The sequence below is a fragment of the Anopheles stephensi genome, chromosome 2 (genome assembly GCF_013141755.1).
Source record: "Anopheles stephensi strain Indian chromosome 2, UCI_ANSTEP_V1.0, whole genome shotgun sequence".
NCBI classification, from domain to species: domain Eukaryota; kingdom Metazoa; phylum Arthropoda; class Insecta; order Diptera; family Culicidae; genus Anopheles; species Anopheles stephensi.
In genome coordinates, this window is record NC_050202.1 from 74275365 (window position 1) to 74336312 (window position 60948).

At 46.6% G+C, this 60948-nt stretch overlaps 4 protein-coding genes across 5 annotated transcripts; 3 read left to right on the top strand and 1 right to left on the bottom strand.

Moving 5' to 3' along the window:
- Positions 1-33533: 33533 nt before the first annotated feature.
- LOC118505810 (CDP-diacylglycerol--inositol 3-phosphatidyltransferase) lies at positions 33534-35709 on the top strand. The gene is made up of 4 exons (XM_036042152.1): positions 33534-33788; positions 33885-34019; positions 34263-34416; positions 34484-35709. The coding sequence occupies exons 1-4, from the start codon at positions 33734-33736 to the stop codon at positions 34818-34820; spliced, it is 681 nt and encodes a 226-aa protein (XP_035898045.1). The 5' UTR covers positions 33534-33733; the 3' UTR covers positions 34821-35709.
- A 53-nt stretch (positions 35710-35762) lies between these two features.
- On the bottom strand, positions 35763-37903 carry LOC118505807 (T-complex protein 1 subunit zeta). Its single transcript, XM_036042147.1, has 2 exons — positions 37658-37903; positions 35763-37459 (listed from the first exon to the last, which is right to left on the bottom strand). Exons 1-2 carry the CDS (start codon positions 37792-37794, stop codon positions 36001-36003), a joined length of 1596 nt encoding a protein of 531 aa, XP_035898040.1. The 5' UTR covers positions 37795-37903; the 3' UTR covers positions 35763-36000.
- A 257-nt stretch (positions 37904-38160) lies between these two features.
- Positions 38161-39483, top strand: LOC118505809 (protein BCCIP homolog). Its single transcript, XM_036042151.1, has 3 exons — positions 38161-38387; positions 38466-38592; positions 38656-39483. Exons 1-3 carry the CDS (start codon positions 38268-38270, stop codon positions 39312-39314), a joined length of 906 nt encoding a protein of 301 aa, XP_035898044.1. The 5' UTR covers positions 38161-38267; the 3' UTR covers positions 39315-39483.
- A 100-nt stretch (positions 39484-39583) lies between these two features.
- Positions 39584-45214, top strand: LOC118505808 (putative aminopeptidase W07G4.4). 2 transcript variants are annotated; one of them, XM_036042148.1, is made up of 4 exons: positions 39584-39737; positions 40522-40664; positions 43493-44873; positions 44947-45214. In XM_036042148.1, the coding sequence occupies exons 2-4, from the start codon at positions 40651-40653 to the stop codon at positions 45115-45117; spliced, it is 1566 nt and encodes a 521-aa protein (XP_035898041.1). In that variant the 5' UTR covers positions 39584-39737; positions 40522-40650; the 3' UTR covers positions 45118-45214. The 2 variants fall into 2 exon arrangements, with proteins under 2 accessions (XP_035898041.1, XP_035898043.1); XM_036042150.1 differs by lacking the exon at positions 39584-39737 and having other exon boundaries at positions 40382-40664; positions 44947-45207.
- Positions 45215-60948: the final 15734 nt, after the last annotated feature.

The window sequence follows — 60948 nt, forward strand, 5'->3', positions numbered from 1 at the left end:
GGCTTGCGTGAATCTGTCTCTAACGACTGTTTACCTATTTCCCCACCCTTCATCCGGAACAGCCCCTCCCTCTTCCCGCCCCGCTAAGTACTATCATCGGAAGTATAGGTCGAGTTCCTGTGTTCCCGTGTTCTCGGGATCAGAAAGCGCCAGAAGTGACCAACCGCCAACATTCGTTCCCGGTTTACTAGTGCCTTCCAGGACGGTACTGGCACAGGATGATGATTTTGTTGTTCTTCCACTTCAACCAGCTATCCCTGAGCTCCCGGCTATCCTGAGCAAACGATAAGGAAACACAAATTCAAAGTCGTGCAGCAAAAAACTAGACACAACCAAAGGAACAGGCCTCTTGTAGAACAAAACAAAAAATGGCAGACAAGGCAAAGGAAAATTTGATGCTTTACCGTCATGTCCGCTCCGTATGGTTGTTGTCGTCCCGTGGCTTTGCCGGCTCCTCTAATCCATCCGGCCGCCTCGCGCAAGCAATTACTGCATTGCAGACAATTTTCCCATGCCAACATCACAGGAGCCGAGCCGGCATGCGTCTTCTCGTGCGGTAGCTGTTTGGTATCGCGTATCGCATGTTATTTTGCTGCCATCTTTTTATTTCCCTGTGCCGGTTGGTCATGTCGTGTCGCTTTGTGACGAGGCTCCAAAGCGCCCAGCTAAGGGTGCTATTTTGCATGTTTTTTTCACTCTCTCTCTCTCTCTCTTTCTTTCTCTCGAGCGTATTTTATTTGTCCTCGTATGTCTTCGGGAAAAAGGTGACCATCCCGTTGCGTACCACTTCGTCCATCAAGCAGGCTTTCGATGGGTTTCAGGTACGACGGGAACATCACCGAAAACCTCAACGACATCCACATTGCGTACTTTTGGCAAACGTGCGGTCGACAGTCATCCAACCGCCACTCCAAAACCAATCCCGAAACAGTACACGCGGCTCGGGCGAGCACGGTACGGGCATTGTCCCGGGTGCACGGCGCTCGTTCGCCAGCAACGGCCGGTACGCATGTAGTCACCGTGATCGCTCACCGTGTGAATGACACATGAATAATGAAGTTGTCAACTTCATGTCCTCTGCCAAAAGTGTCCCCGGCAACTGGCCTTCCCCCCCACCTACTCTGGTTCACATGGTCCATGAGATCGAGAAGCTACACATGGGAAAACGTACGCAGGGTCGGTCCCGAAATTGGTTACATCAAGCAAGCGAGAAGCGGTTGATGTAAATGCCAATGCACGAGACTTCGAACATCGAACAATGTAGCGAGTGTCGTTCGTTTACCGCGCAGCTGAACAAAACATGTTTTGTTATGTCGATTGGGTGGGATGCGGATGAACTGTGCGTATTTGAACACAGAACACGGAACACGGAAAGGACGAACGCATTAAAAATAGAATCAGTACAATTTATTGCTGTTTGTATAAAATGTATTCCATTAAAATCGAATGCCGGGTTCTGTCAAAGATGAAGTAACGATGTAAGAGCAAGATGCGGGAAATATTCTCAAATCCTGGTTGGGGTTCATGAGACATAGGATTGGGACATGCATGCGATTTTGTTATAAAGCGTGGATTTCTGTACCTTGTGGTGTACAGAAAAAAAATCTGGCTGTGAGCTGTACGACAACCTCAACATTGTGTAGTGGATTTTACTCACCAGGCTCCAGTAGGCAAATCATGTCATGAGAATGACTCCGGACAACCTAGCCCTTAAAGTCCTTTTAGGCAGCCCACATGAAAAGAGAAGGCATGGTGGGCCCAAATTGAGATGAAATGATAGCGTTGATGCGACCCCCAGGATGGTCTGGATAGAACGGCGATATACTACAAGCAATAGTAAGTAAGTTGCTATTAGGAGATTCTTCCTCAAATTTTGATCCGTTTTAAATAAGCAACACATTGATGTTGCTGATCACAAAAAGCCTGTAATTATAGATAAAACTTTAACTGTGTAGAATTTCTATAGTCCCAGTGCTCACATATACCTCAAAGTCTGTCTAAATCTGGTGCAGCCCTCTAAGCCGCGTTCGACAATAAGAACCCCTTATTGCAATTTGGCCCCTATTGTGTGGAACGGCAATGGATGAGCCGTTAGAATTTAAAGTTCTACAATCTATAAGGTGCTCTAACCATCTGATCATGAGAATGACACTAGACGATCCAGTCCTTGAATTCAATTTGGCTATCCTGAGAAGGAATGATGATGTTGAAGCCACCAAAAAAGGAGGGATATTGAAAGAGCTGACGACAATGCTTGTCCGTGAGCAGAATCGAGGAATTCTACAGCAGGACAAATAGGCTTGAACGCATCTGATGTTCAGCCTAAAGTTTGAGTTTAATATCTTTATAGTAATTCCAGTCCATACCCGTAGAAAAGCGAGATCAATTTTTCGATAATCGCTCATTTTCCTATGAGATAGCCCTAACTTAAATAGTCATTAGTAAAGTACAATTAAAGTAATCAGTTTCCATCTTACTGCTGCAGTAAATCCTCGCTTAAACTATTTAAAGATGAGAGTCTTCAGCACGGTAAGAGAGATGTAACTTCAAATTACTTACCTTTGTCGCACCTCATTAAAAATATACATCCCCATCAACCTCACTCTCCCTGTATGCATTTTCATTATAAGCATTAATTAAAAGCTCTCTCTCTCTCTCTCTCTCTCTCTCTCTCTCTCTCTGTCCCGCGCTAGTCCGAACGGCAAACAGCATCGAACTAGCCGAAGTAATCTGAAACCGAAACGTAAGCTCAAAGATCGATTGCCATAATTATAGCCGAGTGCACGCTTAATCCTGATCCACCCGACAAGCAAGCCATCCGAACCGAAAAGCCCCCGTCTCACTTTTTGTACCGGGCAAAACTTTTCCTTCGCCGTATCTGCTTACACCAGCTCGTTGCTTGCGAGTGGGGCAGGATGATCCCCGGTACGGCTTACAGCCAGCAAGAGTAGAGGAATCGCTGCGGATGATGATCATTGTATAATTATCATAATTTATTAATTGCTTAATTACTTTTCAGTTGGTTCATTTCTCACCGCCATTGCAAACGAAGCGGTGCCTCGAAACGACATTCGGGAAAGAATAAATAATCCAACCGCCGAAAACTAACAACCGTCTCGGCTCGAATGCTGCGTGATTGAATGCTTTCTTATTAAACTTAACAGCACTGGCGCAATCCTCGGTTTACGTTCGATTTTTACAGACGTAAAAATTATTCTTTATTCGACATTTATATGACAAAAAAAAAACCCTCGTAAGCTTCTCAAACATCACTGTCGTTAGAAGCGTACGGTGGCCTTCTGCAATGCAGATAAGCGCACTGGAGCGCACAAACAGCTACGAACCAAACGTGACCAACTCTTAACATACATTTTCTGGCGGTCGGCTATCGGTGCGCAACAATGAAGGCCGTTTGACCAAGGAAGAGGGGAAGTGATGAATAAAATATTTGCATTCGAACCGCAGCTATTGGGTTGAGTGCAGCGGCACGAAGCGAATCGCGCTTATTGGTGATTTATTTTGGTGGCACCATTTAAAATGCGCCACTTTGGGCTGTAAATTATCGGAAGTGTTAGAAACGCACGATTGAAATATGTTAAATCAACTGTATGTAAACTTAGAAAAGGTTCAAATTTTTTTAGCTGAATCTACTCTCCTGAATTCCTGCTGGATATTCTCGTTAAAAAAGGAAAACCATTGATTTTCCATCAACTTCAGCTTTCCCAGTAGATTGGAGCAGACACCAACGGTTCGTTGGAATGTTTCGATGAATAAATTTAGTCCAATCCGGGATCTAAGCTCTTGCACTGAAACGGACATCTTGTATGGGCAGGAAGTTCGATATCCTGGAAGCGAACTAATATAATTCGATTGAAATTGCTGAAATTCCTCGGCGTGTGCTCGGCCCGGTAGATTCCTTCGCACTGCCCGGGCACCCCTAAGCCGGGCTGAAGGTAACTTTCGCTGAACCCTTTTCATAAGTTTACGGGGAAACGCTAAATTGAATAATCCCCTGATCAAATTCAATCAATTACCCTTGGTTTTGGTGTTGTGCTGGCGATCCAACAAGCCGTTTTACCGAGTATTTGTCCTGTGCCTGTGCCGGACTTTTGAACAATGCCGCTCGACCGGTTTGACGTAGCATTGCATGTAGTTTAAATGCACGAATGGGGATTTTTACTTCAAGTTTAGGTTAAAATTTCTGTAAAATCTATCCTAAAAAAACTCAGAGCTCTATCAATCACATGCAGTTACGCCGGTTAAACCAAACAACGATACAATTTAATAATTCATCCACAGTGGAAACTACATCCCCGCCTCACACAGATCAGCAGGGGAAAAAACAAACGAGCATAAAACATACTACATTTACGTGGTTTACATACTTGCAAGGAAGCAAAATCAATACAAGTGCCCGGTACAAGTACAACAAGTAAGCAAAGCACTTCCTCGGACTCATTGAATCCGATGCGTCCGCTTCTGCACGAAACCCGCACCTGGAAAAGCAAACAAACCAAAGCTCGGATGGCACTGGAAAAACTTTGTCATTCTTCCCTTTTTGTTCAGAAAAGTTTCCCCGCAAAAGTTACGTTTGATGCTCGACAAGAACATATTCCAAGACTTGCCAGCCGATTGGCACCACCCTGTAGCGAAAAACTTCAAACCGAATGAAGGTTGGAAAAAACTTTATCTACCCAGATTTGGGGTTGCTTCCGTGCTGTTATTGTTCTGTTTTTCACTAAACTTAAATCCCGGATGTTTTAAAGGGGAGAGGGAGCGGGCTACAGGAAAATAAAAATAGAGAAACTTTCCAGTTCCACGGCTCGATTTCACGGCAGCACTGTTGAATTATTTCAATCGCTCAATAATAGACCGTATCGCCGTACAGCGACATGTCGCGCCCGAAAATGTCTTCTTCGTGAGCTGAAAATTTGAAACAAATTGTCCACTCAATTTACTCGATGGAACTTGCCGTATTAACTATGCATAACCGATGGTACGCGGCATAAGACTCAACAGGAAAAACAGCAACACAAATAAAGGTCGATCCAAGCAAACGGAAAGCACCAAGTGACCCAAAACACTCACCGTAGAGCTATTAACTTGATTGGGCCTGCTAGTTTGGCCGCACCGGTCGGTCGGAGAAAAGTCGAATGAAATAAAATAAAAAGAAATTGCCCTACTCACGGTCATGGCTCACTCCCTCGTCCGGAAAGCCTACCCATTGAGTAAGTCCTCGGTCACTCAATTATTCAGTGCCCGGTTGTCCCGAGAGTTGCAATTATTGTTTGCTTGCACGAGGGCCGTCCATCCTGCAAACGGTGGCACAGCACAAAACGACAAATAATAGATCACAAATAGCTCCGCTAGTCTAACGGGGTAGCTCAAAAGCAGGTCAGATAAAAATATAACATCCCATTCCGAGATGCCTGGCAAGCTGCCGCCGGTCCGCGGTAGGATGGAATGCTTTTGGATGCGAAACCGAATCCAATTTACGTACATTGTTTGGCGGTGCATCTGCTTTCTGCAGAATCCACTTCCACAGCAGTGGTGCCGTACTTAGGGTCGCCGGAGTAGCACTCGGGGCCGATTCTGTACCTCGTAATGGAGGTAATTTACCAGCAAAAATATGATAAAATCGATAGAACAAATATGATATTGTTGTCGCGGTAAACGAGCGCTTAATTGAATCTTGATAGAGCGTTACGAGCTTCCTACCCAGCTGCGGTGACTTTAAGGCGTATCACGTTTCACAAAAGTTTTCCATCGTTTTTTTGTTGTCCATTGTTGTTCTCTGTGTTAATGAGCGAAACAAAAATACCACCCACAGCAACTGCGCCCGGTGCACCAGGAAAACTGAACAACAACAGCGTGGTAAATTTATGCCAAACACAGACACACACGCACACACACAGTATGTAGTAAACTCGTTCCGGTTGGTACAACTCACCGGGAAACAAGCAATAATATGCAAAGCATCGCAGCTCATGAAAGGTACCAAACACACACATTTAATAGTTACAGGTTACCAACTGATTTACAAGCGCAAACGAGCGCAGCACACACACACACACGCTTTATTAACAAGCGATAGTTTGTTATGCTGCTCTGGAAAGCACTTAAATCGATTGCCCAACAGAAACGTCATAAAGTATGTTATTAAGCTTGTCGTGTACACTTGGCGCTGAGTGGATACAATTGTAACGTTTATACTTATCCCAATAAATCATAAACCAAGAGGGCCAACCAGCAACACGAAAACGAGAATAAATACTCCAAATATTAGATCATGGCTTTGAAAAATTAAATAAATAAACTGAGATTGTGATTGCAAAGTGAGTCCTTTTTATCTCTTGAATTTTAATTTTGATTTCAAATAATATTCAATTCATTTCGCTCTTATTTTATTACGTGCCTTTACTTCAAGCGCAACTAAATCAAATATGAGGCTACTCCTTTGAAGCAACTGGTGATGTGCAAACTGAGTCAGAATGAAAAGACGAGTTAAATCTAAGCAAATAATGAGACGATTTAAATCATCACGAACAGTGCTTTCAATTTACTTATGATTTAACTCCCCGTTTCGACTAACCTCTCACTGTAAATCACTCATTTATTTTTAAATCACTAATGAGTTAAACAGATTACAGCTTACTGCAGTAATCTTGTCATAGTGAATTAATTAATCAATGGGATATTTAACTCATAAGTGAGTAAAAAATGAATGAGTGAGTAAAAAATGAATGAGTGAGTTAAAAAGTAGGTGAGTGGTGAGGTGAGTGAATCAAAAGTAAGTGAGCGAGATCAAACGAAGTGAGTGAGCTAGTCGGCACAGAGAGTTTAATCATCAGTGTAAAAATTAAAACGTAAGTGAATTATTAAGCGAAATTAATCTCTTAAAGAGTTACTAAAAGATTTAACTCGCTATTCTAACTCATTCAGTTTGATTTACTTCACGTTACTGAGTGGTTATTCCCACCACCTAGCTACCAAACAAGCAATGTTTGCACAAAAGGAAGCTCTCGGCATGATTAGCTCTCGGTCTTGTGTTGTCCCTTCATATTGTTGTCCCATGCTTTAAGATCTTTTCATTCGAACAATAGTTCACTTGATTGTCAAGAGAGCAGCTTAAACGAAATATTCCATTTGAATAACCTGTCCCATTGAGCATTGCATCATGGAGCATAAGGAGTATAAAGAGAACCGAAAGTCGATGGGAAGCACAATTAAGGTTTGCTGAAAAGCTACGACCCAACCTCCATCGAACGATGATAAATCTCACAGCACAGTCGTTTGCACAGAAGCCCAAGCAACGACGATTGCTACGGTGCAAGCCGAGTTGATTATGGACCCTCAGCTCAGGAATGTTTGTGATAGACCTACGGTGGGAGTCGAAGGCAGTTGCGGATCAATGTTTTGCTGCTTGAAAGAACATTAATAAAGCCATAAAGCTAACTGAATCAGAGGCCGCCAATGTAGCATCTTACTACTCATCGATGCTAAACATTGTCTTTATCGGAACAAATAGTGCGTACCTTTGAAAGTTTCTTCTTTGCACTGTTTACGCTCAACAAGCACTAGGAATGCACTCGGATTAATTACGCAAACCGGTGTATCGTACTGGGGCTGCTCAAACAGCACATCCTCTCAAACATATCTTAAATCGGCACGGGATAGTCTTTTATTGACATCGGCTGTAATCGAATGATTCTCATCTCCATTCAAATCTGCTGACTCGTAAACATCGGTCGGTTAGGTTCGTGTGTTTTGTTTTACGTCCACGCCAAAACCTTGAGTCCTAGCTTCGCAAATCGATCCTTCGTACCCTCTTCAGACGTTGAGTTTGTGAAAGCGACAACCGACTCCGTACTCAGACGGTCGATGGTCTCTTCCGGTCGGTGTACGGTTTCCGCTTGCACCGATAAGCAATACCAAGGACCCCCGCAAATTGCGTAAGATATTTATGAAAACTCTCGTTTCGGCTAAAAGCTGCTGACCACTTACCAGACCGACCGGTCCGAACAATCTGCTCCTATTCTGGCGCGTTTTCGATGTTCCTCTCACATCGCATTCCGGTATCGATAAATCACGCGCCGGCCGAGGTTCATTCGGCTCCCGCTGGGCACGGCGTGGCTGCCCACAAGTCATAAATTTCACTTTATTACAAGGTCCGGCCAAAATCGCCCAGTTCAATTCAGGCCCAGCCAAAACCGGACGGACAAAACCGTCTTGCACAACGGCCAAAGGTGCGATTTTTTTTTTTTCGACGCACCGTACCTATTGAAACCGAAAGATTGGAAAACGGTGAGCGAGATGATGCGTGTGTGTGTGTGCGTTGCATGTAGTTCGTGTGGGGTTTTTTTATCGCCATCACCATCAACCGGCCAACACCTGAGAGCTTTTCCAGCGCTCGACGCAATCAGAATGCATTGTGGCACACCGTGGCGTGTTGTGCGTGTTACATAAAATGCTTCGTAGTTAGTGAGATTTCCCGCTGAAAAAGGCTCGCATACATCAGTTTTTATAAACTATTCTTGCTTTGTATTGCTTGGTGCGTAGAAAAAGGGGCTTTATGTGGTGTACAAGCCTGGGAACTAGCATACCGATAGTTAAGATTTTTATTTATTGAAAGAGCCTTCTCATGTGAATTCTATATACTCCTATTTTTCAGATAATAATTTTCTTAACAAAAGGCTCAGGAAGTAATTCAACGTGTAAAGGGTTTGAAACGAGTGGCCGAGTAAACTAAAGGCTTAAATCATATGCTTCTAAGCCACTAACTTACCACAGCCTTGTGTCCTCGAGTGGCATTGTTTATTCGAATAACAAGTTACTTATTTAATGCTAGCACCCAACGCCTCCATGCATCGCATCTACATTTCACACAAAAAGCCCTTTTCCGCGTAAAGTTCTTAAGGCAACCACAATAGTAGCTCTCGGGCAGCCGCGGCTCCTAACCATAACCAACACCTACCGAAGCTAGCAAATAACCTCTCAACTTTGGGAACCCGTAAAACCCACCTGGCCGGGACCGGTTTCGAGCGTGCAGATACAATTTGATTTCCAAAATTGTATCGTTCCCGTGACTCCCTGTGTCGTTGGTTACCTGGTGACCATTTGCTGTGGCTGACAATTCGGCCAGGGTTTTTGGGGAGGATTTCCAGTTTCCAGTGAACTCGCAGTCGGTCCAACGCGATTTCGTTCGAGCCCTCTTTTTTTTTTTTTTTTTGAAAAACGCCCCTCCTCGACCTCTGAAACTTCTCTAACAAGGGCATCTCGCTCTTTCTGCCTCTCATCCACCGGCTGGGAGCTTCCACAACCTGAAGCCACGCCAGACAAACACACGCTCCGTACGCTGCTCTGAGCGTGCGGCGGGCCTGAACGAACTGCATGAATTTTAGATGAGGGCAATTTACAGTGCCTAGTTTTTTATTCATACGGAAGCTTTTCCAAAGACCATCCGAACCGATCTACTCTGACCGACCGAGGGCCAGAACTTTACCAAACCAAACAAGCTGTAGAAGGAAGGGGGAGGGGAGGTGGTCGTTGGGGAGCAGAAAAATCTTCTTCGCAACCGATATTGACTTGAACCCGACCGGAGACCGCAGTCCGGAGAGTGTACGTGAAAAATGAACTCCAACTCGAACTGATACCGTCTCCATCGTTCCGCCGACCCGTTACGCAGAACCAATTTACCCCCATCCCTCCTCCTGCTACGATCATCGCTTATTCTCCCCGTCGGTGCTTGACATTTTGACTTTTCCCGAACGCTGGATCTGGCGATGGGATCAAATAATGGTGGAAGATTTGAACTGAAGTGCGTTTCGCACTCATTCGGAATACTTTCCCATGTTTGTGGGTATATGCACCTGTATCAACAGATTCTACGGGTATGTGTGTGGTGAACATTGCGTGTGGCACCTTTACGAGCAGAGCTGTTACGCGAGCGATCATAAAGAAGACCGACCGGTGGCTTAGAACGTCGCGCGTAAAAAGAAGCCCTCGGAAGCATTTTACGCGAGAAAAAACGAAACCATCCTCATAAAGTGGTAAAAGTTATGCACATCGTACAGGAAGCTGAGGCCGGTAGGTTCTGCAGGTGATAAGGATTACGAGTTCAAGGTTCAAGGGGTTTGACGGACACGAAATTACTCGTGTACACACGTACCATACGTTTGCGTGAGGTACATTCTTGACCGTACGCATTTTCTCGGGTGCGATTGTGGGAAAATTGCATGGCAGGGATTTTTTAGAAGAGTTTTCTGTGTGGTATTCGCGTGACATTTTTCCAATTTAAAAGGAAGTTGTTATCGTAGCTTTAAAATACTCAAGTGGAAGTACGAAATAATTGACAGAAACAAATATTTTTTTAGAAAATTTATATCGTGATTTGAAGGATTTATGTTGCCTAATGCTGTTAAGAGTGAGTTATATTTTGAGTCTTACCTATTTGATATACTCCCAGCAAACTAAATGCCCTCAGTTTTTGCCCTCATTCTTGTCTTAATGGCCCTCAAGTCATGCCTGCCGTCTCTGGTTTACTAGACTTATTCATGCGTCCCAGTTGGATACTCAGTCCTCACTAGTGGGGGACGAACCGGATGGGATTTGATGTTGGAATTTTTTTAGCATGATATGCCATGTTCAGTTCTCTTACCTTAGGGTCAACTCAAACTTTTAAAAAGACATGATAGTTTGTTAACCTTGTTGTTGACTTTATTTGATCACTTTTTTTAACCAAAATATCAAAGAGCTTTTCTTGTTCTCAGTTCGTTCTGAGCATTTTTTTTTTCTTTTTAAAACCAATTTCGATCTGACTACGTATCATTGCAATTCGATTAGTGCACTTGATACAGTATGCATGCTTCTGATTGTATTTATTATTCTCTTTTCTCTTCCATTTACGGCTGCATTTCAGCACTTTTGTACAGACACACACTCACACAAAAAAACCTGGAGTTGCACATTGCACACCGTACTAGCAGTACGATCACTGTTTCAAATTTTATCTGCAAAGACACTGCAGTAGAAATGAATTTGCGACAGCATAAGAAGCTGCCTCGGATGCAACGAAACCGGGTTACGAGGATAAACAAAATATTACAGTTTTGAGCATTTCGAGCAGAACCGCTTTGACTACAGAACGAGGTCAAGGAAGAGGACCTGCCCTAATAAGTGGTCTTTCTCTCTTTCTCCCTCCCTCTGTCGAATGGATTTCAGTTTCACTGAAGCTGTAAACCAAAAAGAAACCGCATCTTAATCACCGTTTTCAGCTTGTGCTCTGATTATGCATTCGGAGTGTTCTGCAAATCTGAAGCATTTGTTTCTTGTGCATTTTTAGCTTGGATGCGGGCTGGTATGGATAACCGCGTGCTGCTGCATTCTTAACTATATCGCAGCTGATTACAAAGTCAATACTAGAAGCAGCACAGTGGTCTCTCAAGAAGAAGAAAAACGCTTATGTTAAGTAAGGTCTGGATGTCGACTTGTATTACTGACCCGTATCTTATTTTAATCTTGTTAGATGAAAATTAACCAGGAGCATGTTTGCAGAAATTTAAAAATTAAACTTGGGAGCTAAGAAACATCAATTACCTTCTTTACCATCTGAAGTCCTTATCTCACAATTCCCCTAACGATAGCGATACGCTTTAATGGTTTAGGAACTTAGCTAGTACTTTCTTTACAGCATCTCCTAAGCAACGAGCAGTCAATCTTTACTGAAACTTTTACTCAACTTTAGCCAAGTTTTATGATCTTGAACCGCTGTCTTATGTTACCCTCGTTACACCGACTGCATACATAACTTTGCTTCCTCAACCGTTTTGCACCCCAGCCCCTTTTGCTGAAATGGGCGAAATGGCGTAATGCTGCTAGTTATGATTTTGCTTCTGACTGATTGATTTTGATTGATTGGATATAAATTTCGAGCCAAACTCGTTACTGGCAGAATGTGCGGGAACGTAATCTTTGCTTCGTCGTACGGTCATGCGTCGTTCGCTCGTTCCGGTCAGACTTCTGGAAGAGTAAGTTGCTAAGCTACTAAGGCAGGCAAACCATTTTCCTACCAGCCTCCCGGAAGCCCCCCCCCCCCCCCCCCGGAATCCACGTCCGCCGGCAATGAAAAATTTATCGGAGGAAATTAGATAAAAGCTTATTTTTGAACGGCAATGAGGACGGCTGCCTACACTCTCCTAATAATCAGCTTTCACTCTCGCCGGCCAGAACGTGATGAAAAACTTTTATTTTCAACAAACGCCCAACCAATGGCAATGCCCTACTCGGGCAGCCAAGACAATATTTGTGCCGGCAGCGTGTAGTCGCTCTCAGTGTCGTCGGTTTTGCCCCCTTCGTCATGCATGACTTTTCGAGATGATTATTGAATTCTTCGATTTTGCTTCACAAAACTTTGGCCGCTAGACGTCGGCGATAGACGACCGACCGGAGCGAACCTTGGAGCGTGTGACACAAGAAGATGACGAAATCGTTTGGAAGTTAAATTGAAAAAGTTGCTACGGGCAATCCAAGTTCATCGAATGTGATGGACGGATGGCCTTCGATTGCTGTTCGAAAGATTGGAAAAGACCAGTAGCCGGGCCGGATTGTACGGCCAGCTACTCCTTCAAGTGTGACACATTTTCCCGCTGCACGAAAGTTCAATAAAGGTGTACAGCGTCGGCAGCATTCTTGAAATCGATGTTGAAAACGTCATTTGAATATCGTAGGCGAGCGTGTTGAGTGGGTGCATTAGCTTGACATATGTACGAATGTGTGAGATGTTATTCAAAACGGAGCTGAAGAATTGATGGAAGGTAGTGCAACAGATTTCCGTTTGTGAATTGCGCAATACAAGAGGTGTGTGTGTGTTAAACATGTTCGATATGTTTGAAAATAGGAGTTCAACGTTTGAGAAACCTAGTAACATGTTTCTAGTGCCTATTATTCTAAGAAGAATCTTATACTTTAAGGTCAAGAAGAATCAAACCCTTCAATTTCTCACTTGAAGTGTTCACCGTTTTCGCCAAAATATTCAACATGCTATGAAATTGGTAAATGTTTGCACCGCTCACTGCAGTCCCTTTTTCGTCCAAATAACCGTAGGATCGATAACTGTATCAAGATAGCATGAAAATATGTTTTCGAAAGTGAGGTAATATCGATGACCATGTGAGGGACGAGCGAAACGAGGAAACGATCCACCATTTACACATCTCACCAAGCACTATTTTCTACGAAAACAACCACCGAGCACTATCCCACATCCACCCCATCCATACCAGCACCCAACAGCACTGACCTATACCAAAGCGAGTAAAGCACCAGGCGCCTCCATCTCGGTGAACCGTCACTCTGCTCAACCACCATGCGTCTCCATCGAGTTTGAAATTGTGTCCGTGAAGGGAGTCCACTCAAATTTGACCTCTACATTCCTGGCGTACAACACGATCCGTATGCTAAGTGAGGTGTTGAGAGCTACATATCAGTGCAGCAGTAGGGTGCGTGGAACTGAGGGATGGAGCTTTGTTGGGTTCAATATTTTCCAGCCGACGGTGTCATAGTTTGTACAATTGTACATGGTTGAACGATTTGCTAATTGGTTTTCGTTGAATCGATAACATAATATTGAACCATGCGTCCCGTCGGAGTGTATTTTTAGAACAGTATTTTTAGTACAGCTTGTAACGAAAGCTACAGTACGGCTGAACCCTTGGTTAGCATAAACATTCTGGCCGTACATTTATGTTTTGGATCTTTCTCAAAATATACTCTCTTCTAGCGCTGTTTTTCTGAATGTTTTTTTCAAAAAAAAATCTCTTACATCTTCCTATCACTTAGCTCTTCTTAAAAAATCTAATAAACCAATATCTAAAAATATAATGATCGTTATGTTTCTGTAAGCGATAGCTGAAAGCTAAAGCAGATTGTTTAACAAATGTAATTTATTACTTTGCTGATAAAATATGATAATGCCATGACACTACCATAATTGCTACGATTATCTATAGAACGGCGTCATAAATTTCTTTTCTCAATTACATCAACATTCATCAACCTTTCAATTAACCAACGATCAGCAATTCCAATATAACCCTGCGTGGTATACGCACCGAATGTTCACCACAACCACGTAATGAATGTACTGTAATTGTAATCGTTATTTAAATTTCCTACCCAATCCTAGCACACACCGCAGCGCATCGTCGAAGTCAATCTGCACACATTGTGTTGAGGGCAATTTATGGGTATAAGGGGTGAGGTGAGGGATTTGAGGCGCAAAACCCTTCAAAATTATCAAACGTCCCAACGGTACCCAGTGCACACAAACAAACCGTCAATTGATTTGTTTCGATTCGTCCCAAACCGACCGATGTAAAAGCAAATCGTGTTTTAACACTCCCTAATCCGCCCAGAACTCAACCCCCTCCCTCCCGTTTCGATCCCGGCTGATGTCTATCATCAGATCGACTCCCTACCCCCACAAGTGAAAACGTGCCATAATGGTGAATGGTCGCTTCACATGCCGCTTCTCAAATCCCGTAACAGCACGTCAGTGACAGAGCGAAGCCCAGCTGGCCGAACTGCGGCACTCCCAACATAGGAGGAGGAGGATTGGGCCCGGTGGGCAACCGGTGAGGCTAAATAAATAGAGCCAAAGCCAACGGGGGTCGTCCGTCCGTCGACACGGCAGCACAAATCACCGCTCATCAATCACGGGTTAGTGCTGCGGAGCAAGGGGGAAAATTCGGAAAAATCCGTTCGCTCATTCCGTGTGCATGATTTACCACCGTTTGGCAAGCGTTTCGAGTTTGGCCACTAAAAGCGCTAAGCGACGCCAACGTCCTCCCAATGCCGCTCGGTTTACCCGGTGTCTGTTGTCCTGTTTCAACACAAATCTGATGTTTCTCCTCCAATCCGATCGCCCCATACCAACCCCGGGCTAAAACATTGTACGCCTACCGTTTGGGCTACCCTTGTTTGCTCCGGTCCGGTGTGTATCTTTCTGCGTTCCTCCCACCTTATTTTCTGTGTGAATCTCTGTGTGTATGCGTTTTCGTGCTTTCGTGTGGCTCGCACCGCTTGAAGGATGATTTAATAACCGAACGCAAACAGATTAACCAAACTACTTCAAGCGGAACGGAACAGTGCGCGAATGGGTAGGAAACACACATTTCTCTCACTCGCTCGCTCGCTCGCTCGGCATGGAACGGTACCGGACCGTTTCCTAAGCGGCCCAAGCGCACCGGATTACCGACGCCAGAATCCTACTGGGCGTGGGTTTGATTGTGCGAAGGATTCACCAAAATATGGCACAGCCCCGCGCCTTGCTCACCCATTCAGCCCTCGTTTCTTCGTCACAATCCATTAACGATCGTCGTTTTTTGTTTTATTTCCTTCGACACTTTGTTTACCTTTTCTGTCCGGGAAAAAAGATGTCACAACGTGCGCCCTCGGGTCTAACACGCGATGCCACGTCCCGGGTGCTAAAGAAGTGTACGGCGCCGCATTGCGGAGTGACATGCTTCTTGAGGAGCACCAGTTGGAAAGAAGGTTGGCCAAGAGGGAAAGCAAGCGACTCCCCATTAAATATGATTTCATGTGAAGCTGCATTTGCGTCGCTTCGTTACCGGGGGGGTTACCATCCCACCCACTCCGTACCAGGCGCGACTGATTGGATATTATTGTATTGGATTATTGCAAACAACCGTACGGTTAAATCGCTTCCACTAGCGGGCCCATAAGCAATCGTCCAAATTGCACCTTCCGGGATACGGCGCACGGGAACACGTACCGAACAGCGGCCAGTTCGAAATGCCTTCAAATGATAACATTATTGGAGCATTGTTATTGGCCGTGCTCGATGAATGGGGCATAGCATTTCCTCGCTCGCGCTGAATTGCCTCCTCTTTTTGCTTTCTTTTTCGCTTCAATTTTCCTTTTCCAACGGCTCCAGTTGTGAAGTGGCTAAGACGGCAACGTGATCACACGTTCGCCAGTCCACCGCTAGTTTTTCCGCCACTTTAGAAGGTAATCTACTCCGGGCGCGCCATCCCGCATCGAAATCGAAACTAAACTTCCGAAACGGGCGCTCCATTCGGTACACAACTTTCTCGTCGGCGAAGAAATGCTTCAATGCCTCCATTCAACTGGGATGGGATTGTGTTAAAAAAAGGGCCGAGGAAAAAAACAACCAGCAAGAATACACCGCACAGCGAGTTAGTGACCTCGGTGTTGGGAACGAGATTCGGTGCTAAGCAAACACAACATACACGGCAAAACAGGGCCCGCTTATCAACGGGAATGGGGAAGCGCGAGCGAATGTGCTTATACCGTGAAGATCGGCATCGTCTTTTGATGCCGGTAGAATAATAACAAGCCGGATAATTATCCGGGAAACAATCACGAGCCCCGGTAATCTAACCCAGCCCACATCCGGAAACGGTCCCGTCCACGCGAACGAGGCGCAACGATGGTTTTCGGGCGCACCGTAAGAAAAACATTATCTTTTCCCACGCGCGAGAATGGCACGTAGAACCGGCTGCTGCCAGTGGTGTCCTTCGTCGTGAAAAACCAGTTTCACCAGATACACAATGTATCTTTCGACGACTGGTAAGAACATAATAGGAAGAAAACAACTTATCCGACTTCCAAAAACTCGTTCCCCGAGAAGAAACTTCGTTCTTCTACCACGTGCACTGTTGTTTATCAATAATTTCGGCGTAATTTTATTTCGTTTCAATTACTGTCGCTTTTTTTTTAACGCTTTCAGCCCATTAGCAGAAGGAAAGTTCAGCCCGCGAGCGCGAGTTGCAGATTGAGTGAGTGTGTGAGTGAGGAAATGCTCCACTTCCGGAGGAGTTTAAACGGAGCCAGCTATCTGATGCAACCGTTAGTGAATAAATGTCCCCGTGGGAGATATTTAATAGCTGTGCTTTATTATGCTTGGCTGCCCGGCATTGCACTGTACGAATATGGCTGAGTTTTTTTTTTTTTTGTTTTAGACTTCTTGCTAAGTAGCTCGCGGGATGGTGCTCGGGGAGAACGTTGGGGAGATTAACGCCGGGGCGGTAAAAAAGTTGTATCATCCGTAACGGTGTAGGCAGTGCGGGCCGAAGGTAGATGCTATGAAATCGATCTCATAAAGTTGTTTGATCAGTGTTACACTCTTACGTGGGAGATGTTTTATAACCTAGCCGTTGCGTTGGCCTATCTCATATCTGGTCGTCTTGCTTCCAGTTAAAAAAAGCTTATTGTGTGTTTGGTTTTGTATGGGACGATGTTTAGAGTTCTACTAAAAAAGCTAACCCCCCGTGTTGTAGATTTATTTTAGCGACCATTAAAAAGTGGAGATGAATTTTAAGTGAAAAGTCTCTCTGAAAAAGAAGCCTACGACCTCAAACCAGTAAACTATTTCAAACAAATTTCAAATAAAGTTATACGGGCTGGCCTTTCTTCCCTGAATATTAACAATTTTTGGAGGAAATATCTTTATTTTTCTTTCTAGCCCAACGACTAATGACGATTCGGAAGAACGGCTAGGATTGGATTTGATAGTAGTTTAGTAGGGTAAAAGTCATTTGGTCTAAGCTTACGGATTCCAAACCACCCAAAAGAACATGCTCTGCCTCTTTATAACTAGCTTAACGCTTACCTAATCAGATTCTATCACCCTTGACCCGAATAATCTTTTCAAACTGCTCATACTAGAGTGAAAAACAAAATATTGATAAGGTTTGAAGAAAGCCCTAATCATGTCTCTTATTGGTTCATGATCAGCGAGATAGCCGAATGAATTAATCGGAACGAAAAATCCTTTCGGGTTCATTAATTTTCTCAAACAGAATGATAGCGTCGATTTCTCCTTTAGATTTGTTTCCCAGAATGTACGTTGAGCTACTTCAAGTCTATGTTCTAATGCCATTAATCTCAGATCTAAACACCTAGCACCTGTTTTCAGTTTGTCTATACGGGCTGCATGGAATCTATCCAACGCAAACGAATAGCTGAACCAGTATAACTGCAACGCCCAGAGACAATTTGTTCCGAGACTTTTGGACAACCGGATCGACTGCTCAACGCTGCTCTCTGGCCTCAACATGTACGTCCCACCGAGATTGTTTCGCCCTAGATCGATGGTCAACGTAGAGGATTGCCGGACTTGATTCAGCGCCACTGATCCCTTTTTATGTATGTACCGCGAGTACGACGTTGTAGCCAACAAGGTGCGGGCCGTCGTGTTTGAGCTGTGTAAGAATCGTTCGTCTAACTAGCTGTTGCAAATGCAACAGGCAACAATCCGCGAGAATAAATGAATTAGACGCCTTTTCTACATCCGTGAATAAGTGAATTTTTTTTTTTGTAATTTTTAGTTACATTTTTGGCTAAAAGCAGGCTAAAACAGGCAGGCTTTTTTTGGCTAAAAAACTTTACGTCTTCCTTCTCTCGCTTTATGGCTGTTACTGCCGTGTGTAACGCGGTCATTCGCCCTTTCCCTTCGCTCTCTTTCTCCGGCTCTCTCTGGCTAGGTTTTTTCTCTTCGGCTGCGCTCGTGGCTCATCCTTAAGTGGCTGCGTACTTCCACGGACGGCTGTCACCGCACTTGACGTTGACGTTGTATTTTGTCAACACTAGCTGTTAAGCGTTTTATTTGTGTATTTTGGCTTCAATTCTGAGACCTAAGCCTCAATAAAGCATCTCTCTGCAAACAAGTCTCAAACATCTCATACGCGAGAATACCAAGTACACAAAGTTAGTAAACATGGCACGGTGATTACAAAATTAGCGCTGAAAGCAGACTTAGTACAGAAATATTTAAAATGTGTTTGTCAGAGCACAAATTTTAAATGCACCCCGAGGTACCCTTTTGATTATTAAAGGGATCTCCTTAAGTGAACGACACTCTAGCCATTCCGCAGTAGTACAAATTTCGGTTCATAATGTCATTGAGCTCGTATACGTCTATCGATCGTAACGCGATCTACCAACATTCTCAAAAATTATCTTTCATGCATACTGGCTTGGTTTTTGACAGCATATTGGTCGTAGGACGTCACCTTGTGATTGCAACTCACACACACACACACATCTCATTCCATCCCTACCGAGGTTATTAACTTCCACTGCAAAGCCCTTTGTTCTCCAATCATTATACAGCTATTGCCTCAATGCAACGTGCATCCCGCGCATACAGAAAGAATGCATTGTTCGCAAAACATGACATCTGAACTCATTCATACTACCCCACAGCGTGCCCGCTTTTTCTGCAAAACTACATACTAACGCCATGTTTCGCCTTGATTGACTACTGAGTCACCATGTGCGCGTACAGGATTATCTAGGACACCATTTAGCTCAGGGCGGGCGAGTGGCGAAGCGACAAAAGACTTCACTGCTTACACACACACACACACACACTCCCAGTCAAGACGCAGCAACGCCTGAAGCACCGCTTTGCCCGGTTCCGAATGTCGACTGCTTGCTATCATTTAAAGCTACCCGGCCACTGACCGCCAGCTTTCTGCGATCCGTTTATCCCCCGGTTTCCGGTCCGGCTGCGACATAAGCGTAGCACTCGAGAGTTAAATATAATCATTAAATATTTAAACCATTTTCCGACCGCTCTCACACATTGCCGCCAGCACGAAGTCAGGCAAGAAGATGCAGAGAGAGCGAAAAGCGAAATAAAAAACCCAAACGTCCCAGCAAATGGCGGTGATGGCCCTTAAAAAGCATAAGTGAACGTGCCTTACCACCATCAACACGGACCACGTTGGGACAAGCCGGTGGAAGCCGGCGAAAGGGCCACACGCGTGACAAGTACGGTGCGGATGCTCATGCTTTTTAATGTTGATGATCCTTACCGTTTCCTCGCTCAAGTGTGGCCTTCAGCGTAGACACTAAACTCTGCACGCTACGAACGACGTAGCCGGTGTAGCCCGGTGAACGAACCATCCGACCCGACCACCGACGCCGCCAGTCCAGCTTCTGCATCTTCGAGGATGCTCTCAGAGATTTATTACAATCACTCCCGTAGTTCTATGGTTGCTGGTGTGTTTCTTTTCTTCACGGAGCCGCTCGTTCCCGATTCGCTCGGCCACTAAACTGTTTCACTGCATCCCTAGCATACTGATAACTTGCCATATGTAAATGAACGTTAGCGGCATCGCCTTGGCGACGGCCAACACGAGCCCGGTAGACGGCGACGCCAGCAATCCAGTGTGACAATAAATTTTTGGTACATTTCTTTCTACCGCACCGATCTTGGCGAGGGTGAATAATGCGGGTAACGCAACATTGGACCAAGCAAAGCGTTAGAAGCTGCAAGATAAAGTGGACCCGTACTCCAGCCCGATGTGATAACTATACAATTTTATGCGAAGCAACAACCCAACCCAACCGCCGACACCTATCCCCAGTACCGACCACCGTTTGGTGTAAGACTTTCAGTGCAAAAGTGCACCTTTTCAGCACCGGAATAGAATAGGAAACATACTTTGAACATTGTCACAGTTGCTTCGAGACCCATTGTTTTCGTACGGTTGCTTTTCTTTTCGTTTGTGATTTTATGCAAACTTTTGCCCGGAACATCCGAAACTTTGTGCCTTCGCTGGGCTGCCAGTGGTAGTTGTAAGACGGCAGTAGCGTTTGAAGGGTTGGGTCACGAACCACGAGACATGCACATTGTTTATGTTTGTTTTACCAAACTGTTGACACACATGACTGGTTTGGGTAACAGACAAAAACTAAAGAAGATATAAAATGGAGCTCTTGGTTAAGGGTGGATGAAATACTGATAAAACTAAAAGTAAGGTGAGATGCTGAACAGATGAATCAATAATTTGTTTGATTTGATTTATTTCTAGTTTAGTTTGGTACGAATTAAAGGCAGTACTGGAAAAGATTCTAATCTAGATGCTAAGCCCTTTCATCAGAATGAAAGGGAACAAAGATGTCTTCAACAGCATTATATCTGCTGCTAGGCTAAGCTTCGTTAAGTAAATTCATATCCAGGCATATCGATCAGAGGTTATCTTCTACTTCCTTGGCACTACAACCTCGTAAGGTTCGTTTCATTTCTGGCTCCCTACGTCCTGCCATGGGAAGATCGCCGCTGCTATCGCCTCGGCCGCCCCCTAAGCGGATTTGGATAAAAAAGTGGTTAAAATATCTATTAAGAGTCTGCTAGCCTTACCGGACATTCTATCAACTGAGGAAGCTTCTGATGTCCGAAGTTTAGGTTTAACAGAACATTTATATTCTCACAGTACTCACATTCGTCTCTCTTACATGGACCTCTGTCTGAAGCTGTTAAAAAACTTCCAGAACAATTCTAGAAAAGAAAGATTTTTCCCCTGGTATATGAAGAGCTTGGCGACAAACTCCTCGAGCTATGAATGACCGCCGACGAATGAATGAATGATTGCCCAATGAATTTGATTTTTTTTTTTTATTCATAAAGAACGGCCTGGCCGTATTGCTAATGAATTTGAAATTCCTAAGACTAAAACTTTCAAAGTAGGACTGTCTACAGTCCAAAAACAGCCATCCGTTTCAAGGTGATTATGTCATAAGAATGCTACCAGACAACCCTGTTATTCAAGCGTTTTTTGTACTCCATTGGGACAAACGTGCCATGAGAGATCTTAATTGAGGTCCACTAGAAGGGCAGACAATATACATTCATCAGGTTTGCCGGTAGTCGAGGCGACAGTCTTCAAATGGGACGACCTGGGTTCAAATTTCATCCGGATCCCCGAAAGAGAAGACTGACTCTCTAACTATGTGGTATCAACAATTCTAGAAAGCCAAAAATGGCAGACATGACCAAGAGGACGTTCGACCAAGAAGATAGAGAGATATTCATGTTGTAAAGAATCTTGAAGATCCAGCAACATATCTTCATACTCTTCAGAACTTCACAAGATTTGAAAGAACATCACACTTATATCACTTATCGCCGAGCAGTTTTCACTCCATTTTATGAAGTTAGCTCGGTGACAAATACGTTCCACTGGTTCGGCATCCGTCGTACAAATGATTCAATAATATCTTTACTCGACCACCCTTTTGCCGAATCGTGCCGGCTGACAGCCTTTTTCTTTCCGTGCCCGCCCTTTTACATTAGTATTCAACGAGGGCTGGTCGTTCGTAAATTTCAATTCAATTCCACAAGACTCTGAAGCTGGTCTGGTCGCTTTTGACTCGCCCGGCAACACCCGGGTGCGTGTGTGTGTGTGACGCTCCAAAGCGTCTGAGAGCATCCATTGCTTTCATCTCATCTTCCGATCATCCTCGCTGGCGAACGCCATCGATACCGGTGGTGGAATTAAATTACATAATACTCCCATCACCCGGCGAAATGATACATCCGTCAATTTGCATCTGCTTTTTTTCTTGCCCCCCGAAAACCCCAACCACATCAGCCATGGTTCGTGTGGACCGTGTGCACGGTTCGTTAAAGCTGCCGACCGACCGACGAGCAACCTTTCCCACCCTACATGGAACTGGCTCATTGCCATTCGATTCACTTTTCGCAACGATGCGCCACTCAACGATAACACAGGGGCTGCCTGATAATGCCGGCTCCCCAACTGAATGAAGGAGCTGAATGCGTTTGCTAAAAAAACACTTAAGCAACATCCGCTTAGCTAACTCTGGTACGCTTGCTGGTGAAAAGCAAAATAAAAAGGCTTCGCAGCTACTTTTTAGCTACGCACACATTAAATGTACAGTCGCGCTGGGTGGAGTGAACAGTCTATCCATTGGGGGTGTATCCTTTGCTTTACATCGCGCATCGCATGAGCGAGATTGAAAGCTTATTCAGTCCGATCCGGAGGTGAAAAGATCCACAATTAACTCGGTGTGGCGTCGACACACAGCATCGGTTTTGAAAAGACCACCCCATCCTAATGGTGTGTGTGTGTGTCCATGCGTGCGTGTGAAGTTCATCAGACCATATTACATCACGGACTGAAACCAGCGAACTTTCCCTATGTCTGTGAGAAGAATCACAAGTTCGAAAGGAAAAAACCCCTTAATTTGGTGACAGACACTACTCACACCGATGCTTACTTACTTTGGTCACAAACAAGCAAAGAGGAACAAAACAGGACAATCGTAATGCTTCTAGACGCCACAGAGCTTTCCTTCAACGGCGAACATCTGAAGCAAAACAAAGGGACGAACACAACACACCAAAAACCCTTCATGTCCCATCCTTTGCTTCAGCTAATGAAGCCAACCGCTGAGAGACAATCCTGGTGGTGCTTCATGCACCACTGGCCAATAATTTTGCAACTCCCAGCACGACAACAGGGGTACAAAAGTATACGAACTGTTTCAGGATCGGGAATCCGGCACGACATAGGCTGCGGATGGATATAATTGCCCAAACGGTCGAAACTGCACACGAACAAGGCATCAGACACCCTTTTTCTATCGCTCGAGTGAAGATTCATTTTCACAACAACAAACTCTCGTTCTTTCTTTCTTGGCATTAAGGCCGGGTCACTTTGGACAACCGGTCGACGTGGAGCATCGCACAAATTACGGTTCCTATCGATTCCATCCACCTTAGCCCCCGCTGCTGCTTTCGGTGTTTAGTATCACCGGCCCAGAAACTCCGGAGCTGCCTGCACGCTGCTTTGCCTGCTCAGATGGATGAGCCTGTCTCTCGGTGAGGATATCGATTTTTTCTTACCGCATCCTTTTACCACAACCGAACGACGAACTTGGTGACTGCATCAGTTTCAGCAGTAAAAGCATTCCAAAAATAACCTACAGCAACACGAACCGCTCGCTCTCACTCTCGCCGTGTTCTTTGCTGAGCCAGCGTCCCGGGGCATAACCGTTGTGTTCCCGTGTCGTTCGTCTTTCTTCACACACACACACACACCGTTTGGTGACGGTGGTATCAAAGTGTACGGGAGAAACCTTCAGTCGGAAACTCCGGAACCTTCCGACCGAAGCGACTTAGCTAAGCTTGAAACATGGCTTAGAATACAAAATGTTTCAATCGCTTTCGGTAAACCATCCGTCGCACAGCTTCCCTGGCCATGGTCGCCGATGCACCGCCATCGGCCGTGCATTGTTTGATGCCTGAGTGGGTGCGTTTTCCCTCGGACGGTCCCTTGGGAAGGTACAGTACATCGTCACGGTAAAGAATAAGCTCGGCTGCATGCTGCAACCGATACACGGTTGCAATCGGATACAGTGCTGTGCTGAGACGTTCATCGGATGTTTAGTAGAGAATGTTAGTCCAAATTGCCGTTGTTTGTGAAGTCGAATTTAAAGGTTAAACAAGTAGCATAGTCAGTTGTTCAATTATTCGTAAAATGCGGTTAGGCAAGTACTGACTTATTTTTCCTCCAGACCCCTTTTTCATAAAAAATGTGATTTTAATTCTCATGGAACAATGCAACACACAGCACTTATTTAAATTTAACACGGTGAGATCGACATCAAATACCATCTGAACTATCTCCCCAAACGATGGACTGAGTTGCCGATAGTGATGGAAAAATCTGCTCCGGAGACGGCTTAAACTAGACCCAGTAGCACGCGAATCCGGCCTCGCTCCCGAAAGCTGGCTTAGCTCATCATGGACCTCAACTACTCAACAAAATGACCTCTGGAAGCTATAGAACCTAAGGAAACAAGTAAGCAACTAAGAAGAAACTGAATCGAGATGTCAAGTTGTTAATATATGTACCAATTTTAGCTAGTAATTTTGAAACAAAAATACGTACAAAGTAATAAAGCTTAAAAAATGTTTAGATTTTATAATATTTTATCACATCTTCAACTTTTGATTTTGAGCCATATTTCTTAGGCTCTCCCTGTACCGAAAGCGATGGAAATCACTTCAAGCTAAAGTTATGGACATCCCTGTGCTACCATCTTCGCGAGTCGCTCGCGTGTGTCCAATGTATGTAAACGCCTCGAACACACGCCCGTACAACACTCCGAAGACCACCAGACGTTCGGCAACCCGATGCACAACGGAGCGCACTGCACTTCTCGCTAGCCAGGGCCAGCCAGCTTTACGACGTCGCAAAATCAGCCATGACAGGACGGTAATCCAATCAGGCGGGAATTACGGTACAATTTCTTTCGGTAAAATTACTTTTCAATTTGTAGAAAGCGGCAAGGGTAAGGGTCTGCCAGCTGACTGCCAGGTTGGGTAAGCCGCAAAGCGTGCAGGATGTGCTTAGGATTTGTAATCGAAACCCGGCTTGATTCTACCGTGGCTTAACGTGAAATGAATTTATTTGTGGCGCACGCAAAAGTGCATCTCATCGGAAGCTGGAAGTCGTTGCCTTCATCACCGAGCCACTGTGCCGTCTGGGAAGCCAGAATCGGGTTTAATTGCCGCTCAGGGTGGAAGACAACAAATCTTAATGCACTCTCCATTATTTGTTTGAAGGATGCAAAAAAAACCGTTTCTGAACTTCTTCTTTCGCCTCTCGATCGCCGTGAGAACTGGGAGTGCTTAACGCAAACTGATTGCACTCCAGTTGTGCAACTTTTCTGAATACCAGATCCAGTTTTCTTCAAAGCGATTTCCCATTAAATGCCCGACCACCCCGAGCCGCGACTTCCGCACGGGCATTTCTGCCGCGTTTGAAGCAGCAAGAAACGCTCATTAAATTATCCATAAATGCTGTGCTTGAAAATGGATTAAGCTCGCCAATCCGTTTCGTAATCAAATTGCAAACGATCGTCCGATTTCCGCTGCTGACCGGTGCACAATGGTTGGGTCTAAAGTTGTGGATTGGAAGTTGGCGAATGAACGAAGCCGAACGAAGAAAAAAAACGCGCACACACACACTTAAATGGACACTGAAAACAAGAGCATCAGCACTGCCATAATGCCATCTTAATCGAGTTATAATCATACGGGGCTATAAAACCGGAACCATTACATCGCAACCCATTGGTTGATGGGTTGGCCGTGCCGTGCCGCCCTATCGGCTACATCATTTTGTGTAATACACACACACATGCGGGCACACGGGACGGAAATGGGAAACACTCGGGTTTATGGTTAGTTATGGGTCTAAAACCATAAAGTGCCATTAACGGTGGCAATGAAGGTTTTCGCCCGCTCGTTCGCTGACTATGCTGGATAATAATTCACCCATCGACATTGCTGTGGACTTTCTTCGGTTTTCTTCCTCGGTCCTTTCCACTCATCGGCAGCACTACCATCCTTGTAATCCTTTAAATCGGGTTGTGCAACACACACACAAAACCGAACTGCACGCTGCACTCGCTTTTTTCCCCGCCTTTGAAGGTCATCTCAAGTGCCACTAAGGGTTGAAAGGATACGGTCGGGACACAAGGCGTGCAAGCGAAAGGAAGCAGGAATATAAATTTACGACCAACATCAAGAGAGTTCTAAAGAGAGTGAAAGAAATAGAATCACTTCCCGAGAACATCCTGATTGTTTTTTAAGATCTCAGGACCTCTGTAAGGACTATGTTATCAGCAAAGTGGTACTGAGATAGTTCAGAAAGAAATTTCTTATTAAACTGTTTCAAAGTCTTAAATTAATTGAGTTGAATTTAGAACCGTTTGGAATTGCAATCTGAGCTACTCCAGAGATGAGTTAATCAAATCACGGGTAGCTTGAATCGGTGATGCTATCTCCCTTCAAGCTAAGCCCGACTGAGGGTGCTCTAGATCGGGCCCGGAACCGGGAATGGAAAACAATTTAAAATGATTTACCTTTTTTTTCAATAAAGTCTTGGCTGACTGTTTTAGATGAGTGCGCTTACCAGATTGAAAAGATTGTTCCTCTTCTCAGTGAACCCGTTTTTTTTCTTTCTTTCAACCGACTGCCTTTCATTGCGCTAATGAAAAATGGTGAATACGGCGAATCACTCCAACCGAAAACCGTAAGCGATGTTTGCACCTTCGCCGGTACGCTACGGATGAGACAGAATCCCGTCGGTCGGGCTCCTGCACGGAAATCGTTACGGTTGAGCCTTCCCGGGCAGCAAATTTCCAACTCAATGCACCAACGGAAGAAATTAAAATTGGTAACTGCATTGCTTTGCATGTTGTCGCTGCTGCTGCAACCGTTGGTTCACTGTGCAAATGTTTACCCTGCATGCACATTGACGACGACGCTGCACACTGTCCTTGAATAGTTGTGACCCTCGACTCCCTGTAGAGACGACCATCTAAGACTGCATCCAGCGAGCGAACCAAAAGTCAAAGCAACCCTTCGGGCGTACCCACGGGTTCGACGGAAAGGAACGGTGGCCTCGGTACGGCAACACCGTGGATAATCTTCCCGTATGTATGCAAAACCCACGGTATACATAATTAATGTTCACGGTGCTGCTGCACGGTGCATCGAACACGGGGAAAAGTTTAATTCGCACAAGTTTTGTGCACCGCACAGGTTGTGCAGCAGCGATGTGATGATGTGTTTTGGGGTGAAATACCCAAGGTTCGTGTACATGAGCGTGACATTTCCGATGGTTCTGGTGCTTCGGGAGCAAGCTTAGGCTGCGGTACGATGGAAGAATCGTTGCAAATCTCGGTGGCAAAGCGGTTTTTCTGGTGCGCTGGTGAACGGTACATCAATGATAAGAAATCGATATGATTTGTTTCTTGAGTTTGAATGAAAACAGATCATGATTCCACAGTCAACTCTTGTGGATTGCGGCTTGTGATGAAACATTTTGAAACTTAGTTGTGGAAGGCCTACAATGTAGCGAAATTTTAATATGTCACGTAAATTTATAACTTATTGGATTCATGAAACAAATTTAAATTTTCAGACAAAACTGGATTTATGCTAGGTGCAAAGATATAAAATAAAATAAAGAATTGAATATAGATAAGAATAAAGAAAAGATAAAAGAATAAAATAAAGAATAGAATATATAATAGAATATATAATAAAATATATAAAAGAATATAAAATCGAATATAGAATAGAATATAGTATAGAATATATACGAAAGGCTGACTACTTTTCTACGGGTAAAATTAAGTCACAGAAAGCCAGAAATGGCAGGCCGAGACCTCTCGAGGTTGTAGTGCCACAGAAGAAGATAGAATATAAAATAGAATAGTATATAAAAAGAATATATAAAATATTATAGAATAGAATATAGAATAGAATATAGAATAGAATATAGAATAGAATATAGAATAGAATATAGAATAGAATATAGAATAGAATATAGAATAGAATATAGAATAGAATATAGAATAGAATATAGAATAGAATATAGAATAGAATATAGAATAGAATATAGAATAGAATATAGAATAGAATATAGAATAGAATATAGAATAGAATATAGAATAGAATATAGAATAGAATATAGAATAGAATATAGAATTCTTTGTAGACTTACTTACTGCCGGTGTCTGTTAATCCAATTATCCAAAGCTGGATCGTCTATTACCATTCTAATGACATGATAAGTCCACCCAATTCAGGCAAATCATGTTCATTTTACGAGACTAAGATCAAGGGAGAAAACATCCTTTGGAAGAATTCTGTGTCTGAGATAATTTTCTTGAAGCATATGATTTGATCTCGGCCGTACGTAGCTTCCCGGTACAATAGGCACACAAGGTTCAGAGATACCAGGAAAATTAGAGTCATCAGGCTCCGAAGGGCTGGTCAGTTCATGAGAATGGCACCGAACGACCCAGAGTGGTTCCATGTAATAGTCAATAAATAAAAGGGTTCATATTCTCGATAACAAAAAGTTGTTGAAATTCCATTAATAGAACCTACTATTTCTAAGCAATACGGCCAGGCCGTTCCTTATGAATAATAAAAAAAACCTACTATTTCTACTATTTGTATTACACAATCATTTAAAGGTTAATGAGCAAAGCGGGCCAGCAATGATTAAATCCACAAGCATCCACTTCGCCGACGTACACTACTTTTAATTCCACTGAAAGCCTCTATTAAACTCGTTCAGCCGAACACAGCTTCACAGGGTTTCTGTTGCAACAGAAAAAACACACACACACACAGGAAAAATCAGAATCCCTAGAGGTGAAACGGTTTGCAGTTACTGTTGAACAATTTTCCGTTAAACACCGTTGGTGGCGCGCAGAAATGACGCCGTAAAATTGTATTCTAAATGAAACACTGATTATGTGCGTGGTGACGCGAGGACCGACCGATCAGAACTAACCGTTTTATTTTATTCTTCTTTTCCTCCTTCTCCTCGGACGTCACAATGTTTGACATTTGGGGTGTAGGACTCTGATAAGAGCGATGGGTGCGTTGAGCCTAACTTTAGGCGCCTACCCTAACCTATTTAGGAATCCAACAACCGTTCAGATGGGCAGCACCGTTCATCAAACCTTTCTACTGAGCGACGACGGATACTAATATGTTTTCTACGAAACGAGTCACTAAATGATGGAGTGCTAGCATACAGATGGGGAAGACTGATAGCATTAATAGTACAAAACTGTGTGCAAAATTCAACCATCGCTTGCTCGCGCTTTTGGGAAACGCTTCTTTTATTTATCCTAACCGAACGAGCACACGAGGTCGCCCCCACTCACGTGTCTGTATCGATTGCGCTCCAAACGTTCATCTTGGCCGAAAAGCAGCATGCTGCTTTTAAAATAACATCCAAACCAAACATCGGCCCATCCATCCATAAATCCCGCGTCTCACCGGGATCCACTTTTTCGTTGCACTATGTATGAAAATTGCATTTTCAAATTTATGAAAACCTCATCCCCGTAGTGGTTTGCCCCGAATCGCCATCGGAGACTGTGTCTTGGATAGGCGGAAAACGGTGGCAAACAGGAAAAGGGGGGACTGTGAGGACTCCTAATTCGTTCTCTCCCGGGACCCATCGAGGCCGATGTCCAGCCGGATGACCGAGCACCGGTGCGATGTGGCTCTTACCTTACCGGACATCTTGGCTGCCAGGCTGCTCTCTGTGTGCGCTAGATTGATCATCGGCTCGATGTAAATGAGGGCTAGATTTCTCGCCTGACCGACATCTTGCGGCTTGGGTTGCCATGGGTTGCCCGTACACCAGCCTCCCTCTCCGGGACCGACGGGTTTAACCGGGACAGAAACGACCGCCATTGTGCTGCATTGCGGATTTTAAAATTCTCTTCCCGCAACCCTAACCGGGAACCACCATCCCTTTGGCCCACCGCATACTCGTCCACAGCCTAGAGCGCTGTTTATCGATGTAATATACCGAGTGAGGCGAGGTTTTGGGGTGAGACAATTTTCGTGACTAGATTTTGTTGCTTTTTAGTTATTGCAACAATCGGACTGTGAGCGGTACACGCAAAGCTGAAATCCGTCCCGGTCTTCACGGTGACAATCATCCCGGCCGGGCCTGGGCCAAGCAGGGATGATATGCTCACACCCAAAGCTCTCCGCTCTAACCGCACTTTCGTCCGACCTTTCGAACCTTGAGAGCCGTGGTCTGATATGTCCGTGACATCAGCCTGCTCGGCATGCCAGTCAGGTGCAACGTGTTTGTCGTGCTAATCTGTCCCTCGACTTTTTTTTTATTGTGGTTCAGAACACCAAACAGGACAAGGTTTATATATATATTCATCATCACCCAGCACGAACGGTGTCGTGCATGGTGGACCTGCCGCTGCGACACAGATCGTCCGAATAGGCCCGTGCTACCGTGCTGTGCCGTCGACCAACAAGAATCGACGAACACCGTTTCAACTTCCCCACGCCGTATTACTTGGGCACCGGGTTGCACTCATCCATGGCGTCGGCGCAAAACAGGATGAACTCCTTCAGCTTCACCGTTCCCCTGTGTATGCGAAGCGACTGTCCTTTTGGCTGGCAGCATCGTGGCTAGTGCTGCGTTTAGCCAGAAGTGCTCTTCTTGCAGAGGGAGCTCAGGCAACCGGAAATCGTTGCGCCAGGTCAGGGAAACTCAATGATGGCTTCACCGAGCTTCTCCTCCAACGTTCAGCGCTCTCTTCCCGCGACTTATTTGTTGGGATTACTTTCGTCTCCCTTTTTTTCGGGGGGAGTGAAAGCACACGTGCGCGTGTGTGTGTGTGGGTTCGCTTGTTCTTTTCCACGATTTATGCAAAACAAAAACCATTCTTCGGTGGAACGTTGCGTGAGGTCCTCGTAGGATGATGATGATACTCCAAACAGACACACACTCCACGCGCTGAAGGATGAATTGTGATATTTTTATTTGATACATGTGAGCGGCTGATGGGGCCAAACAATCTTCCGTCACGGCGCCCCACGCGTCCGTGATGCGTCTGGGATCCATTCCGGTCACCAGCGTGGCCCGGAATCGATGGATGGTCCCAGCGTCGATAAATCGTACTTTTTTACATCTATCTATTTTTCCCCATAACGATCACGCACACACGTTGCAAGATTTTGTTTTCCTTCGCCGATCAATGGCTTGTTGTGGGGACGACCGCTAGGGACGTGTAGGAAAAGTTGCGAAAATAGAAATCAAATGTGTATCCCGATTATCGGTGGCGATGCGTAAGAAAAGTTTTGTGGTGTGCTGGTGGTATGGTAAAGTGATAAATAATGTAGGATTATTTCGAAGTCCTAAGTTTTTTTTATTCCTTCCGAACGCCACCCTGGCATTGGAACGGACTCGGAAGGCTTGCGGTGGTGGCTCAGTTCTATCATCTATTAACCCTGCACCTTATTTCTGTCTCAAGGGAACGTTTATGTTTTGGTGGAATTTTCACATCATTTAACATAGCAAACAACCAGCAATTCTGCCATCCCTACTGGCAAAAAAATATTGGAAATGCTTCTGTGCTCTGTAAAGATTGCGCGCCATTTTGGTTCGACGCCCGGTTTCGGTGGGATGCCTGGCTGCTGCGGTTAATGAAATGTAAACAAGCGCTCCTGAATCCATCGAACCACGAATCCGTTCGATCCTTCCGTGTGCATTGATTGCGATAATTGATTCTACATGATTCTACGATGAGCGCTGGCAGGTGCTACCGGTCCCCAGTAATCTAGCAAGGGGGAACTCTCGGCGTCGGGCTTCGGTTTACACGAGCAAAAAACCGGTACGGATGGCTTTCCGTTTGCCAGTCAGGTCGGGCTTGGACGGGGAGCGGAATCGAAGGACCGACTCCCCGTTTCCCGGACCATTAATCAATGCTGCTCGTAATGGTTACGATTGGCTACGCACGCCTTGCTGCTTGCGATGCGTCCGTCCAACCGTATCCTCCTCGGCTTGTAATACACTAATTGAAAGTTTAATGGTTCACCCTGCCGGAGAACGGGTGAAGGCGGACTCATTACATTAAAGTTCGTATGCATTCTTGGAAGTAGTAATGGTGAAGAAATTGGTATATGATTTTCGGGAGAAATAATTAACGATTTCAGCGGGTGTGTTTGATGGTTAATCTGAGACTTTAGGCAATGTTTGATTGATTGAAAAAAAAACTTTAGTTTGATACTATAAATTTATTCTTAAGCTTGTTAATTGTTAGCTTTTTCGTTATGCTCGGTACCCAGTGGACGCGGGTCCCTTATGAAATTATTTTTAATCCCTCAATTATATTTAGCTAAAACTTCTTAAAACTAAGGGGTTTTTTTAGAACAATATCCATGTATTTTCTACCCGATCACCAATGTTGTGGTGACCCGAAGGAATATTTAGTTGCAGAGCCGGTCTCCACACAGCAGGACGGAGGATAGAATCCCGTCCGGATCGCATGAAATCGACAACAGATAAAATCAATTATAGACCCCTTATCGATGGTAAGCAAAGAGGTCTTTCACAAAACCGAGCCCGATATCTTCGAAATAAGACCATTTTCTCATACTCAAGACTGACTTTCCTTCTGCTGCTTTGACACTACAATTTCAAGACGTTCTGGTGTCTGCTATTTCTAGCTTCCTGCAAGGAGACGACGAGATTTTATACCAAGGGATGAATTATAGTTGAAGCAAACTAAAGCAGATGCTTCCACGGGGGTCCAAGGGCTATCTTCCAGTACCCAGGCTGTGAGGACATGGGAGATTCGATTATGTATATGGTCCCAAACTCCATAAAGAGGAGACCTCGTATACTATCTCAACTTGGCCGTCTGGATCTGGTCCAGTCAGCAGATGGGACGTGCTAGGGACCTCCAGTTTTCATTCTGCTTGGGGGGCCCTGCAAGGAACTTGATCCATCATTATTGATACCTGGTTGTGCCTCTTGGAGACCGGCTCCGCTACAGCATCGGACTCCGAACCGCCTTTTAATTTATATCAAATCATTTTACTGTTTACACAAAGCATCATTATAGTAAACTCATTCCACCAACATTGCCAAACTAAAGTCTCTAAAAAAACTTGATAATTCTTTAGAAAAAAAAAAACAAAATCATTTCAAGAATTCTTACCTGAAGCTTCCGAACATAAAGAATATATTTTCAATTTTCATGCCAAATTTGGTCACTTTTCATTTCACTTCCCAACATAGGACAAAACTCACTGAGGGATTTTACCCCGGCTATTTGGTCACAATTGCACCTAAACTGACAGCTGACCGCATTCCTGACTGTCAGTGTGAAAGTCACAAACATAAACAGTGCAAAACTTTTGCATCACTGTTGATCTCGACCGCGCCGTGGGTGGAGGGCAGAATTCTATCGCGCAGTTTTTCCTACGTGTACGCACGTACAGTTCCGAGCGAAGAAAAGCAAATCAATTTAACTGTGTGTATTCTTCTTGGAGAGTTAGTCTTGCCAGTACGCTACAGTGATGGAAGTGAAGCAAGAGCAGGAAAATATCTATCTCTTCGTGCCCAACATCATTGGTAAGTGCATTGGCATCCAAACGCCTATTGTTACATCCAGCTTTTTGCGTCACCGTTGTACGATCTGTTTGTTTGTTTGTTTGTTTGTTGGCACAGGGTACGCCCGGATCGTGTTGGCAATCGTTTCCTTCTACTACATGCCCACGGACTATGTGATTGCCAGCTGGTGCTACATCATCAGCGTACTGCTCGATGCACTCGATGGCCATGCGGCACGGCATTTCAACCAGTGTAAGTATTCGAGGCGCTCCACGGGGCAGGCGGAAAATCGATGGATGGATGGGGTCGTTTTCCAACCCACCGTTTCCCTGTTTGCCACGGAGTGTGCGTGCGGATTAAAGTGCTGTTGCATAACGAGCGCGAATCGAGCGCACGAATTATCTCTATTGAGGATTGATTTGATAATACCGTACGCTGTGTTCGATAACGCGGAAGATAGTAATGAGGCCTTACTGTCTGGTTCAATCATTTTAGCCACAAAGTTCGGCGCCATGCTGGACCAGCTTACTGACCGGTGCGGTACATGCGGGCTGCTGGTAACGCTGAGCTACTTCTACCCGAAGTACATGTTCTGGTTCCAGCTATCGATGGCCATCGATGTGGCGTGCCACTGGTTCTATCTGCATACGTAAGCGAAAATGCAATCTTCACGCCAGAGGGTGTGACTAATGATGGTTACCTTCCGCCTCAAACAGGACCGTCCTGCAGGGCAAGACGTCGCACAAGTTTATCGACATGTCCGGTAATCCGATTATGCGCGTCTACTACACCAATCGCCTCGTGCTTGGCTTCATGTGTCTGTTCAACGAGCTGTTCTATGCGGCACTGTACCTGCTGCACTTCACACCCGGCCCACTGCTGCTGGGCTTCTCCACCTTCAAGCTGCTCGCCATCGTTTCCTTCCCGGTGGCCGTCGTTAAGACGGGCATTTCGGTAATTCACGGCTTTGTGGCCAGCTGCAACATCGGTGTGATTGACGTCGCGGAACGGGCGGCCCAGCGGGAACGGGAAGCAAACAAAAAGCCACAATAAATCTTGCGGCCTCTTCCCCGCCCCGGCGTAAATCGACGACGAAATAGGGAAATGTTGTTTTCCTCCGTTTTCCCGCCACCAGGGATTACACCCTTCTTTCGAGAACGTTCCTCCACTTCACGATGGATGGACGCAAGCTTCCGATCGGTCCGGTCTCGCGCTGCTGCGGCTGCTGACATTCAGACGACCGAGACAGGGGACACTTTTTAAGCTCTCCACAGAAACAAAATCATGCCAAAGGACAACAAACAGATGGACAGGGCAACTATCTATTGATGTGTTTTAAAACGTGTATTTAAGTGTTGTTAACTAATGTAGCCAGAAATGTATACCCCGGTTCGGTGAGGGCACGATACAAACAAAAAGATGAGTGTGAAGGGAGATACAAAACACCTACGCATCTGAGAATGGATCGATAAAGGGCAGCAGGAACCGAAAATAGCCATTGCACATTCCACTGAGACGCATCCACAGATATCTAACTTTACTGGACAAATTTAGATGAGGTCAATCGATATTTTGCTATCAGAAAGATATATCTACATTACACCCTACACGTGTGGTACAACATGGTAGCTTCAAGGAAGTACGATTTATCCCTCCCGTTGTAGTTTCTCTCCCGCACGTGGTCGACCGAGGATAGGATTATTTAGCGTTTGCTTAAAGAGTAGTATTTAAGCGACTCGCCCAGGTACGTGCGTGTTGTCGCATCTCCTATCGCATCCCGGCGTAGTAGAGTAGCGGTGTACAACTTACAATCGCCCCAAGTATATATCAAGTAATCGTGTCAATCTGTTTAGAGTAGGGAACACGGAACCATTTCATCGATGTGACTTGCAACCCCCAAATGTGTCTAACAATAAATAGCCTTTCTCTGTATCTGTGCATACGACGACGGGTATCATGTTAACGGTGATACGAAAAGAAAACGGAAGCGCAAAATCAGCGGATAGTAGAAACAATTAAGCTGGTGCGTTTATTACTCGTGTGATTCATGTCATTGTTCGGTGAATACGAAGCATCGCGGATGCGTGTTAGGAGCGGTGTAGAATGGAAAGGAGGTAAATGAAACGTTAAGGACACAATACATATCGAAGGCTTAAACGAAGCAATACGACGAACGTGTGCGCTGGAGGATTTATCCTCGAACACCACACAGCCGGGAAAAGGACATTCACGCTTAACCCTTCAGGCTACTCATACCGGCACGCATGATCTCGTCCACCAGCAAAATGTTTACGGCGATGATGGTGGAGGAGTTGAGGATTTGCTTCTTCACGATGTAGTTGTCGAAAATGCCCAGATCGACCGGTTTCATTGGTTCGCCGGTGGACAGATCCAGCCCGATCGGGTCTTCGTTCAGCAGACCTTCCTCCTGCAGCCGCACGATCGTGTCCTGCGCATCGTACCCGCTGTTGACGGCCAAAATCTTCGGAATCACGAGCATGGCGTCAGCGTACGCGTGAATAGCAAGGCGCGTCTTGCCCTTCACAGTCTTGGCGTACTCGCGCAGCTTATTGTGCACTCGCACCTCGAAAGCACCGGCCCCCGGTACCAGCTTCTTGTCCTCCACCGCATTGTTGATCGAGCGCAATCCATCGCGGATCGCATCCTTGATCTGGGCGAGCGTGTGCTTGTTCGGGCCCTTCATGAGAATCGTAACCGACAGCGGATTCTTGCAGTCCTCCACGAACGTGTACTTGTTCTCGCCAAGCACGTGCTCGTACACGAGCCCCGCATACCCAAGGCACGATTCGTCCATGTTGTCGAACGAATTCATGGCCATACCGCCGCAGGCCAGCGCCAGCCGCTCCATGTTACGGCGCTTGGCACGGCGCAACGCCACAATGCCCTCCTTGGCCAGCAAATCCAGCGACATCGGATCGATACCCTTCTGGTTGATGACGACGAACGATTTGTCCGTACCTTCGCACACCTTGCGCTTCAGCTCGATCACCTTCTTGACGCGCTCCTCGATGAACTCCCGCTCGGCCAGCACAAACTTTTCGCGCTCCTCGGCAGTCTTGTAGAAGAAGCCCGAGTTAACCTCCGACTTTTCGTACTCCATCGATACGTTGCACGTGAGAATGTACGCGTTGGTAACGCGCTTCGGCATGTCCGGATGACGTGCGCCGTGATCCATCACGATACCCTTCACCAGCTGTGTGTCGGTGGCCGATTTGTGCTGCATCTCCATCAGCTCCACCATGTGCAAGTCGACCGGTTTGCCTTCGCTGCGAATAGCCAGCACCGCGTCGACGCACACGTCCGTCAACAGGTCGGCCAGATCCGGGTGCACCTTGGTGCGCAGCGATGTGCGAGCAACGTTCAGCAGGTTTTCGCGATTAATCTCGATCGGGTGCGCGATCTGCTCGAGAATCTCCAACGCCTGCAGCCGGGCCTGATCGAAACCTTCGGCAACGATGCGCGGATGCAGACCATCCCCAATGTACAGGTCGGCCTGCTTCAGCAGCTCGCCAATGATCAGCACGATCGAGGTGGTTCCGTCTCCGGTAACGTCGTCCTGGGCCGTACTGGCACGGGCAATCAAAGATGCGGTCGGGTGCTTGATCTGCATCTCGTGCAGCAACACATTACCGTCCTTGGTTATTTTGATGTCACCGGCACCCGAAACCAGCCTGCCGTAAAAGTGAGGTTAGAAATGGTCAGGTGAGTCACGGAAAAAGGCGTATGCGAATTTTCGGTGCTTGTTTTCACTGAAATCATTTGTTTTTCCTCAAGTAGGAATCATTAACAAGCAATCGGAAATGATTTACCGCTCTTCTTTTAACTTTAAGCGATTTCTTTACAACAGTTGTGCGGTACATCCTACTCACATTTTCATTGTTCCCTTCGGGCCGAGATTTGTCTTCATCACATCCTGGATGCCTTTCGCAGCGGTGATGTTAATTGCCAATGCCTGAGCAGCACGGGCAAATTCGGCCTTCGGGTTTAGCAGACTAATAGAGGCCATCTTTTCACTGAACGACTTTCGGCACTATTTTATCGAGAAGAAATTCAGCTGCACTGCGGAGGCTCCGTCGGTGTTTCGAAGCTAAACCAAATTGCTTCTTCTCCGCTTCTTGCTGACTGCTGCTGTCAATTGAGAATGACATAAGGGGTAGGAATGCTGAAAATTTAAACTCAAATAAAAACAAATAAAATATTATAGATAAATTAATTAGTAAGCATTAAAATCTTAAAGTATAAATGTTGAATATAATGTTTATCTTTTTTTTAAAAAACAGCAATCAATTTACGACAAAAATAAAAAAATAAATCTTCAGACAAATTCCCCCACGACATGCGACAAATCGTTCGAGTATTGAACCCACCCTTGTTTACGAGAAACATTTTTTCTCCGGCAAATCAGCGCTCGTACGCGTTCCGTGCAACAATTGTAAATAAAGTGTATTTTTGTGCATTAAACATCCCGAATCCGTGAAAATGACCAGCAAAAAGTTGAAAGTGGAAGCCGATGACGATGAGGAACATCGTATGGAAGCGAAAAGCGATAGCGATGGCTCGAGCGACGAGGAAAATGAGGAAGCATACGAGGGTGATGAAGTGAGTGGGACCAGCAAGCGCGTGGTAGTGTCCGCTTCAGCAGCAATTGAATGTTTTGATTTGTTTTCTCAATATCAGGGCATCACCGTTGATTTCGAAGGGCGCAATCCGATTGATCCGGATCTGGACGGCATCAAACAGCTTCTAGGCCAGCTGTTTGTGAAAGCACACATCGATCTGACCGAGCTGGCTGGAGTTGTTGTGGGTTAGTATCAATGTGGCATGGTTTGGTTTTGTATGCTACTACAGTCCATTGTATGCATTTTAGCTCAAAACTATGTCGGTAGTGTGCTGAAGCAAGCGTACAATGATGCCGACGATGACGAGGAGGACGAGGACACCGACATGGGTGATCCGTGCCAGGTGGTGTTTGGCGTAACGACGGTAATCAACCTAGCCAACAAGCAGGAGCTGGCCTGCGTTCGTCAGCTGAAGAAAATGATCTTCGAAAAGGCAGAAAAGTATGCGACCGAGCTAGTTCTACAGCAGTTCCGTGAAGCACTTGAGGGTGGTTCCAAAACGACGGGACTGCTGCTGAACGAACGGTTCATCAACATTCCGGCCGCGGTTTGCGTGCCGATGTGTGAAAATCTCCTCTCGGAAATGGAGCGAGCTCGCTCGAAGGGTATGCCGTTCACGTTCGACTACTACCTGATGATCGTGAAGTACTATCAGCAAGCGGCCGACGGGGACAAACCGGCCGAGATACTGTACAGCAACGATGAGGAAGAATATTTCATTAAGGATTCGTGTGCTAGCTTCGATTATTCCGTGCAGAAGGAAACCACAACGGCGCTCGCTGGCCAGTGGCAGAAAAAGGACGCAGAGCTGCAACCATTCCGTAAGGTGCTGCTGATCGAAGCGAGCAAATTGCCATCCATCGTGTCGTCCATCAAGAGTCTCGTTTCGTCGGTCACTAACAAATAATGCGCTGGGTGCATATGATTGAAATATTATCTCTTTTCTTTTCCACATTGCGCGTGTGTGTGTGTGTCTAATGTTGCTGTAACTTTGTGCTAAATGAAACAAACAATAAACGAAAGTTCCTCGCACCGTCTGTGGTGTACGATTGCATCGTACCGGCGATTCGGTAAAATGAAGCGTTTTTCATGGACGAGTAGCGAAGCGTTTCAAAGTGACGCTTGCCCCTCCCACTTCTGCTGCACTCCTCTCGACGATGATTCATCCACAAGCGGTTTGTTTTGGTTATTTGACACTTGAGAAAAACGCAACTCAGCATCAGCAGTTGTTTCCGTACTTTTTTCCCGTGAGCGAAGTGTTATCCAGACCGGAATAGCCGAAAAGTGTCCGTACCAACAGTTACCGGCGTTTTATAAACAAAACAATAGTGTAAGTATACCTGTAGCAGTGGTAGTTCAAATGCATTTCAGGATAATGAATTCGCTTGCTCTCAGTGCAATTTTAACCTCAAATTTATGTTCACGCTGGACTACGCGATATTCGTTAACCCTTGGATGGCGTGCATGCTTCTAAGGGAAAAAGCCATCCGACGATCGTTCCATGGCCGTATGTTTGCAGCTTATAATTTGTTCTTTTATTTACAAACGTTTCGATTTGTTTGCAATTGCGTGGACAAAACATACTCTCGCTTTACGTGCGCAAACGTGCGGCAAGGCAGCAACGAGGGTCGCTGCCGCAGGCGATTGAATGACTAAGCCCGCAAGTGTAATGGACTCGATCGTGTTGTCGATCGTGTGCTGTATAAAAGCTTTATCAGTACGTAGAATAAGAAGCAAATTGATTCATTCTTGTGCGTCGCACCGGTCCATTGAATCATCGGATCGTGTCAAATTTAGTGCATGCAAAGGGATTCGATGCCGTGCGCTGGAAGCGACCTAGCTTCTTACCGTGAACGTGTTGAATGCCCCAAGGTGCATCGGAAAAGTTCATGGACTAGGAATATATCTTTCCGTACAAACATTCGTTGATCGTGGCTCATATAAAATGTGCCACCGTGCGCTATAAGAAGCATCTGTGGTGGAGAACAATCATTTACTTAGCGATATCAACGCACACACAACAGTTCGGGTGCTGTGTTGCTATCAATCAAGTCATCCGACGGTTTCATACAAGCTCGTTGCATTATCTCTGTCGGTTGGACTTCCATTCACAGATTACGCACAACGCTTCAAGTGGTACAACATCCGCGCACTGGACAGCGAGGGCAGTTGGGCAACATCAGCCTTAGCAGTAGCAACAGCAGGAGGAATCGTTGGCGAACTTCAGCCAACACGGCCAAACGATGGGCGTCGAGAGGTAAGATAAGCCAGTTGTAACGATAGCAGTACAAATCCATTTTTCTGAAGATCGCAGCAAGAAGCATGTTTGCCTGTTGCCATGCGAATTCCACGCGTTTTATCGCCTCCCCCCTTAGGTTCTTAATCTTGCCCGGGAACAAACGCACTCCAGCTCCCCCGCCCAGACGCGTCCAGCTCGCGGGCAATTTCGGTGAAAGAACGCCGTTAGACGAAATGTAGTCATTAACGGGGATATTCACACGCAACAGCTCCGTACGTGAGATGCGTACCAGTCGTGCCAGGTCGGCTAGTCGAAATGTACCAGACAAAAGAAGAATATATTCTAGATTGTGGCGTGCTCATTCACTCCCCCGTGTACACACCGGGACCGGGATGATGGGAGGCACGGGCCGCCACCCCACAGCTGGTAGATCGCAATTTTATTGTGCTGGAAAGGAGGCCCGCTAGACTGTTGGCCTCCTCCCCAATCTTGCGGATCGGCATGTACAGCTGGCTGGCTGGCGACGGTCAACGACCTGTAACGTTTTTGGCCACGAACTGAACGGATTCTTTTGGCCGTATCGGCGTCGCATCCTTGTGCCAGAGGATGGATGATTGATGTCCACGATAACCCGCCGTACTGTAATAGTGGACATGATTGATAGTGTTAGATAGAGCGAAAAGCGTATTGTTACGGGTCATCCGTGTGAATGAGATACGTTCTGGCAATTAATCATGTAAATCATGTGATACCCTTTTTTTGTGCCAAACGTGTTGAGCTTGAGTAGGAATTTTAAATCGACACTAAGGGTGGCCATCATGTGCTTTGATCCATGCTAATAACGTTCCGTATACCATCGTGCATGCTTGCCTTTGTTCCCATTAGCATTTACTTTCCCCAACTGAATCATGGCGAGATTTGCTATGATTCACACAGGTCTTTGTACTGCGTTTGATGCACGTTTTCAAGCCCGTAGCCATTACGTTGATTCTTACCACTCGGCAAGTTTCTGGATATCCAGCAGCCAACGCTCCGCATTGCTTCGTTATTGTTGCGTGACGACCGAAGGCGACGCGAACTCCCCGAACCCTGTGGTAAGGTGAAACAAGAAGAAGAAGTAAAAAATTGGTTCGTCGTTGACCCACTTTCCGGTGTGTCCGGTTGCACTTGAAGCTGGAACAGAACTTTCCCGAAAACAACGAAATAAAATAAAATGCAGAGTGAAGCATCAGCCCGGGAATTGGGGTTAATTGGGCTGCGCGTGCGTCCAACCCCCTTTTCTGTGTGGCACACAATTATTTGTTCCTTATTAGAGATGTTCTGCCCAATGTGCAGAAGGCACTCTAGAATCGGAATTGAAGAATCTTTCCAATCGATAGGGTTTTTTTTTTAATTTTCCTTGGGGAAAGATTTTTAAAAGGATTACGTTCTTACCAACGATCAAGAGCGTCCACGTGTCTCGCGGGTACGACCCCAACCCGTGTTGGAGCAGTCCACCGTGCAGCGTAAAATGAAATCATCACATTTACCGTTAAGTTGGCCTCCCCTACCCCTGCCAACCCATCTTCCCACATTTTCCCCCGAGGCGTGCAGGAACGGTTCTGGAATAGGAATGCTTCATCCTGCGCGTGGCGTGTTAAATGCTGTGCATCTGTGTCCGCAGCCCCGGGTCTGCGAGTCCACGGGCACGGTTGGTGTATGATGAGCTTTTATTATTATTTTTATTAGCGTTTGCTGCGGGCCAACGCCAACGAAGAACGCCGCGCCAGCGAAGCCAGGGGCAGAACAGGGGCAGAAGAAGATCTTCCTAACCTAGTTTTCCGTTTCTCCCGATTCTTCGGTTCGTTTTCGGTTCGTTCGGGTGTCGGCGGGTCGCGCGCGGTTCTGAACGGACAAAAAGAAAACGGACCGGGTACCGGGTAGGCTTTGGCACACGGTGTAGTGTGTACTGCAAAGCCGTAGTTGAAAAGAAGGGACGCACTGCAGTGCGGTGTGTGTGTGTGTGTTTTTTATAGCCAACAGAACAGAAGAAGGGGGGACCACACGAATGGCAGGACGATCGTGGTGGGACCAGAATAAGATGCGGAAGCGAATCGGGTTGCTGATGGGGTGTGGTTGCGCTCGGCGGTTGTTTTGGGAAGCGAACGACGACGAGCTGGCGGGGCGATGGGGATTTTTGTGCCTTTTTTTTTCGTTGTTGTTCCCTCGCTGCCGTTATTGCTACGGTCCCCAAGATCGGTCGCTCGTTCGCTCGTTCGCGCTTCGCGGGCTTCGTGTTCTTCATGATCCCCTCGGTTAATCTGTGAAGAGCCCGCGCACACGGGCTCAGGTGCTTCGGGGTGCTTCGTAATGCACACACACACTCACACACAAGCCGCGCGCAGATCCACGTCTCGAGGGTACGTGATCGCGGGCGCCGCGGATGGGAAAGAGAGATCGAGCGGAGGGTTGGCTCGATTTGTTCTTGTGTAGTTTGCGGCTCGTACCACCGTGCCCCATCCTAGTGCTGCTTCCCTTTCGGTGGCTTTTAACGTGTTTCTCGCGTGCATGCCTTTTTCTTTCCTTCTCTTTCGCGCCGGACTCCTTGAACTTCAGCGCTGCCGCTGACCTAGTTTTCTCAAGCCGCTGTCTCCATTGTCGATCGCGGCCGGTTACAGGCGGATCGTCGTAAGTGATTGTTTTGGGTTGGTAGGTGGTACCGGACAGCTTTACAAGTACCCACGGTCAACGGGACTTTTCGAGTCAGAAAGAAAATTAAACGCAACACTACACGGCCCGTTGGTGGTTAGCTTCGGGATCGATCACCACAGCATCACTCATCGCGCATCAATTCGCTTCCTTTGCAGCTATCTTCCCTGTGACCTTGTTCCGGTGGAGGATTTAAATGCGTCGCTAAACCAAACCGACCGTTATGACACGCTGTGCGTAATCGACGATAACGGGCTACCGGCGGCCTTGGCGCGTGACATCGAAAGTCAGAAACAGTTCGATGCGGGTGTCGCGTCGGAGGCGAGCTGTTTCCGCTGCCAGCTCGATTCCACCCCGGTTCGCGTTGTGTACAGCTGCGTCGGAGAGTTGTCCGATTTTGACGATGTGCGTCGGTACGCGGAAGCTGCCGGTTGTGCATTGCGCCGGGCACTGAAAGCGGGCGCCAAGTATCCCGTGCTGGTGCTGCCCGCCTCGACCGCACGCTTCCCCAATGCGCCGCTCGTAGCTCTGCTTGGCGCTCTGCACGAGCTATACGTTCCGCTACAGCTTCGCGAAGATGTGCCAACCAGAAGTCATCGTTTCCGCAAAATTGGTGTGTACCATCCGGCCAACGCGCAGCAAGGACTCGATTTGCTGCGCTTAGTGCAGTCGCTGGAAGCTGGTCGGTTTGTGGCGCGGGACATCGGTGGTGGCGATCCGGAGCGTATGGCACCGCCACGTGTGGCCGAGTATGTGCTGCAAGCGTTCGGGCAGTCGGGCAGCCCGGTGAAGGTAACCGTGCTCGACGATCCGCGTGTGTTCGAGCGCGATTATCCACTGTTCCAGGCGGTGAACCGTGCGGCCGGTACGGTCGAACGGCACCGGGGCCGGATTATCTTCCTCGAGTACAAGCCCCCGAATCCGGCTCGCAAAACCGTCGTGCTGGTGGGTAAGGGTGTGACGTACGACACCGGTGGCGCTGACATCAAGGCGGGCGGCGTGATGGCGGGTATGAGCCGTGACAAGTGCGGTGCAGCCGCTGTGGCCGGCTTCATGAAGGTGGTCGAGCAACAGAAACCGGCCGACGTGCATGCCATCGGGGTGCTCTGCATGGTGCGTAATTCGGTCGGTGAGGAGTGCTACGTGTCGGACGAAATGTTGACCTCGCGTGCGGGAGTGCGCGTCCGCGTCGGCAACACCGATGCCGAGGGCCGCATGGCTATGGCGGATGCACTGTGTCAGATGAAGGAACGCGTGCTGAAGGAAGGGCTGCCCGATCCTCACCTGTACACGATCGCCACCCTTACCGGGCACGCAGTGCTGGCCGTCGGTAACAGTGCCATCGTCATGGACAATGGTCCGGCCCGGGCGGCCGATCATGGGCTGAAGCTTCAACAGGCCGGCGAAACGGTGGGCGATCCGTTCGAGATATCGGTGCTGCGACGGGAAGACTTTGATTTCCACAAGGGCAAATGTTACGGTGAGGACGTCCTGCAGGCGAACAATCTTCCGTCCAGCCGGACGCCACGTGGACATCAGGTACATACATTGGACGATGTGCATTTCGGAAGGCGATTGACCGTTTATTCCTTTTCGTTATCTCCAAACACAGGGACCAGCGGCATTTTTGATGCTTGCCAGTGGGCTAGACAAGTGCGGCCTGAACTCTTCGCATCCGATCAAGTATTCTCATCTCGACATCGCGGGCAGTGCCGGTGACGTTCCGGACACGCCGACCGGATCGCCTATCCTTGCGCTGGCGAAGGCTCACCTCACCTGCTAGAGTGACGCTGCGGGAACCGATCTGCATTGAATTTCTTTAACGGTTATCAAATAAAAGTAAGCATTTACTATGGTGATGGATTATTTCACATAAAATATCCGGTGCGGCTTTGTTACTATTTATCTGCACATCGCTATCGTTGGTTGTACCTTGGTTTTCCGTTCTCAATCTGAACTTAAGAAAAGCTTGAACTCTTACCAGCAACAGCTGACAATGCAATTATATACTCGCTTCAGTTTCTCGTGGGAGTAACACACCAAAAAGCAATCTTACGCGACCACAATTTGAGCGCGGTGACATGAGGTTCGCGCCTACCAAAAGCTTAACCAGCCAAAAGAGTTTGGGTCGAGTATCGGCGGAACATCCCCCGGGTGGGTAATAGTCGGGACCCGATAGGGGAAACCGAAATCGCACTCGCCAGAAAACAATCTGTTCGCTCTCGCTCGGTTGCCTTTCGCCGGGCTGCTGCTGCTGCCGCTGCCGATCACTGCGCTGGTGAAAGTGCTGCTGCAACATCCCCGCTACGAAAGGTTCATTGAACGCGGAAATCGTGGTCCCGCGAATGATGAAAACCAGCTGTACGCAATGCCGCGGCCGATGGGGGTACGGGATGAAAATAAAACTGTGCTTAATGTGTGCGTTTCCTTAAGTGCCTTTTGCAATGTCCGAAGCGCATTACTCCTTTTGGGTTGGTGGTTGGTGGCGGCTTGGTTCTCATTGCGTTTCGGGATACTGTTATTTGCCTGTTCTCTGCTCGCTTATGTTAATTTTATATTGCACGAGTATTTTTTCAATGGCACGAACCGGAACCCCGACGTTTGGGTACATCTTTCACCCACCTCTCACTCGCCCGGTTCAAAGGTTAGCTCCGGAGCGATTCGAAGGTAATCCGCAGGGTTTCAGTGTTAACGGGGGTTTGCATGTCGCGCTGCTGATGAATAAAACCATTATCCCAAACCCGATTGTGCCCGCTGACTATTACGTACGTCGTTTGCATCGTCCACCGCTGCCAGCCTCCGAGCCGCCGAGGAGCACCGCCGCGAGTGCATTGACATTTGCCTCCAGATCCGCTAGCTAACCGTGTGGGCGGAACGTCCGTAACGAAGCGCTTTCTAATGCGCACGCGGTCACCCGTCCGTCCCGTCCAGCCGTTACCGTCACTTTGGCGTTGTCATCATCAATCCGTGTGACCCCGCGCGTTCGGCCCGGCGTTGGCGATACGAAAGAGTTCAACGCTCAACCGGCTACGAACCCGCCGCACGCGAACGGTGCTGGCCGGGAGGGGGGGGGGGGGTGGATGGCGAGATGAAGCGGAAGAGAAAACCCGCTTCTTTACCGTGCTTTCGCGTGCATTTCCGCATTGTTCGTGTGGGCTTGGCCACACCGGATTGAGGTTGTTGATCCCCCCCGCCATCCCGCCCATCAACGCGGAGTCTGCAGGTCCGACCAGCCCAAAGGGCACCCAAGGGACATAAATCTTGTGATTTAGTGCGCGAGCGCAGTGTTGCCCCGAGTGAACAGCGGGTGGAAATAACGTTACTTTTTCTTCCCTCGCTCGTGCTTGCCACCCGCGTTTTCCAGCTCGAAGCAACGTAGAACTGGTTCGTAACCCGTGGGAGCTCTGTTGCAGCGATTCGAAGTAGGCCAGCCGATGCCCTTCTTGAAGGCGAAGATACACACACACAAAAAAACGGCATCCCTTAAACAGAGACAACAACGCTCTGGATGCAGCAATTTCGCGACGAACTCGGGAATCGGGAATAAACCGGGCGAGTGTTCCGCCCGTGTGTCTGTGTACGTTTCCGTGTTCGAAGGAAATGGAAGAGAGCTAACAGATCGCGTTCGCCTAGAGTTTGCGGCTAATGATTTATTCCAAGCTTCCTCCCCACTGCCACTCCTGGCCCGGTCTCGCTGGCAAATGTTCGCCAACGGTGCGACGAACCCGTCCCAAAACAAAGAACTTCTTTCCCGGACTTCCAGGCCCGGCAGGAGGATAGGAAAATGGCAGAGAGCTTAGAATTATGTAACATTCCCAATTCTCTTCTTCACCGTAAGCCCCATCCAATGCTCCGACCAGCGAAGATCATTGGGGGCTGCCCACCAAGATGGACATCTCGTTTCATCGTCGTTTTTTGCGGCGAACCTTCCTCCCAGGGCTGAGCTGGAAGACCCGGGAGAAGACCTAAACTCCCCATAAAAGGTTCGATGTCGATTCCCGAGATCTAACGGATCGTTTCTGGGCTCGCGTTTGCCTCCACGGCAGACCAGACCGCTCGCCGAAGATGGCAAACATCTTCCCGCTCGCGAAGACCCGGTGCCCTTTGGCTTGTTGGTGGCAGCGGCGGCCAAGAAATTGGTTCTCGCTGAGCGCTGCTTCGTTCGTCGTCGTGATCCACGATCGCCACGATCGCGTCCATCCGCCTGGAATGGACGCTGATCATACGTGTGTGCCGTAGATGGGTATAATTTTAATTAAAGACCAAACAGGACGGTGGGAAAAAAAAGAAGGAACAAACGCTCACCAAACCCATGGTGCGAACGCGCGCACCGAGGGGAAAACGAAAAGAAAGCCTTCCTCGAGGCTGCCCGAGCACGCCAACTTTGTCCACCTTAGCATGCCTTAACCGTGGGTCCGGCTTGTCGGCTACGAAAGACGGTTGTTCCATGGTGTGTGCAGCGCAGCGCAGTGGGAGCAACGTTAGGTTGCCGCCGTCCCTTTGCTGAAGACCTCAGCTGGTCTTGCGTTTGAAATATTGTACACGGAAGCTGGCGAGCTACGAAACGCGGTGCGAGGTCGGTGAAGTAACGGTTGACGGGCTCCTCCACCGGTCACAACTGGTCACAGAACGCTTGTCCGATCTGCGATCGAGCGGGAAATGGAGGAAAAGCGGGAAGCGATGCACGCGGTTGTTTTAATATCAATAAATTTATGGCAAAACGAGATGATTATAGACATTGTTGCTTTATGGTGTTTGGTAGGCGATAGGGGCTGCAATCGGAACGGGTGGAACGCAGTCTAGTTGATTGCAGCGTGGCGAATGGGTGTGTGTGTGTGTGTGATGAGGGTTGGAGGAAGCTGGAGGACCAAGAATTCATGCCGCTAGCTAGAAACTAGCCATCGAACGCCCGAAGAGGTTAATGCTTCCTTCTGCCTTCTGTCTATGACCGGTTGGGGGGGAGCATTAGAATTTGCTCCGGCTTATACAGGCGTCTTTTGTAAGCTTTTCCTGAATGATCATGTCCAGACTTTGGGTCCACAATATCCAACATGTTTAGAAATAATTATTTCATAAAAAAAAGATTGAAGTACACACTCGATGACAGAATGGTCACATCTGCCTCGTCGTCTAGACAGCATCGTGCACATGGGTGTGATCAGCAGTCGATCGATCATTAACGGCTAATTCGTTATTTTTGTCTGGCTTCTCTAACGTTTCCTTCCGCATTATTTTTTTATTTTTTTGCTGCTCCCATATTGGTTGCAATGTTGGCATGCTCAATTTCTACCCAACGGTTGGCAAAGTACTGTCAACGCAAGACGGAAGCTTAGAAGCTGCTTTGTAATCCTAGATCGCAAAAAGTACAGTAATCTTCATCACGTATAATGGGGCGATCGGGATATTGATCGTGATCAGAAGCTTGCATCAAACAGGGTGAAAAAAGGCATGAAATTGAGTAGAATCATAGAGAGATCGTAAATATTGTCCATGTCTCGCATCTTATTAGCGGAAGATATCGATTTTTTGTTTGTTTTGTGTCGGTCGTCGTCGACCACTCGTTTAGACAGAATCCCCCCGAAAACTGAAGCAGACAAGTGTAGTTCCCCGGGGAAGATCGGTTATGGGATGTCATCTTGCAAGCAGCCATCAGGGGAGAAGGAAATTTGACCCCGGACGGACTTCCCGGAACGGCGACCATCCGCCAGAAACGAATCCAGCCTCCTTCGAGATGATCTTTAATTTCCTTTCTCCACCATTGCAAGGGAACTTCTTCCGCTGGGAGGATGAAGGAGGGGCGGGGGAGGTGGCAGAGAGCACATAACCATCCTCGAGACCATTGTTTGCAAAAAAGAGAACTAGACAGTCATGCGATTTTCATGGTGTATCGTCGTCTTTTTCGGCTATAGATCGAAGCGAAGAATGGAATAGATGAAACGAATCCGAGAAATCGGCGATCGATCGCTGAAGCGAGAATGAGCGAAAAAAACTGCCCAAGCACACGTGAAAGAAACCAGCAAAAAAAAAGCCAAACGTTATATCGAGCAATGAAGATCATTTCTTTCTCTACTAGAACGGAGAAAAGTTCTACCTCGCGATCGAACGCCGCGAGTCTAGCGCGAGAAAAACTGCTCGCGAATGTTGCCGGGCGTGCAAGGGGCCAACGACCGGCACTAGCAGTGACCTACTAACATCGGCTCCACGCTGAAGGAGTGCATTCACCTCGGCCACGGCCAGAACCTTTCCGGGCCTGGCTGCGGGAGCACACGAGCGCCGTCGTTCAGATTGCTCTCAACGTGGAAAATCGCTTCGCGAGATTTTCTCACCCCCCCTAACTCGCTCTCTCGCTCTCTTTTTCTCTCTATTTTTAGCTGTGGGGTGGGGGTGGAAAATGAGCGTGGGGAAGGGGGCACGTTGAACAAGAGAGAGAAAGAGAGAAAGTAAACAAAAGCAAAACTCGCGCGATCGCGATTTAAAGCATGGAATCTCTGGGCGGTCTGAGTTACTCCGGGGGCACTCGATCGGTACTCGAGTGTTCTGCGCGATCCTTTAAAGATCGCCGTGAGTGCTTTGCTTTGCTGGCGTAGTATCTCCTTCATCTTTTCTGCTCCACCCATTCCAACCGTCCGGTTCGGTTATTATGTAACCGTGGCGATGCATCGACCCCGTGCAGCATCTTCCGCGGGGTCTGGATGCAGCAGCATCCACGGTGTGTGGAAAATGGGGTAAGAGAAGCAGGAGGAAAAAAACACAAAAACAGGTCGCCTGTGTGCGATGGTAGACGGGAAGCGCTGCCACTAACCTTGCAGGCAGGTTCATTCAGGATTTCGTTCGTTTCATTCTTTTTTTCCCCACCCAAGCGGATCAGGATGCACCGGTGTAATGCGGTGTGGTGGGTGGTTGCAGTTTACGGTTTGTTTTTAGTGCGCTACCCTTCACACCCGATCCGTGTGTTTGGGGGAGGTTTTGTTTTGTTGTGTTCTAAGTCGCATTTCCGCATTTTTGTTTTTTTTTCGCCGCGGTTAAAGCGGTTAAATGCATTTTATCTGCAGCGGGAATGGTGTGCCAGCAGCAGATGTTGCTTTTACCCGGATGCATCCGAAGGTAAATCGCTCGAACGTGCAGTTGTGGTTGGAGAAATTTGTGGCTCGCTTTGCATGGTGGAAGCTTCCTGGTCTTGGGGCGATGATTTACGATCGCGATCGCCTGCAAACCGACCAGACCGAACGGATGTTGCCGGTGTGTCCGGGCTGCCGATGGATTAATGTTACAGCACGTTTGGGGGGTTGTTGATAGCCGGTGCGTTAGCTCCCGGGGCAGTCTGGTAGCTATTTGTAACGGGTTGACTTTAAGGAAACACGAGTAAAGTAATGCAAATAATTAGCATTCGCCACATAAAATTCATCTCGCAACCGCAATCATTTCAGAGCTTATTAATAAACATAAATGCGAAGCAAATGATCGCAGCGCCAGAATATTTTGCATACTATATGTCCATTGCCTTTTTTATTGTTAATGAACTTATTATTGATTAAATGAACTATAAAATTTATTGTACATTCTCTATAAAATCTTCAATGAAGCTAAATTCATCTTCTTCTTCTTTGGCATAACGACCTCGTAGGTAATGCCTGGCATTTCTGGCTTACTAGACTTAGTGATACCACGTAGTTGGTATAGTCAGTCTTCACTACGGAGGAACGGTCCGGATGGGATGTGAATCCCGGTCCTGCCGTATGAAGACCAGCACCATAGTTGCCTCCACCACCGGGCCTCCATCGACCTATAATCGACATCAATTTCGAGTCGACATAGATTATCATTTAATTTACATTTGTGTGTTAGTTAATTTTTCAATCGATTGAGAATAAATAAATTATAGCTCACGTTCGGATGCCAGGCAACTCCACTAAATACTCTAACTCGGTCTGATTACTCTAGATTCATCAACTTAAATTTAATCATCAACCTAAATAAATTTACCGAATAATTGTGTTAGAATTGCTGTGCTATTAGCTAAAGCTTAGAAGTATCAGAACGATCTTCGCACGATAGGAGCGAGATTTTTTTTTTGTCGAAAATCTGATCGATCGACCTCACTTGTACCACGACTAAAAAAAAATTTAAAATTATATACAATAAATAGAAAAATGTGACAATACGTCATCGGACCGTCTTAAAAAAAAAATAGAAAAATGTACCAATTTACAAGAATATTGGAGAAGATCATTGTAAAACTTACTAAAAACTATGCCTAATCGGTTATCAGTTACTTTTTGCTCTGACTGCCTTTGCACCACCACAAGAGTTCCTGTTTCTGCTGTTATACGTCCAACACATTACGTTATCACTCGCACGAATCACACGCACCGGGTTCATTAGTTCATGGTGCTCCAGCTGACTGGCTCTTATCTAATGCTCGTTGCAACCGCGTGCAACTGGCGCCCGGTGCAGCAACCGTGCGGTAGCACCATCGCAATCGATTGTCGATAATTGTGGCTTCACGCACTGCCCTCTCGCCACCACCCATCTACCCACCAAACTCCTGGTCGTTGCTATACGATCATCAGGCGCACGCGCTCCATAGTTCCCATGATGCGTTCGGTGGGAAATGCGTGACGGAAGCGGGACCGGGAAAGCGGGTGGAGGTGTAAAAGTGTATCGAAACGATGTCTACCTTTGCTTCCCTCCCCCGTTGCTAGGCCGGGCGGGCGTGCGCACGCACACACACACACACACACGCGCGCTTTCCGACTCGTAAGGGCATTGACCGGTCCCACAGCGCGGACCGCAATGAACCACCCGTGTGCACTCCCCTGTTGGCTCCCAGCTGCTGGATTCCCAGTTTTCCGAGACGAAGAAAAAAGAGACGGAGAGGATAGTGCGTCGGAGCTCATCCCAGAAGGCGGAAGTGGGTGGAGTTGCTAGCGGGTGGCAAGACAAAAAGGGGGGTGATGGTGATCCAGGGGGGGGCGGGGGGAGGGAGCTTCGCGATCGTGTGAAAGAAAGTAGGAGAAAGATAGCTCAAGAGAAAGGGAGGAATAGAGAGAGATGAAGAGAAGAGAGAGAGAGAGAGCGAGAGAGAGAGAGGCGTTTCGGGTGTGCCGAAAAATTCGTTCGTTCCAAGTTTGACGAGATGCCAACCGAGCGGCGAAGAAAGTGCTGAGGTGACCACGAGGAACCAGCTGAGTTCGGGAACACACACACACGAGCGCGCGGAACTGGCAGAGAAAGGGCTGACGGAAGGGCAAAGTGCGTAGCTGCTGCGTCCACAAAAACCTGTCCCAACCCCAGCTGATGCGTACGAGCGACAAGGATGGCCGCGGTACGGTTTTCGGGATGCGTACACGCGCTCACCTGTCAGTTGCGTCGTGGATGATCAAGTTCGTCCAGTAGAATGGCAATCGCCGCGATACGAGGGAATGGCTAGCTGAGAGCCTCGAGGGAACGAAAATTAATTTATGGAAATAGAACCGATGGAAAGTGCTTCCATTTGAAATGGTTAAATAATACATTCTTAAGCAAACACACACAGGTGGGACATCATCGTTATGCGCTGTCGTTGAAACGGCGGGGCCATTTTTTTGTTATTGCAAATTCCCACATTCAAATCGTACTTAACCCTATGCTATCGCAGAGAACCAAATGACTGTGGTCATTTCACTCAAGACCCACGATTCAGCTGATTGGCTACCGCGGCTTGGGGGAGCCAGTTATTTGGATGGCAGTTCGTTCGCATCGCAACGATCACACACCATCATTTTTGTGATCGTTAGGATCGTTCACCAGCGTACGACGTTCACGGTAGAAAGAAGTGTCTTGTTTGTGAGCAATAATTGAAGGAAGGAAGAAAACTGCGTTGATAAGCGTGGAAGATGAAGAAGGTTCTACCGCAACATGGTGCAATTATTGTGCAATGCTCTTTGCCACGATCCTGCTGGGTGGGTACCGTGCAGCTAGAGGGTGCATTCGATCTGCATCTTTCGGAGCCAATTACTCATAAATCAATCACGGCAACTCATATCGTATTATGTTTTATACGTAGCTTTTTTTTCTTTCTTCTTGTGCTGGTTGTTTTATGATAAGAGATGGTGGTGAGTAGATGCAGAAGAAGATTGCACTGATACAATGTGTCATTTCAGCGGTGAATAGTATCAGGGTGTGTTGGGTAGTTGAATTAATTTAACGAGATCCAAATAGTAGCCCTAGGCTTATATGTAATCAAAGATGATCATCGGTATGGGAGTGTTGCTACACTATAGATGTTGAAGTACGTTTCAAATCAAGAAATTTAAAATTAAACTCTCACAAAGCACGTTAAAGATTTTTGAAGCGATGTTGATATAAAGTTCCCTTAAAAAATATTATCAAGGGTGGTTTTAGTCGACTAAAATCGCTTGAGTTTTTCGCTCGATGTATCCCGCTCCATATCGGTCATTTCCTGAACCGTGGTGGAAACCTTACGTAGAGCTTGGCATTTCCTGGTACATCGAAGAGACCATCCCCCACGTACTGATGCAGTTTTACCGACTAAAACCACTCTGTAAAGCTTGTACAGTAGAACGGCATGACCATATTGCTCTTTAAATCTAGTTAAATATTGAAATAATTCTAATTAAAATAAATCTAGTTAAATAAAATAATTCCACTTTCAGCTTTTTTCTTAATTTATATTTATTAATGATGAACTTGCCACATCCCAACGTAGCTTTTATCTGCATCTCTTAAAGCCTACAAATATTCTTTAACTACAGATTAATCGGTTCCGGCTCCTAGCAATGATCAGTCGTCTGGTTTATCTGGTTGTCTGGTTTTATCTTCAAATCATTGAAAGAACAATCATTCTTACACAGTATTAAACGATCGTCACTTCTTCTTCCCCCACCCTATTACCCCATTAAACAACCCACAAGACAGAGGGCACGATTTAATCGGTTCGGATTTTAATTTACGGATGCGAATCCGTGGAGGTAGATTGGCGCTAGGCGTCACGTCATGTCGTTGAACGGTCAATCATAAAACCGTTTCCGGGATGCTGAGTGACGATGAGGCCCGCAGATAGCAGCCCTAAACCCCCATCCACCTCCATCACCACCCTCATGCTCGGCCCACCCCCTCCTCTCAAGCTCCCAAACAAAGCTCAGCTGATTTAGCAGTCACATTGCAATGGCCGCATGGGCCGCCTGGGTCTGGGTGGGGGATGCGATCTTCTCGGGCCTCAGCTTTGCGGTTGCTCACGCGAGATCACTCAGCAAATGATGCGTGAGTGCTGAACTCTGTGTATGTGTGTGTGTTTCCGTCGCGTTTTGGATGCTCACGACCGATCGCAAACTGGGTGGTGGAGGTGGGGGGTGGGAGCGTTGACAGCGGGCATGAGGGGGTGGGGTGGCCCCCAGATGTGGGTCAGAATTTGCCATTGAACCGATGACGTCACGCAGTGCAATGACCTAGCAGCAGCAGCAGCAGCAGTCGTTGATTCTTGCTGTTCACCCTCTCGATCGTTCTCCTTCTTTGTCTCTCTCTCTCTCTCTCTCTCTCTTTCTTCTGCTTGCTACTCATTCTCACCGTGGCTTTTCTCTCGCGTGGAGCATAAATTTTATAACACTTACCTCCTCCCAGTTTCTCCTTCCTTCTACCCTCCACCCCCCCCCCCCCCTCCACCACTCATGTTCACATCTTTCTCCCACCCCGTCCCCAAACATATTACATTTTCCCACCGCACGACCGTTGCGTTTCCCTCTGGTTTTATTTTTTCGTTGGAGAATTCGTCGTCGTGATGAGCAAGAAGAGATTTTTTTTTTCGTTCCGTTCTCCCCACTCGGTGTGTGTTTTTGGCGCGTACGAAACACCAGGAAGAACTTGGCAGTTACAGCACTGGGGGCGTTTTTTTTTTTTTTCAGTAGTTCTCTAGCTGTGTGGAACTGTTGATGCGACTCCGCGGAAACCGGGAGACACGTTTACGGAATGGGAAGAACCCGCTTTTACATGATCACATCGGTCCGATCGCTTGATATGGATCTGCCAGCCGATCTTCCGCTGTGGGTTAAGTAGAAGGGAAGCGCTTCGATCTTCCTGTCCTCAGCTGTTCGATTTAATGTGCCGATGCGCTGGCGAAAGGAGCGCGTAAAATCGTTTTAGCGCGGTGGAGACCCTTGCTGCGAGCGGTGATTCCTTTCTTTCTTCGGCCCAATCTGCACATGTGTGTGGTAATGGGGTTCGGTTCGCTTGGGGAAAGTATGTAAATGGCGAATGGAAACATTTCTTTATGATGATGATCACTTTTTGCGCCGTTTCTTTCAGTGCCAAGGATTTTTTCTCTTCCCATTTGTCTGCTATTCTCAGAGGGGGAAATTTTAATTTTAAAATTTAGTAGCGGCTCTCTATGGTGTCCAATTTCTTCCTCTTTACATTGGCTAATTTAATGCTATTTAATGGGATTTTCTATTTGATGCTGCTTAGAGCAAATCCGTGTTTGCGATATAAAAGCTTACGGTGTTTGGCTCTCCTGAGCTGACATGACACATAAAAATAAATGATTATATGAATTATATGAACGTTTTATTTATTAAAATTCATCCAAGAGTTCATAAACTTTCAATTTTGCATTTTACAATTTTATTCAATTTCAGTTTTAAATTTAAAATTATCATATTCTGTGTATTCTTGGAGACATGGAACTTTAGAATTACTCACCCAATTCTGCAAATGAATAGTGGAATAAAGTTAGTGCTCTGAGGAACTTTGCAATCGTATAATGGAATCAGGTATACATTAAGTGAAGATTTGTAACGTGACTATGAAGCTTTGCTGCAAAATGTTATTGGATCGTCTGTTATCATGACCACAACCATGACCATTCTCACATGCTGTGTTGCTCTAATGCACAGCAATTTTCCCCTTACTATAAGCAAGATTCAATTATATGATTGCAAAGTTCCTCTATACACTTGAAATAGTCCCTTTAGTGACTCAAATATTCCATTATGTTGATCGAAACACTGTATGTGTGATCGGTTTTCTTTCTCTATTCTTTTGCATGCATACATCTTTTCAGTGATATTTTTGAATCCTTTTTGTGATGTCTTACTTAGTTCCATCGCCACAAAACAAACACATCGCACGTTCATTACACTTTCAAATGTATGAGTAAGCTGTATTTACACGAAAACGTGCTACTCTCGCGGGGCTGCAAACATTTACTTTGTTTTACCAACAATCCATACTTACAGTGCCCTGTACCCAGCTCCCCCGAGGCATTTCTGGTTGCGTTCTCCCCCTTCTCCAGCCCATGTTTTTGCCACCTCTGCCTTCATTTTCCATTCATTTGGCTGGACCGCCAACCGTAATAGCCATTTTGGCCGTTTATGCGCTTTACCCTTGCCTGGGCCGTGTGTCGTTATTTTTAGCCACGTATCGAAGGGAGAACCAAATTGAAATATAATCAGAATAAGTGAAGCGCTCACCACCGGGGGTGTACCGAGCGGGATGGGAACCGTGGAAGCATGAGCCACGAAAAGGAAAGGAGCAGCAAAAACCGGGGCGAGTGCATTGCGCCCCAAACATAGCGAATTTTACCCGGAGAAAGGGCCAAAGAACAGAACGAGGGCCAAGAAACGGAGAGTCACACACATACACCGATGCGCACTGAAAGTTGGAAAGTTCGTTGCGTACCAATTAAGAGGCTCGCTACATTCGGCTGGACCGAAGGCTTTGCATACATTGCAATTACCGACTGCCAGCGGTGCAGTGCCAGCCCTCGCCATCGTCATCGCCCAGCAAAAAGAACCAACCCAACCCAGAACCTGACCTTAGCGAGCGGGAATCATCATTTGCCCTCGCCCGTTCGAAGGTTGCAGGCGCGTTGTTTGCTTTGCTGCGCTTTAGTGCACTCGAAAGGAAATATTCAATCTGCGTCCTCATTTCTCGGTGTCATCTCGCTGAATGGTAATTATAAATCAGCTATCTTTTTTTCCCATTCCTCAAGTATGCTCGCTCTGGCTCCGGCCTGTTCCTGTCTCGTTCTCGGTCACCCGATAATTGGTGTGCGCAGGACGAAAAGGGCTGTGTCCCCGTCTCCCCTTTCCCCTTCGAAGCTTGGGGCCGTTTCGGCTGAGGTTTTATGGTGCGTTGTAAAAAATCCAAATGATACAACGCGTTAGCGAGACTGGCAAAGGGAGAGCGAAGCTAAAAAAAAAAGTGAACGAGTACAGCAGCGAACGTAAAACATCAACTTGAGTCGCGCAGTCAAGAAGGAAATTTCGACGCAAACTTGTTGCCGAAAATTTGCAGCAGCCCGACAGCCGGCGGTGTCCAGTGGTGGATGGGGTGGAGGTCGAGTTCAATGTACCGTGGCGAAAGTCCTTTGAACTTTTCCCCTTTTCAGGGGGGGGCAATTGTTTTCGAGCACTTCAAATTATAACTCACTTGAGCCGGGCAGTCAAATGCACTGGTTTTGCTCAAGAGTTTGAGTGGATTTAGCACATTAAGTTCTCAAAACCTTGGTCTGTTTAGTGTGTAAGTTTATTGTTTGTTTTCTTCTACGTAAAATAATATTTTTCTTTAAATATTACCCTTCATTATATCTCAGGTTGTGGGGGACCAAGATGTCGAAAGCATGCTGTTGGTTCTCCTTGGTCCTCACGAAGTGACTTACCTTGTAATTATTAAATTGCACAATTAATGAACTATTACCTTCCCAGTTTAATGCACATACACATATCCAAAAAGATCCTGCCGCACACAAAGTTGTTATCAAAATAGCAATAATGTCGTCTAGTGGAGATGGTACACAAGAATTGACTCCTTCCGATCCATCCCAAAACCCATTAAGTTATGCTCGAGCATTAAAGCACCACCGTACATGAATGATAAAACGCGAGAAGAAACAAAAGATCCACACCCCGTAAAGGGCCGTATCTGGTCGACGAGTGGTAGGAGACCGACCGGTGGGTAGGAGATCGTACATTCCTAGATCACTCCCTCGGCCGCCTCTTTGCCATTCCCACCCGACCTGGTGGGGCTGGTGCGTGCCGAGTGGCAAAAGGGAAGTTGGTAATAGAATCTTGATACGCTCACTGCCATCCCATTTCATCGCCGGGGTGTGTCTCAACCTCCGCAACCGATCCGCGTCACCAAAGCCCCAAAGAACCCACCAATAACCCTTCCCGATGTCGATCGTTGACGATGATCGTTCTGCTTCCGCAACGGGAGTGATCGAAGGGAGGTGGGGTGGCTGTGCGATCCAACCCAAGAAACAACCCCATCATACTCTTTCCCCTTCTTTTTTATATATATATATCTCTCTCTCTCTCTCTCTCGTTTCGTTTTGTTGAATTCATCTAGCAGGCGAGCGAGGTGAGATAACGCCCGACTAACGCCCGAGAAGACGCTGCTGATCTGAGACCGGTGCATTGCGTGCATCCGTCGTGTCCTATGATGTCGTAGTGCGTAGTGCTGGCTCTCCCTCCCCCCCCCCTTTCCCCCGAGCTCTCCCCCTCCCTCTCCCTCCCTCTATCACCTTATCTTGCCACTCGCAATCATATCATCGTTTATGTATATGCACTCGCGCACGTATGTGTGAGTTTACGGTTCTGACGCGATCGGTGGCGTGTTGGTGAACACTGAGAAGAGGAAGAAAAAAAACCACACAACGACTTTTATCATTAATTAATAGATCTTGATTAAAGGTCAATAACATCGGCTGCTGCGCTGGGATGCACCGGTCGGGCAGGGGTGGCGCGTACACTGCGGTGCAGGGGAGGAAGATTTGATGCTGATCAGCTGGATCGAGCGAACTGTGGCCCAACACCGGGAAGCTGTACACGTGCACGTGGCGGTCCATAGCGAGACAAGCGGGCCGAGTGGGAAGTAGAGGCGTCTCGGTCCTTTACATCAACCACCGATCAATGGCGAGCTGTGATGCAAGGCAGAAGCATCGATGCGCTATGTTTTTGATGCGTTCGCGAAAGGGGAATGCGAAGATGCGCTGCCAGTGATGCTGCTGCGCATGACGAGATGACGACGACAACAACGATGACAGTGGGAAGCGAAGGGAAGAAGCAAAAAAAAAAGCTAAAGTAAAACAACATCGGTGAAGCATGATTACACGATACGCACCGCATCATTGAGACGTCTGTTGACTTCTGCGCCTGTTGGTTTGCACCTCTTGGGCCGCGTTTATTATCAGGCTTAATGTTGCCTGGTTCAAGCAGTGTGTCCATATGTGTACATGTTTTGTTTTTTTTTCCCTCGTGCCGTTCCCTATCCCCCCCCCCCCTCCTTTGCTCCCTTCGCTTGGCCGCTTCCTCGGTGACAGAGATGGGAGATTTATGGGTGTGTTCTGGCAGTGGAATGTGACGTGCTGAAACATCGATTCCACGCGAGCTTGGCTTGTTGCAATGCCGCATATTCCGTGCACCGTGGCTCGCTGGGAGTTTCTGCGATTCAAGTTCAGGGAACTGCATCGGTAATGCGTGTTTTCGCACGATCCATTACGGTAGAGCGGCTGGCGTAGTAGATGACGATGTCATAAGAATTTTGAGACCGGATGGGTTGAGAATAAGTCTGGGGAGAGAGCTAATCTATAGAGGAGAAAATACGTACTAAAATATTAAATGATCGTTAAATGATCGTAAGTATTTGTTGGAATACAAAGGTTTTTAAGGGTGGGATGGCTTTATGGGAAATGCATAGTGAAATGGTGCCAGCTATTTGTTGAATGTGCTGTGAGTTTTCTGCCGATCATTTAGCTCAACTCATCATACTTTAAAATACCCAACAAAAAACTGTAAATTGTGCTGAAATGAATGTATTATTTATCCAATTTAATTATAAAAAACGAGCTCTAAAAATACCTCAGTTAAATTATTAAAATAAAATGTCTTGAGTAATTAATTATTCCTTCACATAATAATTTACCCATATAGGGTTACCTACGTTATAAGCGTAAAACCGATCGTTAACAGGAAGCTTATTATAATAGAACAATTACTCAGATACACACACAAACAAAAAACAAACCACCGAGTGAATCCTTCCATTCCTTCACCGCACGTGCCTCTCACGAACTTTAATATTTAATTTCACGTTAAATTAGTCGTTCAAAATCAATGGGTAAAATCATTACACCCGATTCACGCCGATCCTTCACCGGTTATCCTCTTATTATCTCGTTTATCTTACCCAACCATCTTCACCGCATATTAACCGTGCTTCCGTGGTTCACGTTTATGCTTATTTTTTCCGTGTGCGTTTTTTTTCCCGCACTCCCTTTGCTGTACTTCGGCCAAGTGTTTAAGTACGTCACGGTGGGGTGTAAAAAAACACTCTGACACACACACACACACACACACACACACACACACACGTACAGGTATTCGACAAAGAGTTTAGAAATGTAGGGTAATTAATTAACTCCAGTGTCGGCAAAGGGTCGGCAGTTAACAAAACCTGTAGAAAATGGCCCCATCGGAGGTGTTCCTTTCCTGCTGACATCTTCATCTCATCATCATCATCTGGTGGTGGGGTGAAGCACTTGCCCACGGTTTGATGATGGTGCATAATGCCTCTGGAAACTATGCAAGATGTGGCGCTAGTTGCGCGCGCGTGTGTGTGT

Coding starts and splice junctions, on each gene's coding strand:
- LOC118505810 (XM_036042152.1), top strand. CDS start 33,734: ATGGAAGTGAAGCAAGAGCAGGAAAATATCTATCTCTTCGTGCCCAAC. Junction 33,789..33,884: donor CTTCGTGCCCAACATCATTG/GTAAGTGCATTG, acceptor TTGTTGGCACAG/GGTACGCCCGGATCGTGTTG. Junction 34,020..34,262: donor GGCACGGCATTTCAACCAGT/GTAAGTATTCGA, acceptor CAATCATTTTAG/CCACAAAGTTCGGCGCCATG.
- LOC118505807 (XM_036042147.1), bottom strand. CDS start 37,794: ATGGCCTCTATTAGTCTGCTAAACCCGAAGGCCGAATTTGCCCGTGCT. Junction 37,460..37,657: donor CCGAAGGGAACAATGAAAAT/GTGAGTAGGATG, acceptor CTTTTACGGCAG/GCTGGTTTCGGGTGCCGGTG.
- LOC118505809 (XM_036042151.1), top strand. CDS start 38,268: ATGACCAGCAAAAAGTTGAAAGTGGAAGCCGATGACGATGAGGAACAT. Junction 38,388..38,465: donor AAGCATACGAGGGTGATGAA/GTGAGTGGGACC, acceptor TCTCAATATCAG/GGCATCACCGTTGATTTCGA. Junction 38,593..38,655: donor GCTGGCTGGAGTTGTTGTGG/GTTAGTATCAAT, acceptor TATGCATTTTAG/CTCAAAACTATGTCGGTAGT.
- LOC118505808 (XM_036042148.1), top strand. Junction 44,874..44,946: donor GGACGCCACGTGGACATCAG/GTACATACATTG, acceptor CTCCAAACACAG/GGACCAGCGGCATTTTTGAT.